The sequence below is a fragment of the Fulmarus glacialis genome, unplaced genomic scaffold (assembly GCF_000690835.1).
Source record: "Fulmarus glacialis isolate BGI_N327 unplaced genomic scaffold, ASM69083v1 scaffold13584, whole genome shotgun sequence".
NCBI lineage: Eukaryota > Metazoa > Chordata > Aves > Procellariiformes > Procellariidae > Fulmarus > Fulmarus glacialis.
The window spans coordinates 10,791-81,152 of NW_009210000.1; the positions used below are offsets into that span (position 1 = coordinate 10,791).

At 39.3% G+C, this 70,362-nt stretch overlaps 1 protein-coding gene across 1 annotated transcript; it reads left to right on the forward strand.

The window, feature by feature from the left end:
* The first annotated feature begins 2,274 nt into the window (after positions 1-2,274).
* LOC104076232 (sex comb on midleg-like protein 2) lies at positions 2,275-59,319 on the forward strand. The gene is given in 14 exon segments (XM_009577030.1): positions 2,275-2,383; positions 15,149-15,219; positions 19,431-19,665; positions 23,767-23,855; positions 25,306-25,549; positions 38,251-38,501; positions 43,291-43,426; positions 45,336-45,393; positions 45,395-45,519; positions 49,927-50,109; positions 51,199-51,312; positions 56,370-56,651; positions 57,358-57,521; positions 59,037-59,319. Coding segments are annotated over 14 exon segments (2,100 nt in total). The 5' UTR covers positions 2,275-2,361; the 3' UTR covers positions 59,163-59,319.
* Positions 59,320-70,362: the final 11,043 nt, after the last annotated feature.

A 70,362-nucleotide genomic window follows, 5' to 3' on the forward strand; every position in this document is an offset into this window, starting at 1 on the left:
CGGGTGTGCTGTGGGTTGAGCCAGGCTGGTGATGGTGAGTGCAACGTAAGAGGACACCGTCTTGGTTAGCAAAGGACATAACTGCCTTGCTTACGGTTTGCCGCTGAATTACCTGAGGCAATGGAAAGCTGTTCCTAGGTCTGCTCCTGCAAAAGAAAAACTGAAGTTGTTTCAGACTGACCCTGCTCTGTTTTGGGGGTAACTGGCTTTAATTTTGCTATCATTCAGCAGCATGTAGCGGTTGTAGATAGAGGCTCAGAAATACCGTTCTTGAATGTTTTCTGTGACAAACAGCACTATCTACAAGCTAATTTAATAGCGGCTCTTAAATTGAATACTGTAGGTGTGACTGTGTTTTAAGTAGCACCTCTTCGAAATAGTAGTATATTGTATTCCTGCAATTGTGTTTGCCCCATTTCAAACAGCACTTTCAGAACTTTCAGTTGTCTTATATTTTTAACAGGCTGGTGGGCATGCTGTAAAATAGCCTATCTGGTACAACACAAGTAATGAAAAGCTGGAATCCTTTTTATGTTCTGACAGATGCTCCAGTTGTGCTAAACTTGATGACTATCACTGCGGGGTTGGAATCTTTATTACTGCACCAAGTGCAATCTGGTACTTGGAACAAAAAGATAAAAACCATGCACTGTTTTAAAGTAATCTGTAAAAACAGTTACTTTGCCTCTGCATCACCTTTCATGATTTATCACTTGCAGTGGAAAAGCTTTGAATTTTTGGGGGAGTCTATGAAAGTATCAAGTATTTCAAATTCATTTGATGGCTTAAAAGGATTTCTGTTCTTAATCCTGATGATCACTTATGCTATGAATGCTATTGTGTAGCAAAACCTGCTTATTTTATGTTAGTATTCGGCTTTATTTATAACTGCTTTCAAGTCTCAATCTTCAGAGGTTTTTTGTAATAACTGTCCAGCATGTTCACACACAGCGCGCGCACACACACACACACACACACACTGAATTCTTAAGTCATTGGCATTTTTAAAACCATATTTAATTAGTTTTAGCCATTGGACTTGCACTGTGTAAAGTTTTCATCATGCAATCCATCACCATAGTGTGCAAGTTCCTCAAAATTTCACTGAAATGTCACAGTTTCTGGAAAATACTTGGCTGTATGACACCTCTCTTGTTATATGCAATATGTATGTGTAATTATTTTGTTTTAGCATGTGAGTGTAAGATTCAAGAAACTCCAAGCAGATACCTTGCTTTTCAACTATTACTCCTTTTATGTAACACTGGAAAGGTGTAGCTTCTGAAAATGTTACCTTTGACAAAATTAATCTTGGAAACAGTGTGCACATATTTAAATTTAAAAAAAAAACTTGAACTTTTGATGATGTCAACTTCAACCTCATGGGAATTCCTTGAAAGGAAATGCTCAAAGAAGATAATTCAGAAATTTGCATATATTTTTACCCATTATTACTTGAACAGTAAATGGAAAAGGAAAATAAACTTGCTGGCTTTGTTGCTTCCAGGCTAAAGAGCTTCAAATGAGTTTGACTTGAATTGAACACAATCGAAGTTCCGAAAACTAGATACTGGAGTAGAAAATCACAGTAACACACACTCAAAATAAAGTTTGTTTTTGCTATGTTACAATGGTTTAACTAATTTGGCCCTTCTAGTTTCTAAACCCTACAAGAATATGGTTCGCTGCTTTTATCTGCAGTTAGCGTTCCTCTAACAGGTTCTCTCTGCTCTGTTACAAGCGGTAGTGGGCAGGGGTATCAGTGAGCACTTGTGTCTTTGTGTAGATGTCTTACATCAGTGTTTTGTTCCCCCTTCTACTGTAGTTGTGAAAGATAGTGTGTTTTACCCAAAGGTGTTTAAATTGCAGATTTCTAAACTCTGTGCAAGTAAGGCACGACAAGTGGGTTATAAAAGTGTTTCTTCCATTTTTCAGTAATATTTGTTGGGGGAAAAAGGAATAAAGCATTTTTTATATCTTTCTCTGTATTAGAAATCCACAGAAAATGCAAATCATTATACAACGAACTGTCTAAAACAATGGAATAAAAGGTTGGGTTCTTCTGTACCCTTGCTACTTTGATACAGCCATTGTTTTCATGCTGTTCTTCTACAAATAGCTTGTTAAACGTTTGCAACTTTAAACCAGCAAGATAATTATACACTAACACACACAAAAAAATCCTCCTTCCCCCCCCCCCCCCCAAAAAAAAAAAAAGATGACCCAAACCCCAACAACAACCTCCCCCCTAACTTGTTGTATTACTACTCCACAGGAAACTGTTGTGTTGAAAGGAAGAATTAACTGGTCTTTCAACTTCAGCCTTTTTATTGTGAGAGGGAAGATCACAGAAGTGTTACCATGGGGAGAACAGCAGCTAAAGGTAAGGCCTGGTAGCTTTTATCTGAGAGGAAAGAAAATAGGGAACCTGTTTCTTTCTCTTTTCGAAGGTGGTGGGTTATTACTTGACAATTACTATACTGTTAGATTAAAGAGGAGAGGTTACAGTGTGTATTGAACACAGGTAAGTTCAAACTTCATGTTGTTTTAGAGTAAGTACGCTAAATTCAGCTTATCCTGGAGTTCTATACAAGTTCAACCAAAGCAGTTTTGTCCTGTGACAGCCCTGAAGCCATTATACTGCTCTAAAATTGAAGAGTATGTCTAGGTGTGATATTAAATAAAATGTAGTGCTTTATTCTGTAACTGCACATAATTTAGCAGGAGGATAACTAAGTAGTACAAGGAGTCAGATTTTACCACAATGAATGGCATTAGCAGCTGTCTTCACAAGCTCTTGAAGATAAAATGAACATTTTTTTAAGAGATTAATCCACAAATGCACAATGCACTATGAAGGTTTGATTTCTGCTGTGTCACATCTGCAGAAGTTAATTGTCAGTTAAGTGCTAAAATGAAGAGCGAGATTTAAAAAGTAACAAGGGTGTTTGGGTTGGTGAAACAAAGAACGTAAAGAGAGAAAGACCCACTGTCTGAGACCAAGTTGCTGCTGCTTTTCAAAGCTTTCAGATGGGTAGTCTTCCCCCATAAAATACTGCTAACACTTTTGTACTTCTCTTGAGCTTTCCACCTTCAGCCCAAGCTGCTTTATGTGCTTGCGTGCTCCCTGGGTAAATAATTGTCTTTTGCTATAGTAAATTTTCTGTAATGGCAGGAGTCATCCATTTAGTTGTTGCACCAAGAGTTTATGGAGGAAGTCCATCCCCTTCTCTTGTAGGTTTTCTGCATGGTTGTTGTCTAAATATACTAAGAGATACCCTGTTCCGGGCAGATAAGATAAGAATCCCACTAGGGAAGCACAGAAAGAGGGGAAAGCAGACATTTCGTACTCACTCTGTCTTGATAATCCTTACCTGTGTGCACTGAGGCTTGCTGAAGGGTAGCTAAAAGGTGCTCACAACCCTGTCTGGTAGGGAGTGGAGAAGGCCTCTTCCTGAGCAATGATAAGTCTTGGGCTTGTCTGAGTAAACGTCATCTGAAGGCGAGTAACTGCATAGCATGGGAAGAGCAAATGTTTTTCTCACCCAAAGGTGTTTCACGTCCATCATGAAGAGACAAGGGATTTCTTTGACAAAAGTGTTCTCTTGCCATGTTTTGAACACCCGACAGAGTTTGAAGACTTTAAGGTGACTAAGAACTAGCTGCAGAAATTTAAAAAGCATGACTGCAAATTGCTTTTTCCCCCACATTGGACAGCAAGCAAATAGCAAGTCTTGGAAGATGATCATTGTGCCTCCTCATGTAGCACACCAATCTGTGATTAAAAACTAATGCTGTTGACAGAGGTGATGCTTGCCCAGCATGCAGACAAAGCAATCGTCTTGTTTGTTGAAAGGTTAACTCTTGCTAGAAAGAAGTGTTGTGGATTTTTAAAGCATTTTGGACACGAAGCTGGAGTTCAGCTTGGGAGTTTATAAGAGAACTATACACTGGTCACCAGGATTATCTTTACCAGACCTTATGTTCTAAAGGTGCCTTTTCTGATTGTAAATTTTTTTTTTTTTTGTCTCATTCACAACCCAGTCAAGATAGCTTTGTCTGGTTTCTTCCTTGTCTCTAATTTCTTGCATGATAGATGTGGTTGCTCTTGCCTGTTTTCTGTTGAGTAATCTTATCAGCAGAAGAATTCTGTAGTTACAGATAGGGTGGGAATAACATAAACACATGGAGTTTTGAATCAGTAAGCAGAAAGCACTATGTTAAATAATCTAATCTTGTTTTGTATCTACTGCTTTAGTTTATGAAGTGTGCTGTAGAAAAACTGTTAGTTGGTAAACAATAGAATATGCTGCTTTTGTAATTTTAGTATATGCTGTATTCTAATCTTGCTACCTAGAAGAAAAGAGTCTTTCACGGGGTTTTGAAAACAAGTATTTAACCTATATGTATTATTATAGGCTAAATGTGTGTATATATATTTACATAATGAATATACAAGCTCTCTATATACTTACATGTATTACTAAATTTTTACACTTTCTTTGAAAAGGATATCCTGTTCTTTGCTTTTTTCCAAAAGAGCTGAGTAGCATGTGATTAAGTCCACAGTAGCAGCATTTCATTTTCATTTGTGTTTTGACAAAATGATCTAAAACATAGTGTTTTACAATGGAAAGTGAACTCAAACTTGTCTCTTTAAAAATGGACTTTATAAAGAGAGGAATGAACATAGATAATTTTGTCACCGTGAGCTTCATTACTCTAGAACTAAGAAGTCTCTTCTGTCTCCAACATTACAATAAAGTTCCCATTTTCAAGTCCACTTTTCAGCTTTGAGGGAATTAGTCACTGAACTTGGCTAGGTAAAGGAGATGAAAAGAAAATACTCTTTGTACCTGCATAAGTATTTCTCCCTTTTTATAACCTCATTTTTGAGGTTTGTCCTCAAAGTTTGACCACACTGAGGGTCTCGCGCTGAGGGAGTTATCTTCCTCAGCTCAGTGATTTGACTTAATAGTCTTCCATGTCTTAATTTTGTTTTCAGTGATCGTTGGAAACTAAAATTACTAGAATTTAGGATATCAAAATCTCAAACGTAGATTAGTGCACATTAAAAAAAAAATCACACATGTATTTCATGTTTATAAAATTGGATTTTAATCTTGTTTTCTTTAATGTTGCTTTTAAAAATAAACCATAAATTCTTATCCACCCTGACTACTGACATTGGAAGAGGCACACCAGACCAAGGCATCGTAGCAACTGTGAAGTATAGACTGGGGGAAACTATTCTGAGGTGGTAGTAGATACAGGGTATCTCATGTGAAAACAGGATAGTAATTTTTACTGCTAGTAGCTTTTCATCTGCTTAGACAAAACACTCCAGCTTTGTAGCGGTCTTCTAAACATTGAGGGCTGGAATGCATAAAAGCAAGGGAAGCCTTTGAAAACAGTCTTTGCTTTATTCAGACTTATTTTTTGGATGCTTCTGCATGTGCTGGGTGAGTTTTACCTGGGCGTTTTAAAGATTAGATTTCTTGCCATCAAAAACAAGTAATAGTGATGGTGCTTTGGGTTTATTATGAATACATAAATGCCTCTACCTCAAATGAAATAGGTATTTAAACTGTTATTGAGGAATCTGTTTCTTCTCATGAATGTCTTCACCTCTTCTTGCTCTCACAGTTGTCTAACAGCTGATGATAAGAAAAATGTGTCGCCGAGTGCTCCATTTCAGCATTCATATTTGCTGTGATATTTGTGAGATAGGCAGTAAACCTAACTGGTACAGGAAGTAAATAATTCGGGTGGTGGTTGTCAGCGAGAACTCATCTGGTGTCCAGGCTGTGGTTTTTCACATACTTTCACCTGTTCTTGATGTCTCTTATCATGAAAAGCTGTCATCTTGTTTGAAATCTGGCACTGTTGGGTAGATACTCTTTCATGACTTTGTCCTTTCAAGCTTTGGGTGTTCACAGGAAGCAGTTATTAGTTCTCTTCTTCAGTAAGTCTCTTATGTGGGACTCCGTTGGATTTCCTTTTCGGACACAAGCAGATTGGGAAGTTTATCTACTCGGTAAGCTGTCAGCCTGATGTCTGCAACAGTCCCATGACTGTTTTTGGGAAAGCCTGACTAACTGAGCTTGTAGAACATAACAAAAAGCTCTGCTAGTGATTGCCACTGCCCAGTAGAAAACTAGCTGGATTCAGTTCAATGCCAGAGAGGCTGGATGGAATATACTTTCATCTGTAGGTGGGAGAAGGTGAATGTTATCCTTGTGTCTCATCATTCTTACTGGACTAGTTTTACTGCTGTCCCTTCTCAGGTTCCCACTGGTAGTTGTTGTCAGGTCATAGGGTGTCCACTTGTGTGGGTTAAAGCCCTACTCCTGAGAAAGTACCAGGGTTAGAGCTCTTTGGGCACCATCCAGAAGCATTTCAGCATTTCTCTGAAGTTGACCTCCATAAGGATTTTTCTTTGGGAACCTGTCAAGTGCTTTCAGGGATGTAGAAAATGTTTCAAAGCAAACTTTTTCCAAAAGAATGAGTGTGTAAGTCAAGAAAGAAGACTAAGTAAAGGAGTAAACAGAGCATTTTCTTTCTTTTTCAAAGGATTTTGGGTACTCCCCATATCTGCTTTAGGAGAAGCAGGTGATACTTTTGCAGCATATTTTGAGCAGGTATGTAGCTGTAAGCATGTGTTCTGGGACTGTGGAGGACTGTGGAGTCCGAGTTATTCTTGGAAGGTGTCTCGACCCTGAGTGCACTGATAGGCTTTAATGTCCATGCCCAACCTCACCAAGGCTCTCCCTGCTGTGCCCATGGCGCAGGACCCCATGTCAGCCCCCCGGGACCGTCACCCCTGCCCCAGCGAGGCTGCAGCAGGACCGGTCTCCAGCTCCCCACAGCCCTGCGCTGCCTGGCCATGGGCCCTGTTGGGCCGGGCCCACCCGTGGGCCCATGTCCCAGCCCGACCTTAACCCCAGCCCCAGGGGGGTGTCCGGGGCTGGGGCTGCTCCCAGTGCCCCCCTGGTTGCTTCTGGCTGGGACGGTGGGTTGGCCGTGGCTGGTGAGGCCCTGCTTGGCTGCCCCTGCGGGGTCCCTGGCCTGTGCTATGCCCTGGCCGAAGGAGCACCACATCCTACCCTGCACAGAGCCAGGTGGATGGCTTATCCCCTCCTCACTGACGGATGGGGGATTTTGGGATTGTTGACAGAAGATTGTCATGATTCAGCTGTTGCTGTACATGGCAGTTCCTCAATGAATGGTGAAAGAAGTGCGGCGGAAATGATCAACATCACACATGGCTCGTTGGTACTCTCTGTTTCAAGAAAAGCCTTACTTACAGAAAACATAGAAGAGAAACACAATTAGGGCTTAATCTTTGCTGCAGAACAACTCAGTGTATCTCAAGTGTTTCTGATCACCAAATCCCTCTTATTCTAGGTTAGGAGTGTTTTTATTTCAAATGCAAGCCAATCAATAGCTAAAGACTTAAGTGCAAGCAGATACAGTAACCGGCTACCAATACAATCTTTTGGTACAAGTGAACCATCCCTTCACCTGTTCAGGCTAACTAGGATGGCCAAAGGCATGAGCTGAGGCACCTTCCTGGAGGAGCGGCCCCATTCCTGGTGCTGAGGCATTTGCAAACCAAGAGAGTTATTCAGCCATGCAGAGCTTGATAACCTTATTAAATCTGAAAATGTACTTGCATTTCATTTGCCAGCTCAGTGTCATATTTCAATTGTGCTTGAATTTCAGTCCACTAGTGTCAAAAGCAAGTCACCAAACCAACATATTTTAAACACTAAAAAGAGCAGGTGGAATTGGCTCCCTCTGTCTTCTCCGTTCTAGCCTCCCAGTCCCCCTCTGTGTGTCTCATATGCACTGAAATCTGGCAAAAATGAAATATGACAAACTCCCTTCTGTATCTGTGTGGAGATGAATGGTAGATAGTTCTGAATTTATGTTTTTTTTAAATAACTGAAATGTGCACTGAGATAGCTGCTTGCATTTGAGTATTCAATAATTTGAGTATGGAATGGAATCTTTAACTCAGAAATATGCTTTCATATTCATACTTCAGGGTGGTGTTTTTTTTTTCTTGTTCATAGTGGTCTAGACGAGATTTAAAAAGCTATCTGGTGATCTTGAGGATCTCAAATCGCGTGTAGGTTGAGTAAAGCTGTTTAAAAATTAGGGCAGAATTGCTCTTCATGGAGCTAATACTACATTTTCTGCAAGTAGATTAATTCTGATAATATAAAGTAGTCAAAAGCGCTGCTTTTTCATGCTGTACTTCTCTATGTTTTGAAAAAAAAATAGTGCAGTGATTAAATTTATAGTACAAGTACCTTTTTGATTATGCACTGGAATGAATAAAAGAAAGGCAATCTTTGGAACAAGACGTTCTGTATTGTTTGAAAGCATTCTGTGTTATGTTGGACATCGTTATGATGTGAATATTACATTTATTATGTAATGGAATCTTGTCTTTTAGATTCAAAGAATATTAAAAAAGAGAAAGATGGAAAGAATCAACAGGCAAACAACCCGTCTTTAAAAAGTGGTAGGTATTGCAGCTGTCAGGTTATTAGTTAAGGTACCCTAAAAGAAAAAGTGTGTATTTGGATTGTACTATCTCCTGAGGCTTTTTTGCATTCTCTTTGGCTATTACTGGTGGGTAGTTAAAAATATACCATTGCTTTTGTCTAACTCTGTTGGGAAAGTATGTTTTGGTATAGAAAATGATGGTTGAAACTGCTTGACTTGAGCCTGATAGTTTCACTAGCTAAGACAAGTACTCTGTGTATATAATCAAAGACGCTGTGTAAACATTAATTTTTTTTTTTAGATCATTTACTTATTTGTCTGTTCTTCTAATCCTGTATTTCCCAGTTTCATACCTTTTCTGCCCCAGTTATCTTCTCTTTCCTTAATGTGTTTGCTGGTGCTAAAGAAGGGCTTTTCAGTTTAATAGTCTGAGTTTTTAGTATTGCTAATGGGATTAAATTGCCTGGGATTCTAATTTTACTTTAAACTTAATCTGTTTTCAAATCACTTTTTTGTTTATAATAAACTGAGGAAACTACACAGTTACCAGAAATGATCCAGCTTCTTACCAAACCTCTGCTCTCTAGTGGACAGCCTCTACTATCCTCAACAGGTGCCATAGGGCAGCATGTACATGGGTTTGCTGGCAATTTAGCCTTTGTGAGATGCAGTGAGAGGGCAGTAGCATCCTTATATATGCTTCATATGTTCATGTTGGTTGCTTGAATCTGGGGCAGTAAGAAATGTCATGAGTGCTGTTGACTAAAGTTGAAAATCTCTTCAGGAGTCCTTAGTTAATCCTCAATAAAATATCACTGGGTTACTTAAACTCTCACTCTGCTTACATTTCCGTGCCCTTTGACTCCTAATAGATGGTCTGGTTAGAGCTTTTCTTGGGTACCAGCAAAGGAGTTCCTTAGAAGTAGTGTAGTCACTGAGTGAATGTGCTGAGATACTAACATGGTAGCTGGGTAGTTGAGGTGATGACTTTGCGTACAAGATACAATACCCTGTTATCACCAGCCATAGTACAGCTTTCTGCTGTTTATTCGCCAGGCTTAATTCTTCCATTTCCTGGGATCCTAGCAGTCATTTTTGGTATTCTTCCCTGTTACTTTGAGACAGGAGAGAAAGGGTATTTGTGTCTTGTTTTCCCTCTTCTGCAATGTAAGAGGAGCTCCAGTCAAACTGGACTGAGATAGCATGTCTGTGTTTTAAAATAATATTGTCTGACATGACAGACGGAGCCCCATAAGACACCCCCCACCAGCAGAGTGCTTCTCATATGTGGATAAGATAACCATATTTCATGAGTCACTGGAAAACGTCCCTGTCTCCTTCTGCAGTAGAGAGCAAGGTGTTGAAAAAGCTTTGTGGAGAAGCAGTGCTAAGCAGGCAAGCCTTATTCTGTCATCTGTGTTCTTCCACTTACGACTACGCTGTTAATCTAGTGTCTGAGCCCTGAATTTACTCATGAAATCTAGACTCAGCTATATCAAACACCTAGAGAGGAGTGCCTTGCTCAAGATTATGCAAGATCTCTGATTTTCTATAGATGAGATGATAATTTTTATCCCGTGTTGTTGCTTGTTGGTAGCAACGAAGAAGAGCGAGCCTCTTGGTGCTGGATGAAGAAAGATGCCTTACAATGCTTTGGGCTAACATCCAGGAAATCTCCCGAGTTTTCAGGGGGATGTGTGATAGGAAAAGTTGAAGAGCAGGGGACATCTAGAGGTGTGAGAGGAACAGGTGAAAAAATAGACTAAAGTAGGTAGGGAAGGACAGGAGGAGGAGAAAAATTCTAATTGAATGATCACAACGTATAGAAAGAGGTACAAGGTATGAAGCAGAGCATGAAATACCTTACACTTAAACTACTATGTTTGCAAGAGTATGTAAACCAAAATTAAAAAGAAACCTCATCTTTGACAAAGAGTGGTGGTGGGTTGAAGACTAGAAAAGATACATCTCTGTGTCAGAAGTCTCAGATGCATGCCAAAGGATGAGATGAGAAGACACGAGTTGCTCCGTCTGCTTAAACAGTGTTTAGACTATAGTGATACTGCATTAAACTAGCCTAAATAAACCAGAACCTTAAACTCTACCTATATACAAGTGACACTTAAATCATAGTTTTAATCTTCAGTTTAAATGTTGTAAAATTTTTACAAACTGAGCTGGAGCATGTACAGTAGAAGAAGATAGGGAGCACTTCAGCAGACTGGGTATTCACATATTCATGGAGGCAGATGGGATGCCTCCAAAGGTGCTGAGGTAGTTGACTGATGTCACTGTGAGGCTTCTCTCTCATTTTGGAGAGGTCATAGTGATTGGGGAAGTTTTATGGTGACTGGAAGAGGGCGAACAGTATGCCCAGTGTCAAGAAGGACAAGAAGGGAGCACCTGGGGAATTACAGGCTGGCCTGCCTGACCTTGGTCTTCAGGAAGACTATGGAGAAAATCCTCCTGGAAGCCATTTCCAAGCAAATAAAGGACAAAGATGTGGTTAGGAACAGCTGAAATGGATTTGCCAAGTGTGAACAGTGCGTGACTGATTCCCCTTGTTTACAGAATCAGTTATCACAAAAGGCAGAGTAGTGGATGTTGTTCATCTTGGCTTTAGCAAGGCTCTCTGTACGGTTTCTACAGTGTCCTTTCTGCCAAACTGGTGAGATCTGGTTTGGATAGCTGGATGGAAAGTTGACTGGGCTGCCAGACACAAAGGTTTTTGATCAGCAGTACAAAATCCACCTGGCAGCTGGTAGCATAGTGGCATTTCTCAGAGGTCAATGCTAGGGCTGATGCTATTTTATGCCTCACTGACAGATGGGGACAACTGGACAGAACACACTGTCAGCTAGTTTGTGGGCAACATCTGACTGGGAGGAGTAGCCAGTAGGCTGGAAGGCAGGGCTGCTCTTCAGATGGACCTCCCCGTGCTAGAGAAGCGGGCTGACAGGAACCCTGTAAGATTCAAAGGCAAATGGAGAGTCCCTCCCGGGCGTGGGGAGACTGGAGCCCTGCGGCAGCCCAGGCGGGAAGCGGGCTGCCTGGAAAGCGGTTGTGCAGGAAAGGCCCTGGGGCCCGGGCAGGCAGCAAGCTGAGCGTGGGCCAGCAGTGTGCTCTTGTGGTGAAAGACATCAACTGCATACCGAGTCCTATCAGCAAAACTGTAGGCAGCAGGCCAAGAGAAGGGAGTTGCTTCTTTTTGGTATTTGTGAGACTGCATCTGGAGTACTGTGTTCAGTTTTGAGCTCCCCAGTACAAGGAAGACACTGCTATACTGGAGCAAGCTGGCTGGCTGTCCATCAAAAAAATGAAGGAGCCGAATGCAAGATGTAAGCAGAAAACTGGTACTGAAACCAGAAAAATGGTTTCTTCAGCCGAAAGAAGAGAAAGATTATGGGAGATCGTCTTGCTGTCTTCAATTAACTGACAGGCGGCTGTAGAGGGGACAGAGCCAGGCTCCTCTCATAGGTGCAGTGAAAGAATGAGAAGCAACAAATACTGGCTGGAGCACGAGAAATTCCTGCCTGATGGAAGGAAAAAAATCTTTGCATTAAGGGTGATGGAACCCTGGAGGAGCAGGAGGCTGAACTAGAGAGCTCCTGGGGTCCCTTTTAGCTTGAGTTACTTTGTATTGGCAGGTTTGACGAGAAATGATGGGGTATTAATACAGCATTGCAGAGAACATCAAGGATCATTGACTCATGGGTCATTGCCGGTAATGCAAGCAACTATGGCATAAACTTATTTTCTCCGTTTTTAAATTAGTCAGGCTGATTGTCTTGGATCACTGTTTTAGAGTCTCACTTCTGTGTTGCTTACGAACTGTTTAATTTTTTGTTACAAAACGTCCTAGTTACCTTCTGGTGTGGGTTTTTTTTTTCCCCTGTTTCCAGTATATGATGGTTTGTTCTTCAGCGTAAAAAGTCCTTTCTCTCTCTAGTTTTCACTTTGCTGGTGGGTTTTAAAGTTGTGCTTGTTGCATAATGGGTTTTTCTTAAGCTGTTTAATTCAGCCTGCAGGTTTGAGTGGGAAGAGAAATGCGTGTTACATCATTTAGTGCGAGCTAATTTTCTTAAGGTTTTCTATTTCTCAGAAGTTGCATGTTTTCAGGGGTGTTAGAATTAGAAATATATATAAAACAACTGCTTCTTTACCTGTGCACACTGAGAATACAGAGCTTTTTGTGTAGAAATTTTTTGCAATGCGATTATTTTCCTATGCGTGCATCTTACATGTTGCAAACATACATTCATCTACTATTTCTATGTCTGCAGTAATTAAATGACGATTAGCACCATCTCTGAGAGCTTGGCTTTAATTTAACACAGTGTATCTTCACAGTTGGAGAGGTTCTAATTGAAACTTCAGGTCATTTCTTCTTGATGAAAGAGGTTTTGATAGCCAGGATTTAAAACAAAGAGCCAGGCTTTATCTGCAGCTGGCTGCTTGTGTTACCTTATGTGTCTTTCTAGTAAATGTTCCCTGGAAAAACAAAACTGTTTGTTTTCCTCTGTGCTTTTGGGTCATCCCACCAAATTTACAGTCCTGTTATCTCAATTGTTATAATTTGGGAAATGCTGCTATATAGAGATAATTTTTTCGTAGGAGGTGAACGGGGGTTTCTGCTGGTGAAAGGTGCTGTCTCTCAAGTATCTATATTTGTATGGTCCTTAACACAGCGAGGCTCTGATTCATGATTATAGCTTTTACATCATGTTAGGTCTGAGACAGCTGGGTCATAGCTAACATTTTCTTTTTGCTAGATTTAATTTTATTGAATTGGGTACTTTAAAGTCTACTAAGGTAAACCCTGATTAAAAAACAACTTTTTTTTTTTTTTAAATCAGATGTCAACCTGAAGTGGCAACTTTATTATTAGACTCGAAGAATTTTTGTAAGATGAAACTTTGCTAGCAGTTCATCATATTTAATTTTTGCAGCCTCCTTGGCCTGTCAATGAAAAGAGCAACATATCTGGAGGCTACTTTCTGGAGAAAGCTCTGAAGAGCCGTTTCCTGAGCATGCCTTCCTGAAATACAAGTATCTAACATATACTTAAGTTAATGTACCCTGCATTTTGTGAGTAATACAAAATCGATGTAACTGTATAAATGTGTGAATAAAATTTTCATTCCGAAATAGGCAGACTTCCAAGATTTTGTATGGAAACATCTTTGTTACCAGCCTACATACAGTCCACAGCTTTTGAGCTACCACATTAACAGCTTTTGAGATTTTACTGACTTATTACATAGCTAACAACCACATGGCTTCTGCAGTGCCAAGGACAAATCACTTGTACACTTTTGAATCTGTTATGCCAAAAAAAGAGGATCTCAGCAGGCCAAGGGAGTAGTTCTCTTCTGCTTGAGGCACTATATATTTTCAACTAAATGCTGCGCTAATGCAGGCAGACTCTGGGTTCGAGCCACCACGCATCCTTCAGAGAAGCAGTGTGTGAGTGCTGGAAAATGCTGCCATTTTCTGATTGTTTCTTTGCTTCTCCTCTCTCCTGAAAATTGCAGAGGTGTGTTTAACTGTGCCCAGTGGCATTTTTGGAAGGATTACTGGTAAACCTGGTGCGGTCTCTCCATCATCACTAAGGATTTTGCTGTCGGCCATGTGAATGGCCGTTGCTGAGCCGCTGGGTGGCATCACTGCATCATTTTGGGGTTCATGGGTGATTTACTCTTCAGGAACATCAGAAAGATGCCAGCTGCCCAAACAAGAAAAATAAGCAAAAGAGCTCACTTGATAATTTAGGAACAAAAACATTAGCTGTGTCCATTGTAGTTTTTCTCTTGTGCTTTATATTAATTTAAGTAATGCTCGCTTGTATCTTTGATGTTAGTACTTTGTACTGTTCCATTCATGCAAAACTGATAACACTGATTAAATCAAATACAGAATATGCTCACCCATGCACATAAACAATGCCAGTATTGACACTGGAAAAAATAGCATGATTCCGTTGCTGAACATTGCCATAATATTTACCCTACAAAGAGAAACCTTTATCAGACTTCAGATGAAAAGAGACAAAGATGCAGTTGGAAGGCTGTACTAATCCTTTTGCTTTCTAGTGGACTGGGGATAGTATTCTCAACATATATTTCAACAGAATCCATCTGTCTGTGTTTTTCAACATATATCATCTCAGTACTCCTATGAGGTTATCATATCAGTCCTGCTGTTAGGAGAACTAAGATACAGAAGGGCTAATGTGATTTGCACAAGGATGCTTGGGAGGTCTTTATGCAGAGAATTGAGTCTAGATATCCTGACTTGTATCTTTATGTGGACCACAAAAAAAAAAAAAAAAAAAAAAAAAAAAAAAAAAAAGAAGAATTTGGGGTTTATATTGATTTTGCTTATTGTGTGATCACCCCTATGAATTAACAGTACTCCTGAAGCTCCTTCAAGGGTCACATGTTTTTTCAAAGGTGGAGTTTCGGTTTGAGAGTAATCCTGTTCTTGGGGGGGTGGTGGGTGGGGGTGGGTGCGGGAAGTATTTTACAAGATAGTTGGGTTTTTCTGTCCCTTTCTTTCCCCAACCTTGCTTTTAATTTAAGTTCCCTTTAAAAACTGTCTGTGTGGTCTTTTTTTATCTTATGTTTTCCAGAACAGTTTAATTGGGATGATTATCTGAAAGAGACTGAATCAGTAGCTGCCCCTCTACATTGTTTCAGACAGGTATGCCAGATGCTATTTTGCAAGTATGTGTATGTATGCATGTTACAGGGTGATCCTAGGGTAACTTTTATGTTTGACGGCTTGCAAACTTCCCATTTGACTTCTTTTGATCTCTAGTTATCAGTAGCTTACAGTTTTGGCAGATGCTAGCTACTGAAGTTTTTCGTTCTTGGTTTCTGCCTCAAGCCAAACTTTGAGGGTTTCATTAAAATTGTAGCTTTGGACTCTGTTTTCCTTTAAAAAAGAAGAGTAGTTAATGAAAACAGAGTGTCTTATCAGAGACACTAATTTTTTCAGGAATCTTGGAGATACCATGGTTTTAGTGAGAACTAAAATTTGGCTGTTCCTCAGAGCAGCCTTTCTCCTGCCACATTTCTGAAAAAGTCCTTTCAATTCCGGCTAGCTACAAGATGTGTGTGTGTGTGTAGTAGAGTTTATTTGCCAATTCTTTTCTGGATCTCTTAAATATGTTTAATTTTGTTTCTGAGTAGAGTGCTTTTTACTAACAAGTAACAGATATTGAAGTTTAAAAAAAAATCAAGGGGAATATATGGCAATACAAAGGAAATACTGGATTTGTAGTGAAGGGTGTTTAATGTACTATTTCATATTTTACATTGTGCCCTACAAGTTTGATTCCCCCCTACCTGCTGGTTTGGTATGTATTTGCAGATGCAGTTTAAATCTACCATCTTGTGTAAGCTAATGACCTCCAGTTATTCAGCCTTCTGGAGACTGAGTCGACCTCTGCAGGCATCTTCCTCTCTGTAGAGGGAGCTGGGGCTGGTATTTTCCCAAGTTGAGTAGTATTTTAGCTGTATAAAGTTAAATAGGATGAGTTTTGGTCTGTATGCCTTCACTGTGTTAGGAAGATAGCTACTGAAGGAATTGGAGAGTTCAGGTTGATAGAACTGTAATAGGTGTGACAAGTGGTGCATGTCTAGTTTAGTGGATTGGGCATGTTCAGAAAGGTCTCTTCTAGGGTTTGTTGGTAGTCTGATGGTACTGACCTCCAGTGGGGACTAAACAAAAAGCAACACAAGTGGAATAGACTGGGGAGGAGAGGAACCATCACTCAGTGAATCTGAAGTAGTTGCAGGAATGGAGAATAGGGAGAGAGAAATACAGGTGGTACCATTTCTTTGTACTAGATCTTCAATCTCAGCTTGCTCTCCGCAGATGAGGATAAAGAACGAAGAGCCCCTCACATGCTGCTTTCAATGAGAGATGGCTAAGAATAGCAGTATCCATAGCTCTGTTTGAGTGGAGCTTCAGAAATTAATTCTACAGTATGTGTTTTTCATAGTGGATACCAGCTCAAGGCAGAGACCTCAAACTCTGCTTGGGTAGAGGCAGAGGGCAGTAGTATATCCCTGGATCATTCGGAGGTTAATGCCATACTCACAGACCATAAACCACCATGACCAGAGTGTATGCTCCCGAGAGATGTAGCTACTGCAGAAAGCTGCTCAGAAGCCTTTCCTTGTGCTTTTCTTGCATCTTTCACTTCCCTACTAATGCTCAAGAGGTCCAAACTGAACAACTGAGTAACACCTTGATGCTTAAGTGACATGCATTGACTGAGATAGATAAATCGGAGTGACCTGGATTGCTTAAGGAGCGTGTGGGTTGGAAGGAAGAGCTTTAATTTCTGTGCATAGCAAATTTCAAAAGAATTTATATATGCCGACTTTCAGTTTTTCTAAGAGCTGACCTTTAAGTAGAAAGTGATATGCAATGTTAATCAGTGCAGAGCTAGCTCCTCTCGCTACATAATGTTTGCAGATTTTAGAAACTAAAGTGCTTGAGCTTTGTGTAGGACTAATTTGACTTTTATTGGGTTACACATGAATTGTACGTGTCATTATCACTCTGTTTAATGCAAAGAAATACACTGCTGTGGCCAGCCAGAAAACAAATAGCAAAGAGGAACTTAATTTGACAGTTTATATCCAGAATTTGTGACCTGAGGGAATTCTACAAAGTTTAAATTTTGTAGTAATTAAAAATTACCTGGGGAGCAATAAATTAAAGCCTCTACTGTAAATTAAGATACAGGTACGGACAGCTAATGGAAATTGATTAAAGTATTTATCTTAATTTAGAAGGTATTTTATCTGTTGCTCTAAGTTGTTTTTAGTTGCTACTTAAAATGTCTATGTATTCCACATCCCTTTCTCTCACCCTGAAACTTTTTTCCAAGCAGTTGAAAAATTTTAAATAAAAAAGCTCAGTCCCTTGTGGTTTGAACAGAGCTTAAAACAAGTCTGTTACCGAGCGGGTTTTGTTATTTTGCTGTAAGGACGGACTGTCATGGAGGAGTTAACTTTTTAGTAGAATGCCTTGAATTGTTGGAATTTAAACAAGCTCACCTTTTCTACAAACAAACAAACTCCCGAATTTCTCAATTTCAGTTGCCTTTCATGGCTGTAGAAAATAACAGCTTGACAAGCAATATCCTGAAATTGAATTGCCCTTTAAATTTAATTTGCTCAGGCTCCCCTTTTAGACAGCCTGCTGTCTAAACGCAGCATTGGCAGATGCTACACTCAGCGTTCACTGAATATTGTTCGCCTCTTTGTTTTTTGGGCTCAGGATCCTCCAGGGCTCCTGCTCTTGATCTAGGGTGTGTTGTAAATAGTGCACCTGCACAGCATAGCAAGTAGAGCAAGATGTATTTTAAAAAATTAAATGCGGTGGAGACAAAATATCGCTAACACTTGTTGCAGTAGCAGATTTCTTCAGCCTTTTCCTGTGTACCCAAACAGGTAAGTGCACCCTTATCTGCTTACTATGGGATCCCCACCTGACCTGGTCAGGAGGGCAGGAGAAGGGACATATGAATCTTGTGAGCGTGAATGCCCATGGTTTTGGTTTTTCTACCTGCCTCCTGTGTTGGGATTCAGATTGTGTTAGTCTGTATGGGATAGCTACTGGGTTTAAATGTCATGGGGAAGGCTGCCTACAGTCCTTGGTGTCTGTGTTCAAGAGCAGCATTGTACTGGAAGAGTTGCAGAAAAGTGCTTTCAGGATGATAGGAGAATAGTCACCCTCTCCTAAGAGAAACTTCAGTGCTTGGCTTATTTAACTTGTTGGAAGAGTACTGAGAAAGGGTCGGGTTGCCCTCTGTAGATTTTGTTGTTATTTGCAAAGGTGCAAAAAGAATTTAAGTTAAATGATAGTGTTGGCAAAATTTTCTATTAATAAATCTAGGCTGGAAATGAGGAGACATCTGAAAAGAATAGTGAGAGGTATTCAGTCCCAGTTAGTGTTAATACAAACTTTTGAACATCATTAGATGATGTTACTGCCTGCAGTACTACAGTAGGCAAGTAATCAGACTGCGATCCAGTCAATCTCTGCCAGTAGTGTGTTGATACATGAGTAAAAAATACTTTCCTTCTCTTTTGTTCATCTTCAGCTTGTGACAAGAAGTTCTGCTCAAAGACCAAGTTGCATTTGTTGCGTTTCTTTTCCCTGTGCTAATTAAATTGGCATTTCATTGTATGTATATGAATATATTCAGTTTTCTACGAAAAAGCACAAACTGCAATTTTTGTCTTAACACAGAAGTTTTATGTGACTTTAGGACTGTCTGTTTTCTTTCTGTAAAACACAGTCAACACTAACTCCTTTTTCTCTCTTCTTTCTTTGTATTGTAAGCTTTTTTTTTGAGGCAGAAACTCTTTCTTGTGTTGAGCTTTTGTAGTGCTTAGTGCAGTAGGCTTCAAATTCTGTTTAAATGTCCAAGATATTACTCTAATGAGAATAACTATTTCTTTTGAATTGAAAGCTAATAAATCTTGTGGGTGGGGTATTTTTTGTGGGTTGTTTGGGTTTTTTTTTTTTTAGTTGAACGTCATGTTTCCTGATGTCCTTGTTTTCCATTCACTTCAAGTATTAATCATTGCTCCCCCATCTTTATGTTCCTATCTTTGTCAGGGACTCCCTTGTTACCCTTCTTAGAGTGCCTATCTTTTTAGAAATCCGTCATGTTTATGCAGTAGGAACATCAAGTATCTGAAATGGTAGCTGTTGGTAGGTTATCCAGCTGCCTTTTCCGATTTGCTGCTAAACACTCAAAGTTCAAAGGCTTCTTTTGAAGCCATTTATAGGAGATGTTTGGATGAATGAAAGCTGTATATTTAACTGGCTGGTAAATGTAGCAATACTAACAACAATAAGAAAAAGTCTTTTACCTTTTATTGTAGTCTAGAGTTCCACCTACGAACGATTTCAAAGTTGGTATGAAACTGGAAGCCCATGATCCTCGCAACGTTACCTCAGTTTGTATAGCTACAGTAATTGGAATCACTGGTGCCAGGCTAAGGTTGCGGCTGGATGGAAGTGACAACAAAAATGATTTTTGGAGGCTTGTGGATTCCACGGACATACAGCCCATTGGGACCTGCGAAAAGAAAGGAGGCATGCTCCAGCCTCCGCTTGGTAAGAAACAAAGCTTCTGAACTAACATGTGTGGAGTATTGCTTTCATGAAGTCAATTTTACCTTTTTGTCTTTGCAAATTCAATGGTACTAACACTTCACCAAACCATTATTTAATTGAAAAAGAGGTAAGCAAACTAATTCAGGCTAAGTGAATTGTGGCTTTTCTTCTTTTTGGATTCTTTTGACATAAGAATGAGCAGAATAGAGTTCTGGTTTTTTTGTGTGGGTTTTTTTTTTTTAAATAGTCCCTTAATGGGAGTGTCTGACAGCTTTCTTAATGATGAGATACACTGTCATGTCCCCATTCTATAAATGTTGCCTCATACACACCCTGTCTTACGAGTGTGTATGGGTGCAATGTTTTCTTGCTTGATGCTATGCGTGCTCCTTTTACTAGACCTTGGTAAGAACTGGGGAAAGCTGACTTGCCTTTTTCCTCTTCAGTACATCAGAGCAGCCCACCAGAAGGCGCTCGCTGTTAACCGACCTGTGAAGCGCTCAGCAGGGCTGCAGGAGGTGCATCAGTTCAGGACAGTCTGAATGTTTTCTCGGGCACTGAGCAAATTGGTTGTGGTCTGGGAAAGGCAGCATAGGGTGGGTTAATAGTGGTATTGCAGCATTCTGCTCTGAGGTAGGAAAAACAGCACTCCAGAGCTTTAGCAAACTACAAGCTTATATTGCATGTGATTCTCATCTCCTCGAATCGACACGTCGGGGGACATCTGATCAGTTTGTCAAGACTGGTTTGTGAGCACGATGAACAGTCATGAACAAGGTGTAGCTTTCCTATGCTTAGAAATAGTATGCAGAATTTCTTTTGTCTTTCATGAGCAATACGGGTGACAATATTATGTATCTCCCCAAACTGAAAAATAGTGCTTGGGCTTAGTCTTATTGAGGAAGTTTATTAAATTGGGGACTGTACAAAGGAATTCCTTGCTATGTGATGTCAGAGGTAACTTTGACTCACTACTAGGGGTAATAAAGTGTGATATCACCTTTCTTTGCTGTGATAACCTGTATATTTAGGTCTGCATTCTGGTACCATATTTGTTATAGCTTAAACTTCTAGGTGTGGAAATCTTTAAAGAAATGCATTTTTTGCATTGTTCTGAAAACAGTTCTGCTTTTAAAAAGGAGGAAAAATAATGACCAAAACTTATCTTAATGCCCTCCCAAGCCCCCCACAACAGCAACATCCCCTCCCCTATTATCCTGTTATCTTCTGTAATTTTTAGAAGATGCAAGAAGTAACATTCTTAATATAAGAAATGAACTGTAAGCAGAAATTGGTTACTGTTTGTTTCCCATCTTACAGTTATGAACCTACTTCTAGTTTAGTGTCATCAGTAACTCTTACCGATTTTGCATCAGAGGTTTAGTGAAGATAGGTATGATTTCTCTCAGTAGCCTCTCAAAAAAACTTGTCATCCCAATTTGTTAACAACTTTCAGTTCTTCTGTTTGAAAGATGAAGTGAAAAGTATCACTTCACTACAGTATGAAACTTGATTTGCTTGTAGAGAGGCAAACAGACACAGGAGCAGTTGATAAAACCATTAAGACACTTCATATAGATTATAGGGGTAGATTTTTGTGCTGTTGTGCTGCTTGGGAGCACAAGAAAAGCAATGCAACCAGTGTGCTAGTCTAGAAAAATATTATTTGGGCCCAGGAGGGCTTTCTTCCTTCTTTCCTGTGGGTATATAGAGGTTTTGAATGAAAGCACTGAAAATTCTTGACACCTGGGGGAAAAGACACTTTTTTTTTTTTTTTTTTTTTTTTTTTTTTGAGAGAGAGAGAAGTTACCCAGTTGACCCTCTCTGAAGTTCTTGGTATAACCTTGTAGAATGAATGCAGTGATACCAGTATGAAAGAGGGTTGCAACAGAGAAGAGTATACCTATTCCTTCAGCTACACATCTGTACAGTGTTAAATATATGGCTTCAGTTCAGGAGCATAATGCTTTTTAAAATGTGTTTCTAAACCAGTCCGATGAATAAAACAATTCTGGTTATGTATAATAGGGGCAGTTGATCGTTAAGAAGAGAAACTTTCCACAATCGTCAGTAGAAAGGTTGATGACTTCTCTTCGGATACTGGTTTTTACCCCTGTTCGGTCAGGCTGCTTGTAGTGCAGCACCTAACAAGCAGCTGTTTCCCTGCACCCAGGCGTGTAAGTTTACCTGCCCTCCAAACAATTGCTGGTTATTCAGAAAAGAATGCAAGTGCCATTATTTTGTCCCTCCTGCCCTAGATTTTTCTAGAGATAAGCTAAATTCCAGCAATCAAACATTCTGGCATACCTAGATAAATTTTTGAAAAAGCCTTTTTGGCAGTTTTACAGCATCCTGTTCCTGGGCAAAGCTGGGAGCTAATTGGGTGTATAATTACCTCCTGTTAGACATTTAAGCAACTGATTTTTTTTTTTTGTCCTGAGTAGTAGGGAACCTTCTAGGTACTAATGTTCTGCTTCTATCGTAATAACTAGCTAAAATAGACCCTCCTACCTGATTTTTACATAAGTTTAATTGTGCATGTTACATAAGGGTTTTGAGAAAGTGATTAATGTAGCAAAGGGTTCCCGTTCCTCTGTTTTTCTTAGGTGAGCTTTTTTATTGTTGAGAGCTTAAAGTTCTCAACAAATTATGTTGAGGATAACATTTTTTCTGATTTTACCAGCACGACTTAAAGGCCAAATGAAGTTAAATGAAACTGTTGTCTAGTTGTCATTCCTCTGTCTTGCGTATATATCTTTTCTGGGCTAGCTGGTTAGGAATATTGTGTTTCAGTAACCACGTGTTTAGGTTGTATAAAGACTCCGGTATCACACCAGGACTGATAATCAGCTCAGCAGTCCTCAAATTATGACACCATTTATCAAATGTGAGCTTTGTATTCACTTAAGTGTGGCACAGGTAATTCAGACTTGAAAACTGTTTATTCAACTGAAAATAGCTTAAAGCTACTAGTTAAAGAGCTATTATAGCATATAATCCAATTTTAGATGACTTAATGATTTAACTGATCAAGAATTGCAGATATGTTCCACCTGTCTAGTTGTATTTTTTTAAGAGAATTGTCGAGGCTGAGTTATGAGGGAACTCATCAGTTCCTGGCAGATTCTGGTACTTTTTGCTTTGTGGAAAAATTTCCAATTTGCTCTATTATGTCTGTTTTTCTGTAGAACTGTGCCAGACATATAACTGCTAAAGACGCAGAAAAAATGTCCACTATGTCTGTTATCTTACTCATTACTTTGAAACATCCATTTGGAAAGCACAGAAAGCAAAAGGATTTTTTTTTTGTTTTGTTTTATTTTTTTAACTGGAAAGTAGTTGATTCTGAGGGAAGATTATCTGGAATGAGAATGTTTTCAGCCAAACCTTTGTTCTGCTTGAATAAAGTAGTTCATCTAAACAAATTTTATTATTGTTTGTGCTTTTTATTCACTTGTTAATGAAGAATATTAAAGTAGAAACATCTTCCAGTTTGTTTTCCAATATGATACATGCTTTTGTTAAAATAATTGTATTTTTGTTCTTCCCTGTCACGTGTTCTTTGGTTTTTAAGGCTATTTATTTATTTATTTATTTTAACGGAGGAGAGAGAAGAAACTGATTGTTCTTTTTTTGTTTGTGGTCTTGTGAAAGAATTACAAGAGTCTCAAAAATAAAAAGGTATCTCCTCAATAAATGAGAGAAGCTGGAGCGGAGGATGTTGTCTTAGAATGAGAGCAAAAAGCAGACCGGAAAAGTAAGCTGGGCTCTTGTGCTGGGGAAGTTCCATTGGACTAGGGACTCTGTGGGACAACCTTATGATCTCCTGTACTAGAACTTCGATGTCGTTAAGTCCTACATGTTTATTTGTAGTATCACAAATTGCAATGAGTGATTCTTCAGGCAAGTCACTCGGAGTGGAAATGCATTGCATGGCTTTCTGCACTGACAGCGACCGTGTTTGTTCCTTCTTGGCTACTTTTATTTTGGCCAGGTCCAAAATAGAGGGAATGAGGCATTAGTAAAACAGACTTTATATCCTCCTCCTCCTATTTTATTTTATAAACGGAAAGTAGGGCTATTTGTTTGTTTGTTACTCAGGGTTCCAGATGAATGCATCGTCTTGGCCAATGTTTCTCTTAAGAACTCTCAATGGAGCTGAAATGGCACCCGCAGCATTCTTTAAAAAGGTAAGAAGAAAGGGACTGCTAGTAAACAACTTTCTATCAATTGGTCCATGGTTACGCTTTTTAATGAAGATGCCAAGATATTACTCTGTTGTCTGTAGCACAGGAAGGCAAGACTATTATTTACAATGACTTTGAACTGGATTGGCAAGCTACAAAGCTAGACAGGAAGCCATCTGCTTCTAGTCTGTTGAGGTGGGCATCTCTTTTCCTGAGTTGAGACTTTAAAGTGTAGTGTGTTATTTAGAAAAATTGTGTTAGCTCATTTTTTGTGTCTCGTGGATTTACGATACAATGCATATCACATTTCTTAACAGCACCATATTCATTTGATTGTGCACAGGAGTAAAGAAAAATTTTAATGTGGAATAAGAGTCATTGGAATACAGTAGTGCTTGGGAAGGTTTTGTTAAACATTTTGATTGGGCACATACTCATCATTTAAAATGTAGTGAGAAAGTAGTTGAAAATAGCAGAAAAAGCTGTTCAGTTTTTAAAATATGACTCTTGAGTAAGTTACTGTGAAACATGAAAAATCATATAAAAACAACAGTAATATTAAAATGACTTGGTTCAATTTTTTGTCAAGGTAGTAAAACCCTGCTGTCATATTGAGTGACTTAATTTTTGATATTGAGAGTGACATTGACAAGAATGTCAGCAAATCAAACAGTTGGGTTCAGACCTGCAATCACATTGCTTGTGTGTTAACTTTATAGAATTATGTAATTTTTTTAATATAAGATAATATAAATTTTCTGAGGTGTGATAAGCCACGCTTCCCTGTGCTAGCCTACCAGCACATCTGAGATGGCTTTTGGATAATGAGGTTCCTGAGGCTGAGGTGGTAATTCATGTTCCATCGGGTCACAACTCCTGCTGGGGGGGGTACACTTGTGCTGGTCACATTGACTTGATTTTTGTTTTTCTTTTGTCCACTTGGAATTGGTCTAAGGCCAACTGAGTTAACAGAGGCCTATAAATAATGTCCAATGCTAATGAATTTTTCATGGATTAATTGGGAGGTGAAGCTTTTACCAGACAGTTATCAGTCCCCAGAAATATCCATTCCCTGCAAACCTCCTCTTCTTTACTAGCATGTAATAATTTCATTTTAGTGTCTTTGCTGTCTTGCTGCCCAGACATAATGTATTGGGTGTAACCTATTGCTTATGTAAATACTTTTAGCAGGGTCTTTCTGTCATGGAGAATTTTGCTAATTATCCCAGATGTGTTTGTGGGAATAGAATCTAGATTTTTATAATACAGAAGAGCAAAAGCAAATTTGAAATATGAGTAAGTTTCCTTGAATGTCTACTATAACTTTTTGAGAGTAGTGAGTATAAGAAGTAAGGATGTTGAAGAAAAAAAGAGTTGGTTTTTTTTTGTGGTTTTTTTTTTTTTTTTAAGAGGCCATAGAAATACAAATGTTCTACCACTCTTACTTTTGTAGGAACCACCAAAACCTGTGCCAAACTGCTTTAAAGTTGGAATGAAACTTGAAGCTATAGATAGGAAGAACCCGTACTTAATTTGCCCAGCAACCATTGGAGATGTTAAAGGAGACGAAGTTTTTGTTACATTTGATGGCTGGAGAGGAGCATTTGACTATTGGTGCAGATGTGATTCTCGAGATATTTTCCCAGTCGGGTGGTGTAGCTTGACAGGAGATGCATTACAACCACCAGGGAACAATGGTAAGATGACTAATAATATTGCTTAATTATTTTTCCCCTCAGTTACAGCAGAATTTTAAAAACCAGCTGGCTGTATGCAGATAAGACTGAAGATTTGATTTGTGAGTAGCTGAGGAGGATGAAATGTTGTTAAATTTTCTTTATGTGGTTTAAAGCTAGTAGGATAGTTTCTGGGAAACAATTTTTGTTTGTTCATAGTAACTCTGGAAACATGTTTTATTTAATACTGTTAGGAGGGCTTTTGATAATCTTTAATTTTTGTGTGCTTGTGAAGAATCTTGGACTTAAACTAGATTTGTATTATATTTAGTTAAATGCTCCTGTTTAATGATACTAATATATTGGCTGCAGCAGCACTTTATATTAAGCTAACTGCTAAGAAAGTAAAGTAGTCTTTGTTTCTGTGATGATTGAAGGTTTAAACTATATATTTAGTGTTTCTTCCTTCATATTCACAAAATTCTGTCTTGAAGCTGCCTATTCTGAATGCTTTACCATCCTCATGCCTTTAAGGATGTTTGTACGTAGGGTTATAGAGTCCCTTTAACTAATGACCACTGTGCTTTATAATGTACAGCTATCTACCTTACCTAGAAAAGAAGGGCAATGAAGTAAAGAGGGATATCCCTGAATGTAATCTCTCTGCTACTCTGGGAACCTCTTGTCAGGATTCTGTAGCGTAAGGCTTTTCTGTCGAACTGTTTGGGCTCTTCTATCCTCAATCCCTTCAAATTTGACAGGAAGAGAGGTTTTTGAAGAGGGGAACCATATTTTAATTAATTACTTTAATATTGTTGACCAGAATAATTTGTTCTCATAGTGAACATTTCCACCGCTGGCATTAAGTAAGGAACAAGTAGACCGGTATCGCAGAACTCTCACTGGAAGTACCAAAGGATCAGAAGCAAGAAGGCAAGAAATCAGTCATGTTTCCTGCCCTCTCCATCCCCATTGTTTTTCTCAATCTTTTGCCAGCAGGCCAAGAATTGTATGGAGAATGTGAAATTAGTTAAAGGTACCTCTGCATCCTTGTCCTCACCTACCTGTCTGTAGTTACTGTCTGCAGTTACTGCCAATGGCCATAGGACCTGTAATCTAGTTTAGTCCATTTTGGCAGATTTCAGCAAGGGAGCAACTGTGTTTGTAGCTGTACTGGCAGATCCGGGATCATCTGCCAGTACAAACCTGCAGCGAGAAGGCAGGGGGGAGTCAGGTGAGGACAATCTACATTTGATCAGAAGTCATCCAATAGGTACCAAGCTGACCTCAGTCTTAATGTTTCTGTGCTCCCAATCTGTAAAGTGTCCTTCTCAACCTTTTCAGAAGGTTGACCTTGTCTTGAGAAATCATGAATGAGATGTGTTATTATGGTAAATGCATTACGTTAATTGTGGTGAAATAAAATGGCTTTATACAAAAGGGGCTGTGTAAATAAGCGGCGTAAAATTTTTAGAAGATATTTTTGTGACAGTTTAGATTGCTGAGTCCAATTCCATCTCCTAGAAAGAAGTATTACTAAATTGTTTAGCCTACTCCAGTTTCACTGCTGGAAAACCAGCAATATTTTGAGATAATATGTACAGAATTTTTCTTGCCTGATTAGAGCTTGATAGAGATCAAAGAGTTGTTTAACAATTAGTTAGTAAAGTTGATTACGTATTCCAGTTGTTCAAGTAATTAAACCACGACAAAAAAAGCTAAACCGTGATAAAACCAAACAAAATTCTTGAGTATGTTCAAATTTGCTGAAGACTTGAAATACCTACCCAGGTATTTTTATGGATTCTATTGCTTTGTTATGAAAAACGGTAACACTTTAGGCATTAATAAAATCTGAAGCAAGGTTCTTACAGACTTGTAGTCTAAACTGAGAATTTTGGACATGTGATAAAAACTGAAGGCGGAGACGTGCAGGCTGGGGATTTCATTATTTTTAATTCTAAAAGTGAGCCCAAAGTTAACTGCAGTTTTATTAAAATTGTGTGGGCTCCTTTTTTTCCTGTTCTGAGCATAGAGAGTTTAGTTTTTAATTTTGCTTCATGTGCTTATTTTTTATGTGCTGTTTGTGCATGTTATATGTACTTGTCAAATTTACATAGCTAGATGAAATATTTTTTGCTCTCAGGTTATGTTTTTCACTGTTATTTGATCGCTTTTAAGCCATTAAAGAACTGTAATGATAGTCCTTTATTAAGATGTAAATAATAGCTTCAAGGAGAGTGTAATCAAGTCATTTCAATTCAGAAATATGATAATGTTGTCAGGATTCTTCATTAAGTCACATTAATGTTGACTACTCCTGTTAAGGAAGAAGGTATGACAGATAGTATATTGTAGGGATTCACTTGAAATATTATAGTAGTATTCTGGCCTGGACTTTTTTTTGCAGGTTAGTTTAGTATTTCTGCCTTGAATTACCACAATAGAAAGTGAAAATAATTGACTGAGTGTGGCTTAGATCCCAGAGTGAATATAATGAGAAGTATTCTTGATTTTTTGAACTACCTTTCCTGAAAGCATTTAAATGTGTTAATTCAGTAGTTAAAGGACTGAAAAAAAACCCTCAGATTTTAGTGAACAAGCAAAATCAATATCCTACAATCTAAGTATGAAAGCGATAAAGGATGCTTTAAATTGAATCCATACCTAGGACAACAATTTCCTGCCCTGAGACTTATATTTTAGGGTCTAATTTAGCCTTTTGAAAGAGAGATGAAATGCAGTAAGGGAGACAATATGAAAATTAGGGAAGATTTTATTTCACCTGTTTACTGATTTAGCCATTTAGGATGCCCAGAGAGAATGTAGGACCTCTGTCATGGGAGGTTTTTAAGAACAGGCTTCATAGATATGGGTGAATTTATTCAGACCAGATTATGTGGTATATTTAGTCTTTATAGCTGTACCTTCTGTAACTTGCATTGGTTTTAGACAGATAAGCTCAGGAACTAAGACACAATTAATAGAAGATAAAATGGAGAAGGTAGGTGAAAAGTTGTTTTGGACCAACTGTTTTTAGCATTCAGGCCTTAATCTTCGTGTTGATGTTTTGTCTTTGGTCCTTATCAGAAAATGTGAACTTAAGTGGACGTGGCTGGGTGTCAGGGTATGCTTACAGCGCTATGAAATGTAACGTTCAATATTTATACTAGCAGAAGCTGTGCTTAGCTGATACTGTAGTTTGTTTCCTTAGAAATATCTCTGATAGTAGTAATTTATGTTATGTGTGGTTTGACAACAGTGCTTGATGTTGGCTTGGCCTGCTGGCCCAAGGTTAGTATTTTAAGGATGCAGTAGATTGTTTTCTCTGTGTCTCTTGGTCACTTAAGTGCTTTTAGAGATGACTTGTCACTCAGTAACATCGTTGTGAACTATAGCTGGTGAAAGAAGTTCTCATGGTAATGTCTATGCTGGATCAATCTGAAGGACCATCTGCTCTAGCAGGCTTTCTCCAGCAGTGGCTGAAAGCAGATGTTTGAAGAAAAGCATGAGCACATGGGAGAGAGGTTTGCAGAAGTATTCCTAGTATCTGGCCATCTACAACCCAGCACCTCCCAAGCCCAGAATAATGCTTTTATGCTGAGTATCTCCTGGAGCTTGATCTATTTTGTTCAATTATATTTTGGAGCCATCTGAACTTTTAGCACCTACAACATCCTGTAGTAAGGAGTTCTGTACTTGAGTATATGTTCTGTGGAAAAGGAGTTACCCTTTTTATTGCTGGTAGTTTCATTTGTTGTCCTCATATTCTTGTACTGAAATAGCTTCTTGTACTTCCAGTACTTGTACAGGAAGAGACAGTAAATAGTCATTCCCCACTTGCCTTCTTCATATCCATCATGATTTTGTAGCTTCTAGCTTCCCTCAGCTATCTGTATTCCAAACTTGTAATATCCTGTTCTGTTTCATTTTTCATTGTTATGGGGTCAGTTTAATTCCTCTGATCACCCTTGTTCTTCCGTATTGTTTCCATTTCAGCTATGGCATTTTTGAGCCACTGGAACCAGAAGCGTACAAGGTATTTAAGACTTAGTGGCATAGTGGTGGTTTCTGTTTTGTTTTCTGTTCCTTCTATAATTATTCATTAATAGGTATTTGGGATTTTTGGGCTACTACCAAGCAATGAACTAATACTGTCATAGAAATATTTATTTTAATTCTAAGATGGTTTTTTTGTGTACATCAGCTAATAGCCCATCTTTGATCACAGAAGCTGGATTATTTTGAATTGCTTGACATTGAATTTCATCTGTTACTTCCTCTGAGCAATCAATCTCCTCTGAGCAACTGCTCAGCTTTACAAGATCTTTATTGACTCAAATAGTTGTTCAGCAGTTGTTGCCATCTCATGCTTTACCCTTGTCTTAGATCATATATGAATCGAATGGCACAAGCCCAAGCAGAGATCTCATCAGGATTTATCTAGAGTCCTCTCTCGACTGTGGAAACATGTCTGTTTATTCCTCGCCACTGTTTGGTATTTTCCAAGAAATACTTTAGAATGATCATGAGGATCTTCCCTCATATCCATTGCCAGCTAAGGATTTTTTTGAGAGACTGTGGTGTGAGATCTTGTGAAGTGCAAATCCACAGACTACATCAGTTGACTTTCCGTTGTCTGCTTGCTTATTGACTCCTTAAATTAATTATAGATTTGTGAGATGTGACTTTTCTCTACAAAAACTATGGTTGGTTCTCCCCCAACACATCGTATTTATCTTTGGATTCACTACCTCTGTTCTGTACAAGAGTTTTTAGCAACTTGGCCAGTACAAACATCAGGTGTCTTGTCCATACCTTGCTGGCTAGAGTGTTGGCATCACATTAACTACCTTTTTAAGTCTCTGAACTTGAGGCAGTTTTAAAGACAAACTTGCACAGCACCGTCAGTAGGTTGGACGTTTCATCTTTTCATTTCCTTAAAACTCCTAAGTGTTGTGTGTCCTGCCAACTCTCTACTGCTTGTTTTGTCTCCGTTTCCTGACCTCTACTACTGGTACTTCATGTCAGGCAACTTGTTTCAAATCCCTGTGAAGAGGGGTTCTGATATGGGAACTGAAGAGGGGTTCTGATATGGGAATTATTCCTTGGAGTGAGTATGAATGCAAAAAAACATTCAATCTTGTTGCTTTAGTATTATCTTCCGTGTTCGCTCATTTTGAAATTTGATCATCTGTTGGGTCCATATAACTTCTACTTTTGATACGGTTTAAAAAGGCTTTTTAAGTTTGATATCTTTTGGATGTTTTTCTATTAACTCTTTCTAGGCCAAACATATTATGCTTTTCTATTTAACCACCATAGATTGTAATTTTTATTTTACTCAGTTGGATAATAGAAAGCTGTTACTATGCCTAAGAATACTCTTGTATTGCACTGTAGCTAGTTGTATCTGAGGCTTATGTTTGAAGTAGACAGCAGATGACTGGAGATTGTCAGAGCAGTTTCTGTTTGCTATTTCTATATAAATTCATTTTACTCTTTAGTTATTACATGTAAATGGCAGTTACTTAGGCAACCCACCTTTTTATTTATAATAGAAGTAAAACCTTTTCCATAAAAGAGAGAAAACAGAAGAATAACTGGGGACAAGCCATGTGGGAAATGATAAGTAGTTTCACCTGCAAATACTGATTTCAGTACAAAGTAGTATCTATCATTTAGATGTGAACAGCATCTGGAGAGGGATCGGTTTCTGTATATCCCTGATCCCCACAGTCTTACGAAGCTGGGTCTTTGACGGATAAAGGTGATGCAAGAACTCATGAAGGAGGAACTGCTCTCTGCACTTTCAGGAGAGAATTTGGGTGATGAAAGGAAGATGATGTAGTAATCTAAAAAACAGTGATACACTGTAGCTTTTATCTTTAGTCCTCTACCCTCCTTCCTTCCTTCTCCTCTGTCTCCCCGCCTTCCACATCGTGTGTCCCCTCATTGCTTTTCTCCCAATTCAGTGCATTTATTGTCAGTGAGAGCAATCTTCTCTCATTACGCTAATCAGCCTGTGATGTTAAAGGTCTCCTTCAAAAGCTGTCTGCAGCGATAAGAGTAGTACAGGCTCAAGCAGAGATTAAAAAGCATCTTATTTGTCTGTTTTATGATTTCTTAGTTTAGTTTTATTTAATTTTCAGGTGTGTTCTCAATGCTTACTTTGTGCAGATTTTTCCAAGCTAGCTACTGGAGATGCACTTCTGTTATTGATAATGAAATTATGTTAAAATAGCTGTGCTATATTTTCATCTGAGTTGTACACAAATGTGCAACATCAATATAAACTTTAGTACCACTCTATATGTTTGCAGATGAAACAAAAGAAGTGTTGAAACTTTAGACAGAGCTACAGTTAGATCTGTGAAAAGACTCTGCGTTGTTTAAAGTAGCCAAAAACAATCAGATAAGCATGGTAATTCTTAAGTTTCATTAAAGAAAAAAACAAATGCTAAAATGGTACAATTTCATACTGCTAGAGGTTTCATTTTTCTCACAGTGCAGCCAGCTTCTTTTCATGAGCAGGTCACAGTAGTTAAATCAGGCACACACAGTAAGCAGATTTATGCTGTCTTCAGAATTGTACAAGAGAAACTCCTCAGTGCTTCAGGCTAAAATCTGATTTGCCACATTCTCTCACATGTTAAGCTTTTTTTATTTGGTATTAATGTTTCTTGGCATCTTGCAGCAAGGCCTGGATGGTGCTGCTACAGGCAATAATCACTTAAGAAAAAATAAAGGTTTTGCCTTTCCCAAAGCTGTGACCTTACTGTAAGGCTGGTTTCCTCACCATCTTACCGTGTTTGTTTATAAGGTAGTTGTAATTTTCTTTTAAATTGGAAGTACTCCAACACGTGTATTTTTGACTGTTACATGGAAAATTTTTTTTTTTAATTGCTCTTGTTCAGGTCTTGTGGATACTAATGTCAACAGTGGTTGTGTTGCCTAGCTAGTGTATGGGATTGAGTGGATGTTTTCCAAATCTCCGTTAGTACATATAAGCTATGTTAAGAATATCAGTGCTGTCATTCAGATACTGAGACAAAACGAATTGTGGCATTGCATTAACCCCGCTCTGCGTTTGTTTTTTCTTCCTCTGAAGCTTGTTGCATTTTATTGTTACATTTTGGGCCCACCTTTCATCCTGTTGATGCTATTTGGGGAAAAATAATGGTAAAACCTGGGTGGAATCCGTGATGATGGGGCAAAGAATCAGGATGTTAAAACTCTTACCCGATGTGTAGAGCTAGGCTTTGCCATGCTTATTGACAGATTCATCATCAGCACACCTAAACTGTCTTCAGGTAACTCAAGTTTGTGCTGCTTTGATAGTTTATTGGGTATGTACTTGCTCTTTTCCTTCTCAGCTTATCAACAAAATATAGGGGGGTTTGTTTTTGGTTTTGTTTTTTTTGCTAGTGTGGTTGCAATGGCAATGTTTTGTTGAAGGGTGAGACTGGAAGCTGGCATTTCACCATTCTTGGTTTCTGGAGATTAACTGGAGAGATCTTTCCAGGAGTCTTTCTTTAGTTTTGCTTGTACCTCCCCACTCCTGCATGCCCCCTGCCCCAGCTGGGCTATTAAAAGTTGTTTTTTTGGAAGTGATGTGTGTTAGTTTGGTTAGCAGTGGGTTTTGATGGAGCTTAATTAGTATTTTCACAGGTCTGTTCCGTAGGTGCTGGCTTGCCTAGCTCTTGAAAATGTTGGGGGATGGGGGTGAGGGAACGAAGGTCCTACAATGCTGCCTGGGGAAGAAATACTTTCCTTTCTTCCAGTTTTGTCTTATGTCGTTTGGAGCCCTCTCTTTCACCTTTCAGGGCTATGAAAGGAAGGCTAGGATTATTCACAGAAGATAGCAAGAGATGACTTCTTTTCTTTTCTTTTCTTATACTGGTAGCAGAAACTAAAATCTAGAAAGAAGAAAATTGCAAGCCATAATGTCCATGTCTTGCCAAGGTGGATGTTGAAGTTTCCAAGTGCAGTGTTGCTTTTTAGATAGCAAAATGATGACTTATAACTGATTTTGTATCATAGCAACATATCAATTAGTATCTTGCAGCTACCTCTTAACTAGAAGTAATCCAAACACAGATAGGAAGAGGTGGCATGTATTACAGATTCTTATGCTTTTGTATGGCTGTCTTGTTCAATTGAGACATAAGGACATAAATTTTTATAATCCTTGGCAATAAGCAGTTTTGAAAAATTGCTAATCTTTTCCACCTCCTTTGCCAGTTGTCAAAACTATCATGATAATAACTTACTGTATTAAAGAAGGTTAATTTCATAGTTAAAATCCTGGGCTAGAACTCAGGAGGTATGTTTCCATTACTTCTGCTGTGGAATGCTCACATGGATTTAGCATAAATTGCTAAATCTCTTCGCCTCATTTTTTTTTATCTGTACATGAGAGAAGGGCCAAGTTGTTATATTCTCAGAAGAACATTTGGCTTGCATCTCAGTGGGGGCACAGGAACAATACTGCACTGCAAATAGAATTGTTTCTGTCTTGAAAAAAATACTTGTTTAAACACTGAATTACTGTTTTTAACTGTCCTAATTGGCACCTTCACCTAAGGTAGCAATGCTGTGTTCACAGAATGTACAGCAAAACGGGCCCCTAGGCCCCTACCTTGCTTTGTGTAATTTCACTTCAGCTTTTTAAAGTCTTGTCTTGTAATTGCTTCTCTGTGACACTGCGTGGTTGATTTCTGATGTTTAAATGTTACAAATTTGAACCTTTTTTTCCTCTCGCTTTCCATAAAAACATGGAGTGAAACTGTCACTGTGGATTATTTGAGGGAATTTTACTAAGTAGAATTGCATGAGAATTCAGGCTTCTGAGCTGTCATCTGTCCCATCCCCTTCCCAAGCGCTGGAGGTTTCAGTAGCTTCAGATTTCACAGTTGTCTTAAATATCTGACTTATTCTGGCAAGAGATCTTGGGGATAACATTCTGGCGTCAAATTTTGCAGCCCTGAATGTGTCTGGGCAGTTTTTCTGCTTCTACAAGCAGAATTTTGCCCTCATCTAAAGTCTAATCTTTCATGTCCTTCTCATGCAAATGAGCTCGGTTGACTCTGGTGGATCTGCTTGTGTGAATGAGGACTGAGTTGTGGCAATGCAACTTTAGGCCGTGAGTTCCAAGATGCTGGGTTTGGGGTTTCTCTTTCATATGTTGGATAAAAAGTTCGTAGGTTTTGGGATTCTCACAGAACCTACTTGGGGAGAAAATGAAAATGTTTTGCTTGAGCAGTAATTGAAAGTATGAAAGCTGTGTTTGTATGTTGCATGAAGGTAGTCACCTATAGCCCTCACTAACATGACAGTATAAGTAGAGCTCTGTGAATGTTGAAAATGCCATTTAGTTGCTAACATTACTATGGTGAAGTATATTTGTGTAGCGTGATCTCTGCTCTTCAGTTATTGAGGACACCGGTATGGTTTTTGGGTGTAAATAAGACTTGAGAAAGAACGCCATGCAATGCATCCCACTCCTGAAACTGAAGCAGTGGATATTTGTGTAGAAGAGCAACACAAATGCTTGATTTTGTTTGTGCAAATGAGAAGGCCTTTGTGATGCAAAGCAGCATCCTGAAAAGGCAAATGTGCTTTTTTGGTTGTAAATATCCCAGCTAAATACTGCAGTAATTGCAAGCAGAGCTTGGCAGTTTTCCTCTCTATTCTCTTCGTCGTTATATTTTAACAAGTCCTCATGAGACTATTAAAACGTCTTAGTTTTTGGAACATGTGGCCTAGTGGGGATAACTCTGTCTACAGATGCAGTGGGTTGGCAGCTCGATTTTGCATGTCTTTTCATTTCCCTCCAGATCCTGTGACCCAGCGTAACCTTTGGTCTCCCTCTGAAGGCCGGGGTGAAGGAAGTATGAGCAGGTGACTGATGATCACTGTCAATACAGCCTGCAGACAATATGGGAATTACTTTAGCGGTCTCCCACTCCCTTGCACTCCCCCCATCCTCTCTTAAATCAACAAATGCAAATAGCAGCCTCCTCATTTGCTGCTATCTCCGGGAGGCTGCCCAGGCAGCATGGGCTTTGTTGCAATCCTGCCCATTGAAAAAAGCGGCTTCAGCCCTAGGCAGAAGGAAAAATACCAAATGGGACCTGACCCCCCCCTTAATGGTTAATGCTGCTAATATTTGGTTCTCTGGCGTATACAGGTAGGAAGATGCTGAGATGAGGGTACTTGATGTGTGTGGTTCAAGAGGGCAGCCTGAAGTGGTTGGAGCTGTTTGCATTGTTACTCTTTGTCTGGTAAATGTCCTTCTGGAAGGGAGTAGGGATTGCCCAGTGTCCCGAAACTCATACCTGTGCTCCTAGAACCTGTTGACATTGCAATTAGCTGTGTATTTAACCTTAGCTGTGTCTTTACTGTGTGAGAATAGAAATGCCTTTGCTAGATTTCAGCACAGGCAGAGGCACAAAGAATTTGTGAAACATTTCTTTACAAGGTCATGATTGCTCTGTTAAATGCATAGTTGTGCAGCACAAATAAATAAAAATAGCTGCATTTTACGTTGGTGTAAGCATAATACAGGATGCAATATGTAGTACTGTATCGTACAGCATATAGTTGATATTGTTTCGCTTTCCAGACATACAGCTTAATGCGAGTTGTCATTCAGCAACTCAGAGACATAAGAGCAATATTATGCCAGCATTTGGTTAAAATTCTGTTCATCTTATTTTAAGCTGTCGTTGCATATGAAAATAAGTTTTGGCATACATAAATAAAAGGAAAGTGATCACTTTGTACATAGAAGCTGGTCCTTCTCAGATAACTAAGGATATCATGTCTGTATTTGATGTATTAGGATTGCGATCAGACATAATGAAGAGATTTCTTCTGAACTGCCATTTAGGAATATTAGATTAGTAACCGAATCAGACAGATAGCAATGTATGTAAATGCTCCTACAGCTTTAAAAGTGTGTGTCGGTATACTTGTGTTGTATAAGAAGTCTGTCTGCAGTGTGTATTTCATCTTACTGTGACATTTTCTATTGCAAATACTTAATACCAGTTAACTCCTGAAGAAAAATTCAGAGTTAAAGTAACCATTGTAAAGCTAGGTGCTGGTCTGTTAAGGTGAGTATCACTCATAGAGCTAGACATTAAAACTGTTACTGAATCTTTAAGTAAGTTGTTTTCTCAAGATCTCATTTCAAATGTATCTTTGAGTTTTATTTTGTGTTTTATTTGCTTACTAGAAAGCCTCAACATACTAATATTTTAGGAGAAGAAATATTCCAAATTCACAAAAATCCAGGAAATTAACTGTTAGCAGCCCCCTGTATTCCACTTTCAGTTTGCAGTAGTGCTTTGGATCAGGCACTGGTGGCTGGCGCAATCAAAGCCCGCTTGAACCCTAACTTGCAATACTTATAAGGTGTGTCACGTTAAGTTCACAATATTTAAGGTTAGGGCGAATCACGGGAGTTTTGCCATCAGCGAGATGCGAAAAGCTGTGGTAGGGGCAGTGTGATACTAGAAAGACATCTAATTTTAGTGTAAAGGTTTCAAATGATTTCAAATATGTTGTGTGTTCCTTTCCCACACCTCTCGCAACAAGGCTGGTTTGATGTCACAAAATCTCCCATTTTCATCTTTTACTTACCTCTTCTGCAACTTATGCATCTGTCTGCCTGCCAGCAATCAGGCCAACAAAATAGAATATTTGTTGGACTCTTGGACTTAGTAATTGCTTTGTTGGCCACAGGTGCTGCTGTAGCATGATGTGGTACATCTTTTCATTGAGGATATGTCCTTATCCGTAGGTTCTGTTTGGCATCCTTCTGGTGTTTTAATCTGTCCATTGCAAAGGGAATTGTTAAAATAAAATCATCATTATTCAGAGAAGAGTGAGTTGGGTGGAAAAGATTGCTAAGAAGTTCTGTTCAGTGAAATCTGATTGCATCTTGCAGTGTCACACCAGATTATAACAGTCACATCATACACATATTGGGCCAATTTCGTATTGGGATGGGAGATTCAATAGAGAACCACTTCAGTGTTAAGAATGAATAAAAATTATACTTTGTGTTTGATTTTTTTTTTTTTTTTTTAGAAGTCCTTCTTCCAAATAAAATTTTAAGTCTAGATGGCTCCAGGTAGAAAAATCTGGATATAGTTACGTGAACTTAACTTTCTAAACTGGCATCTCAGAAAATGCTCATTAATGATACTTTGCCTATCATTAGTTTTTCCTCTTCAGTGGGGTGATTTTCTTTGCTGCTCAAAATTGGTTTGTAGCTCCCTAGAAGTAGTTGGTATGTCTTGTAATCGTGGAAACTGCTCTTAGAGGAGAATGGATGTATTATGGGCTGTATAATTTGTGAAGTATTTTGAAGGCCTTCTTGATGAATGGCACTTTATAAACATCTTATCGTAATTATATTATGGGAAGCATTTATAAGGTGAGTGGCTTAATTTTTTTTAATTTTTATTTGAATGTTTTTCTCTTAGCAAAGTCCCTCTAAAAGAATGAGTTTAAAGAGTTCTCTCTTTGGCTTTAATGAAGTATATAGTTTCATGCCAACCACTTAAGTTCAAAATATCCAAGTATATTTATTTTACGATGTAAATTGTGCACTACATTTTTATTTTTTTAAGCCTTTGTTAGAAAAGTTGCTTTCCATCGTTCATTTTGAGGTTTTCCCCCCCTTCCCTTTTGTTTTTGTTTTTCCTCAGTTTCCATTACAAAGAGCAGTGCAAAAATCCAATCTTCCCCTTCCAAAGTGACCCGGCGTTCAATGCAGTCTCCACAGAAATCTGCTCCAGTACCAGCGCAACGGGGCAGGAAACCAGGTCGGGGCAAACCCCCTGGACAGTCTGCAGTTCCCAAGAAGGGCAGGTCTCCTAAAAATATTCCCCTGACAAAAAGCACCTCTCATACTGAAAATCTTAAAACAAGGAAAAAAAGTTTAAAACCTGGAAAAAAGGTTAGTCCTTATCTACTACTTTATTCTATATTGCAAAATTTTGTAGTGAGATTTTTTTTATTATTATTTAATTTTCTGTCTTCTCTTCAGCCTTCAGGGCTTTACTGTTTTCAGCAACTGATTACAAGAAAAAGTCTAGAATAGCTATTCTGGAATATTTCAGTATAAGCTTCTGTGGATTATTTTATTCCAGAACAAGATTACCAATTTATTTATGGGTGAGTTGTTGGTGTTGAAAAATACTATTCTGGAATAGCCATTTCCAGTAAAATTAAAAGAGCCAGGGAAGCCTTTAGGCTTTTTAGTCTGGGTTATTTTGTTACTGAACCATATATATGGTTTGCGTAATTTAAAAAATTTTTTTGTTTCGTGTTTAGAAACAAAGGATTAGGAACAGTGAAGGCTTTGCAGAATTTAGGCATCTTAAGCATACAGCTGGATTTGCGAAATAAATCTCTTAAATACCCCCTAATCCTGGTGATACTAGCATGAAGCAGGAAGCTTCTTTTCAGGCAATACATTTCTCCAGGTGTGGGCCTTATTTTGCCCTGGTCTGAAAGACGTGATGCCTTTCTGCCTTTCTCCCTGCCAAGCTTAGTCAGACCTGGTGTGTTGGCAGCTGCCTCCAGCTTCAGCTCCTCTGGAGCTGTTTGATCAGGTACAAATTGGCACTGCTGTAACCCCCCCCTTCCCACTCCCATGTGACACCAACACTAGTGGGTAAACAAACCCAGAGTGAGCTAGTTCCAGGGACTAAACTGGTAGACAACTAACTCAGCATCCATCCCTCTTACTTCCTTCTTTGTCTGCTCCACCCCAAAAAAGCACAAATGCTACGGCTGCTGCAAGGAAGGATAGGATCACAGCAGGGCAGATTTAGGCCAATTTGAATTGCCATGGAAGTACAATTTATTTTCTGAGGCTTGCTCACCCACTGCAGGCTGTCAAAGAGGAGTAGCAATCCCGCAGTGTCTTTCCCCAGACAATTTGTGTCTGTCCCTGTGCTCCTCCCTCCTTTGCATTAGCACCAATGGGGGAATGGGGGGCATTGTTTTTTCTGTTTGGTTTTTTTTTTTAGCTTCCCCACCTCCCCCCACCCCCAAGTTTCAAAAAGTTGAAGTTTTGGGGGTTTTCTCCTCTAGTCCGGATCACTGTGGGCTATGGGATCTATTGCTAGTGATGTGTGGGAAGGGGTGGAGTAATGGCACAGGTGGGATTTCTCCCTTCAGTAGTAGTGCTGATCAGTGTAAAGGGCTAGTGAAGTAACATTATTAGAGCATACCCAGAAGGCTCTGGCACAAAACTGGAAGCCGGCACTTTGTTGAAATTATGACCACAAGGTAAGAAATGATTCTGGGGACCAGAAATAGAAAGCCGAGCGCTTTCTCCTCTGATGCCTGCCCCTTCCAGTTGGGCATCCAAACTGGTAGGCTACTGATGCAAGTGATCTCCAGCTTTATCTCTTGCTTGGTGTATAAAAGTGTACAGAGACACAAATTAAAGAGGAGAAGGGTGCTCCCATACAGACTCAGCTAGTGGTTGGGGTGTTCCCCATAAGTCTGGGGGGCTTTAAAGGAGAGCATTGAATACAGGACTTTCATATCTTAAGGACGTACTCAGGTATGGCAGGATGCGCCCTAGTCTTTCATGTAAGAGTTTTGTCCTCTGTGTCTCATGAAAAAGAAATTGAGAGGCTTTGTGTATCCTTTGAAAGAATAGTTGGAGGCATCTCACCCTTAGAGGAGGCTTCTGGGCTCTAAACACTGAGTGTCTGAAAGTGTCTGCTTGGAGCACTGCATTTGGCACCTGGTCTGTGTGAGGTACCTGTGGGGATTTGCTTGGGGAATGAGGGTTACTGCTGACACCCCCCATCTTGAGGCAGTGAATCTGAGGTACCTCTACACACTCCTGACTTCCTCCGTGGGACCAGGCAACTAAGAGTTAGGTTTTGCAGAATCTAAGTTTGATATATGTAACTTGGGAATTTTACTACTTTAACTTTTGCATTAAAAACTTCTAAAATTACCTCCTCTTGAGAATCCATGGAAAGTTGTTATTGCTTTGGTACATGGTTACATTGCCAAGATGTTATACATATGTGACACCTGTTAGCATAAGGGTGAAGAGAGGAAATGGCTTTGTGGGAGTTCTGCACAGACAGGGTGTATCTGACACGGAGTGCTATGCAGCCTGTATACCTCACAATACATATGCAAATATAATGCAAGTGGTATGTGCATGGGGATTTGAAAGTGCTTCCCCCCTACCTCCCCTGACCGATCCAAAAAACCCCCTCCAGATTTCGGGCTAAGTAACTGTGCTTCAAGTGTGAGCTGGCTATGTGGTAGTTCAAAACCTGTGTATTTAGGGAGGTTGGTCTATGCCTGATACTCTGTAGAGTTGTTTGACTTTCTTTGCCTTTTTAAGTTTGTTATGCTGCAATGTTTATCATTGTGCAGGTATTAACTTTTATTATACAGCTAAGGATGTTGAGCTGTTGTGTCATTTGTCTTCTTTATTTAGAAGTTTTCTAAGCTTCTCTCTAAATATGAGATGCATGTTGGGCTTTGTTTTCTGTTTGTCTCCCGCAGTTTGCCCTGTGTGGTTTTACTCTGTCATAATGAAGAAGAAATCTCTTTTACATCTCTTTCATTATTTTTAAAAGTACGCTTTGCATAACAACGCAAAGAATTCCTTCCAGAATTTCTTGAGGAAGTGTCTTGGTCTGAGTGTGGATCACAGCCCTAAATTCGACCCCACAAGAAGAGAGTTTTTAAGCGTCAGTGTAAAGCCTGTGAAGCTGGCCATGTGGTGCCAGACTGAGCAGTGCTCTCTGCAGGCAAACGGGGCTGGCGTGCCCTCCCAGCTGGCAGGGGCCAGCCGGTGACACCCTGACCAAGCAAATGTGCTGAGCCCTGCTGGGAACGTGGCCTGCCTCGTGAAACAACATGGCTTTGGGATTGCTGTTTGCTGCTCATCGGTTTGGGGTTGCAAAATGAGAACCTCGGCTGAGCAAGTATAACGTGCTGTATTTCCAAAACGCATGCTCTTTCCTCCTTCTGAAGGAGAAGGTAGGAAATGGCGGGCTAGCCTCACTATGCTTATGTGTTAGTGTGGAGAGAGGATAGTTCCTCTGTCTTACAGTTTAGTATCTGTATTTTGTTTTCATGCCTACATTTCTCCCATTTCCTCCTCTTTCCCCTCAACTCGACCACTCGTATTTTGCAGCGTGGTGACAGACAACTGCCCCCCCAAAGAGTCCCTGCTCCAGGGGGACCTTCAGGAATGTCAGACTTCAGATCAAAAGCTCAAACTTTCCAAGTGTATTTTTGTTCTCTGTATTAAGGATGGAGAGAGACCTTTCTGTCACCTAATGTTAAGGTACATAGGCAATTCCTGACAAGTAATACATCACTGCTTGGTTCAGTGTCTGACCTGAGCCACCTTGTCTCATTCACAGTGCAATGCCAAGCCTTGGCAGTCTATTCCCGATGTTCATGGTGATTCCACCCAGTGCTGTATTGTCAAGCAATTTCTCCAGCCAAACCTATCTTCTCTGAACTGTAAGGGGCACAGAAATTTTCTTTAAAGTGCCCTGGATTTCAGAAGAAAGTTAATTTATTCTTTATAGGTGTTGTGAAGAAGTTAAGCACTGCTGCTCCTAGGAAGGTGTATATTTTGTTTCCTTTCTACATGATTTTTCATATATTATTTGGAAAATATGCTGCTTCTAAAAGTGTAAAGGATGACTACTGCTAAATGGAAGAGGGCTTAGCCTCCCTTAATGACTGAATATTCACTTCACTATAGATCAAATTTATCAGTAAATCCTTACCACATGAGTAGCCAAGTCTCTGCTGCCTTCAGCAGTGTCAAGACCTTGGGTAATCTCTTATATTCCTAATTTTTTTGGTAGGTAAGAGAATGAGAACATAATCTGTTTTCATGCAAGAATAAATGGTGAAGGGAGGGGTGATGAACTTCTCTCTAATTCATTGTTTCTTTTATTTCCATGTATTTTCATGGCGTGTCAAAGCACATTAGAAGTGCCTTCCTTGTGCATTTTCTAAACCCCACTCCAAACTAAATTACAACAAAATTCTCATTTCCTCAGGTGGAAGGTAATGCACACTGGCCAATTTCTAAATCTTTGTGCTGCAAACTCTGGTTGTCTGTCATATATGATAAGCTGCAAATGAGTTCGGTTTGGGAAAGGAAAAGGTTTTGGCAACCCATGTGACTGGATTGTGACTACTGGTTTATTTCATATCTTGTGTAAAGCACCAATTCCTGAAAGTGATTACTTGAGAATTTCAGCTGCTTTGAAACAAGCTGAGGGGAAATCTAGGTGCACTGTAAAGTTGACACCTAAATGTGACTCAAGTTTTATATGGGAATATATACACAACCCAACTAACTGATTTGAGTTGTGATAAACCCAGATGATTGGAAGGGTATGGACAGGAAAAGAATCCAAAACACCTCTTCTGTGCTTCCTAAGATTTAGAAGGGTCATGAATTAGTATATAAAGCTCATTCTTTCCCACTTTTCAGATAGAGGTGGGTTCCTTTTTAAGTCATTTGTCTTCCACTGTCTTACTTAAGTAGCTGTAAATGCAAACTGACAGTTTCTGGTCTTCCTTTCCCGGACTTTATCTTCTCTGCTGTGTGTAGTACTTTTGTAATACGGAACCACACACATTCAGTAAGATGGTAACTGATAGCAGAAAGGTTTTGCAGACTCCTTAAAAAACTAAACATTTTGACTTCGGGGTTTTTCTCTAAACAGAAAAAAATCTTGCCGGAACAACTGACTCCTGCATCTCCTTCTCCTCATTCTTCTCCTGAGGGGAACAGTGGCGCTACGCAGATACTTAAAGATGGAATTAGTTTGTCTGGTGCAACTGCAGCAGTTATATCCACAGGTAAAAGACAAGGAAAAAAATTAACGACATTTTTAGTGTGAAATGGCTTCCATTTCAAGCAAATTAGTAGTGTCATTTTATGGAAAATGTGCTGCAAACTTACTACTCTAAATCATTATCCAGCTGCCTTATTTTTTAAAGATATTTGTAGATGCCAGTGTTACTTTGCAGAACTAGTATTTTGATGCCTGCATTATAGCAAGAAGTGCTGGAGCACAGGGGCTTTTGATAGATCTGCTAGACCTAGCAGTTTGTTCCTGTCTGAAGAAGGAAACTGTACAGTTCTTTCATGTTTGTCCCACTCCTTAATGTATGAAATGGGAATAGATGTAGCTGAAAACCCATGTGATATTCTGATATCGTGCAGGCTGTTCTGTAATGTAACAAAATGGAGATTTTATCTCTGTATACCCTTACATTAAAAGAAACAACTCAGACTGTTTAAACCAAGTAAAGGCAATCAGAGGAAATACATTCCTCCTTCCTTTTATGTTTGCTTGTTTTTGAAATATAATGAAATGTATCTTGAAAAGGATTGGCAAAAGAGAAATAAGCTAGTTAATGAACTAACTCATTGAGGAATTTGTAACCCTGTAGTGAAACAATTTGTATGTTGTCAACTGAAATCTCAGAACTTTCTAAAAACTCCACGAATTACGATAATTTTGTTTGGAGTGCTTTTTTACATTTAAAAACTGTTTTTACAATAGAAGTTGTCAGGCTCTTCTCACTCCCAGCTTCAGCCATGGATGAGGGGAAAATATGTATGTGCTTCCTAGGAAAATAAACCTTTCAGGAGGCAGTTGTTGTTAAGCCCAGACAGAAGATGCCATGAAAACTATTTTTGCTGATTTGGGTCTTTGATTATTTGTACAAATAGCTTTCTTCCAATTTGGAGAGATCAGAGAATGAGCAGATATGCATGAAGACATAAGATCATTAAAACTTACAGAAATATTTCATTTTTAAAAATCCATTTTTTTAACTAAGCCCAAATAATACTACAGTTCAGAAAATATGGCAGTCTTTTGTATAACAGAATGCTTAGGCTTAATTACCATAGAGGCTCATTTTTTCATTAAGCTGCAATAAGGTCTTGGGTGCATTCCTGGTCATGTGACAGCCCTAAGGCCAAAAAGAAAAAAAAAAATCTTCAGTTACGGCTTTTTCCCATGTTTTTCTGCCTTGCCATTCCTTTTGAAAGACAGTTTTGCATAGTCTCTATAAAAAGTAATTTTAAAAGTCCTATTTGATTGCTTTGTGCTAAGCTTTAAACCACCTCACAGTATTTCTGGAGAACTATGTTTATTTTATTTAGCAGAGAAGGCCAAGTTGCAGTGTGGAAATCATACATGAGTGGTTCGCGGCTTCTGAAGGGACAGACCTTCAGTAGCCATTATATATGCACACAGGATCATTATAGATGCACTCGTTAATGCTATATGCTTCAGAATGAGCATCAGTGGTAGGTATATACCATAGGGTTATCTTTATTGTAGATTCTCAAACAGGAGAAAAATTAGGGCAGTAACTTGGTAAGGCCAGCTTTTTAGAATTGCGTCTTGGTAGTTTAGAGTACCTGCCAGTAATTCTTGCTTTATTGGAACTAGTGTATGAATAGCGATTAGTCAAAAGATAAGCACAGATTATGACAGCTTTGTTACGTTAGTGGGGTAGAAAAGGGCTTTAGAGACCAGGAAGAAGTGGGTTTAGGACTCAGGCAGGAGAACCTTGACAGAAGACAGAGAGAGCACTTTTTGCGTGCTCTGAAGGTATGTATGCATGTTCAGCTTCTTGAGTTGACCAGTACATCTTTTCCTCAAGATTAAAACTAAAAAGACGGTGTGCAGTTCTAACTTGGAAACATGTCTTAGTTCCTCAGCAGTGAATATGGCTTATTCTTTTTCAGTATGTGTTTATGTCAACAAGCATGGAAATTCTGGGCCTCACCTGGATAAGAAGAAGGTTAGGACCAGGTCCTGTCAATGTGGTACTTCAGCAGGCTGTACAGGCTTGCGTGGATTGTGCCTATCAATCCAAAACAGTCTTTGGATTTCTGAAATCTGGCCATCACGGAGGGGAAATGATAACTGGTATGTGAAGATGCTTTGCTGCTTCTGTTTCTTCACTTGGTTGCGAACTTGAGGTAGGGAAGAAGAACCGAAGTAGCTGCAATAAGTTTATATCACTTTAACTATTTAAGCACAGTCAAGAACATATACTTGTGAACTCCTTTACTAAGAGAGTGTTGGTGGTGTGTGATTTATCTCACTCTGTGTCCAGGATGATTTGAACAATTCTTTAAAATAGAATTTAGCAATAGCAGTGTTGAATTACATATACGCAGTACAGTTAGATTCTTATACTAAATAGAGCTTGTGCACCTCATTTAGCAGCTGTAGCCAAACATTTGTCAAGTAAACCCAGTACAAGTGAAATATCAGCTTTATTAATTCAAGTCATTCGCATAATCTTATCCATACATAGTATTTGCGTTCTTAATGCCTTAACCAAGTGGGTGAAAAGTTTCAAACTAATCTGTTTAGCTTCCAGGCAAGTGATTCCACATGTTAAAGTTGCTGCTTCTTCCCTTCCCCCATTCCCCAGAATTGTAGCAGTATCTTAGGTCAGCGTTCATCCACCTATGTCCCCTATTATGGAATAGGTTTATTTCTGCTACATATTAATGGCAGGTCTATAGATAAATTATCTCTATATCTCAAACTGAATAGCTGTTGCTTGACATTTTTTTCCTTCTAGGCTAGGAAATATTCTGTATAGCAGTTAACACATCAATTCATAATTCCATCACTGGCGATAAAAAGACTTTGTGTTACTTTATTCTCCTTACATTAACACCAGATGTGAAAGATGATTAGTGGAATACAGGTTCAATTAAATTCTCATAAAGATGTTGCTGTCTAACAATATTTAAAAAGCAGCACCCCGACCTGCGTATAGCAGAACTACAGTAAGCCTTGCTTGTGCATCCCCATGAGTTTGTTCACAAAATGGATGCTGCTTCTCTGCTGCGTAGTAAAGGTTTAATGGCATTTTATATGTGTGGTTTTGAAACCCATATTGCTTTATTTTTGCAAGATATATGAAAGTTTATTACATTATTAATACCTTGCTGTACCTAATTCAGACAAGTCGATTTTCTTGAACAAAATGCACTGAGATGTGCATTGCCAGTATTCTGTTTGTGATTGTTTATCAGGAAGGACTAAATTTAGGCCAGTGGCATATCTGGGCTGTGACCGAGTAGTTGAAAAGAATTATTTCAGAGGAGAAAGAAATTTCAGAATCTTTATGTGGTTGTGGTTTGTTTAAATTCAAAAATTCTGTACAAAAAGGAATTACTGTTCTGCACCTGGCTTCACCCCAAGGCCTGGATTCAGAGAAACCAGCCCTGGATTTGAGGAACTTGGTGATGTGGACTGCTCCTGAAGCAGAGTCCTGGTCCAGGTGATAGGGAGCCACAAGACTCCAGTGGGTTTCTGGTGTTCTTGAGCTTTTGCCTTGTCATCGGCTTGTCAAACAGGTTGCTGAGAAGCAGGTGAGCAAATGCTCCCTGTCATTTTATCAAAAATTTGTGTGATGTATTTTGAGAAGCACAAAATGTGACTTAGGTTAACGTAGCACATTACAACCAGCTGTGCATGTGAACAGTAAGGCAGAAGAGGAAAGCTACAGTAGAATAAAATGAGGAATTACAGAATGAAATTGTGAGTATGTTTTCTTGTAGAGTTTTTGTTTGAAAGTGGTTTTGGAGTGGGGTTTGTTGTTCAGTTTTGTTTTTTTTTTTAGACTGGCAAGAAAAAAAAATATGTTGCAGCAGAGAATAAGCAAAGAAATCTAAATCTTTTGTGGACTGATACTTTCATGACGAGTATTATACCTGCCGTAGGAGGAAACTGTATGCTGATGAGGACGTGGATAAAATAATCTTGTTAGAATACATGTGAATAATTAGCGGGTTCTTTTGGTTCAGCTGCCAAAGAAAATAATTGTTTTGAATAGAACTGAATTTAGGATTTTTCCATCTTTTCGTACTCAAACAAAAGCACAAATGGTTTTATTTTTGCTTGATCCATAAGGTTTCAATTCAGGCAAATATAACTGAAAGGAAATTAAAGGCTTGATTAGCAAGCCCACTAATGGTGGGGTGGTGTCAGCCCCTTTTTTCTCCTTGTAGTGCAGAGACGATGTCGTTTGGTGGTATGAAATAGACTGAGGCTCAGATAAATTTTCTCAAGCAGAGAATTAAAATCGGACTCTTGGGTGAGTTTCTTCACTATCGGACAAACACAATTCTCTGATAGTTTAGCTCTCAGCCTTTCTCCTGGCTTGAACGTGGTGTTTAAAACATACTTACATAATGGAAGGTGAAGAAATGAGAATGACTCTTCATCCTGGGGGCTGGGATTGCACACGCAAGCTCCAGTCCCTGTTTATTTGTCATTAAAGGTTGAGGTTATTGCACCTCAGAAGTACTCCTTTTTATTTTTTCCCCTAGCATTTATCTGGGAAGTAAGAGGCTTATGTTGTCCCCAAGCAGAGCAGACAGTTGAGCCTATGGATCTGGATCCCACACCCTTGGTTGGAGTTCGTATGGTTGCCCTCAGGTGTTCAGAGTACAAGGGAGCTGTGTTTGCACTGAATCTTTATTTGTGGATTTTTCCCATGGTATGTCCTGCTGGGGCAGTCACACTGCCTCAGCTGTTTCTTGCTTTACCCTCCTGACAACTCTAAGATAATATTGTTCTTTTCAATGCTTCTTTTCAAAATGAGAAATTAAGGCGTAGAGAGTAAGTGATTTCCCTAAGGTCATATAAGAAGATCCGTAAGGCTATTATAAAGCATTTTAAATTTTTGCTGTAGCTGACTACTACCTTGCAGTAAATTTGTCAGGAGATCAGGCTGTGCTAGGTCTCACAGCCCATTTGCTCTCCAGAACTGGTTGAGTTCCAAGCAAAAATTTGCCTTCGGAGACCCCTTGCCTAAACAGGAGGTAGAGGACCTTGTGTCTGAGCCACATGTGGGACTGTGAATCATGAGCATTTCATTTGAATGTTGGAGCCTGGAAAAACCAAATGGGCCATGGAAACATGTTGGTCCGGGATTTGTCCCTGTAGTACTGACTCTTAAACTTAAGCACTTGCGTTGGGTCAGTCTGTCATGAAAGCAGATGGGAAAGGTAGCATGTTGTTGTTGATGCTAGCCGGTTAACTTGCATTAACTCTAGTCAGAAGCTTCCTTACATCAACAGTGTAAGTAATTGTCACTTCTGATTTCCTAAGGAAGCCTAAAATCTGCTAAACTTGGGCGTTTTCTTTGGTTTTGTGTACATTATCTGTCTCTTTTGTAGCACAATATGGAAATGTTCCTTAATTCAGATCTGTAAATAAAGGCTTTCTTGTCATTTTTGGTTTTGGTTTTTTTAAATGCATCTGCTACCAACAAAATGTGATCCTTTAAAGCTCTATGTATTGTTTGGAAACTTATGTTAACAGAAAGCTGCATGACAGGCTGAAAACCAAGAAGACAAATTGATGCATAAACCTGGTGTTCATGCCGCTTCTTTCTAGCCCTAAGCTTAAGATAAAAGTTTGTTCCTGCTTTGTCGTAATGTCTTTCTAATCAGAAGTAACTAAAAGTTTCAGCTAATGTAATGGTAATTATTTCTCCGTATATTGGTAGTATTGAGTCTTTTAAAAATCTTACTAACTTTCACAAAAAAGGAAGGTATCATCAGCTGCAACACTCTGTTTGGGGGGGCAAGGAAGGAGGTCAACAAGTAAAAGACATAGGCACATGTCCAGGCTCTTTGTAATCACTCAGTTTAAAAGACACCACATCCATTTGTGGCTGTTGTGGTATCTCTGCCACCTAGCTCCTGTTGAAATAAATGGGAGCTTGACCACTGTAGTGTTGACAGCAGGATGGATTTCTCTAGTGATAAAATAGCAAATGACAAAACAGTTTCTGTAGTCAGAATTTCAATGGTAATGGATGCCAGCACATTACCACAAGTATGCTCACTTCGGTTAGAAACTGAAAAAAAAAAAAAAATCTTAAAGTTGTTTGCTTTTTTTTTTAAATTTTGGTTTTTTAGTAAGTACTGTAAAGGGTCTTTTCTGTGTTATCTCCTGCAAATAGGTGGTGGAGAGCTTGCTGTTTTATAAGCAAACAACAGAAATTACACGAAAGGTTTTGGTGATGAGGGAATAGTTGCAAGTTTTGTTATGCTTGTGTGAATTCAATATTTTATTAAAATAAGTTCCCACAGAGTAAATTTAAGCTGGCATGGATCCAACAGAAGGTAAAATCAGTCCTTTGGATGTAAATTTGTTAAACTACCAGAATGATTGTTTACTCCTCTCATGTTTTGTGTGGTTTAAATCAAATCTGGATGTCTTCTCCTTTAAGTTAATGATGGTGTTTTACTATACCTCATGATGCTTGGGGGGTGTTTGACATCATCTTCTTATTCACAGCTTCCTTTGATGGGGAAAAGCACGCCATCAATCTTCCTTCTGTAAACAGCGCATCATTTGTCCTACGCTTCTTGGAGAAACTCTGCCACAGCCTGCAGTGTGATAATCTCTTTAGTAGCCAGCCTTTCAGCCCTTACATGGGATGTGCACACAGTCCTACAGAGTATGACAGGAACAAACCAGGTACTGTTAAACAACTGTTATTTTCAAGTGCTGATATTTTTGAGAAGTGTGGCGGCTTTGTGAAATGTAACTTTTTAATCTGTCTTTCTATGACATTAATTGATTGAAATGAATACGCTTCAGTTCTTAGTGAATTGGTTCCAGTGCGGTAGTGCTTTGACAGGATGGGATAGCTCATACCACATGTGCAGAAATCATTTTGCTCAGCAAACTCCTCCTTGTAGCCAAGCCAGGAAACATATGTATTGTACCACTGTGATACTGCTAAAAGGACAAGCTCAAAACTTCACATTTCATTTGTTAAATTTATGTTCGGAGCATAAAATAAGCTTACAAAAGATACTTACTGCCTTATGAGAAGGGGCTTGCCCTAAAAGGGAATTCAGTCTAGCCCTTCCCACACCAGTGAAAGGTCCTTTCTTCCCTCTTTATTCATCCCATTCAGTGATGGCTCCAAAAATTTTACATTCTACTATGCACAATTCAGTCTTCTAGTAGAAAAAGTGGGTTTTGCAGGTGATATTTTGTATGAGGCCAATATATTTGTCTGCTGCACCGGGAGCGTAGAGTGAAGGGGAAATGAAATGACTTGTGCAAGATTTCCCATCAGGTTGTTTGCAGGACCTGATATTACAAGTCCCAGCCCAAGGGCTACCAGGAGCCATAGCTGAGAAAACCTTGACATCAGGGCAATTTCAGAAGATTCATACTGGGTGTGAAGCTTCCTCACAGCTGCCTGATAGCTGAGTCTGTCTTCCAGGTGCTGCTTTAGGAAATAATTTTTTTTTTCTTTTTTTTTTCCCCTTTCCAATGGAGAAATTATGTTTATAATTCTGTCTGTCATATGTAAGTCATTAGTTTTAACTCTTTTCAGAGAAGTAGCCAGGGTCAAGGTAATTTGGGTGATGACAGTATAAACTAAGCTGTACTTCAGCTTTGGAAGTTTGTATCAAAATGACTGAGTCTGTGTGACACAAGAAACTGAACTGTAACCTGGTGAGTGGCTGATATGTCTTTGGTTTTGCCCCTGGACTTTCCCCACGAGCAACTTTCTGCTAGAATAAGAGGTGGTGACTTTCTTCTTCACAGCAAAAGAAGAAATACCTGAAAACAGGAGTGCTAAACGATACTCTCAGGACTCTCCACCATATACTGCTCCTCTTTCCCCTAAGCTTCCCAGAAATGATGCTCATCCATCTGAAGGTAATTACATTATGTCAGGATTATATATGAGAATTATTTATGGTTTCAGTATTTCCAGTCAAAAAAGGACCGAGTTCAACGTATGTGTCTGGTTTGTCTTTAGCCTTTGACAGGTCAGGGTGAAAGTATGTTAATTATTGATCACTGGCACAGATTTTGCACTTAGGGAAGATCTACTGCAAGTTCCAGCAGTCCTCCTCCTAAACCTGCTAGCCTTTTTTTGTGAAGGGGCTCAGGCAAATAGGTGATGGATGAAGCCTCCTGCTTTATATATGGCTATTTAGCAGAAAACCAGTTGCCTTGAAATGGATTAGGAGATAAATTGGAAGCAATTCTTAATAACTCCAGGCTGGGGCCATTAAGTGAGTAAGGATGTAGCTTGATCATACAATTCAGCTGAGTTTATGGCTAGCTGCTACTGAAAGCTGTGCTGCTTTTGCACAATTCCTTGTCCCTGCAGAGGATCCCAGGCCCCCTGGCTGGGTGGTGAGCCGAGCCAGTGAGCAAAAGCACAGAAAACATTTTGGTGAAACGAAGAGTAGTTTGCAGTTTACTTCTCTGGACTGACTCACCGTGGACTCAGATGAGCACAAGGAAATGTGGAATAAAATGCAGCCGTGGCCAGGGGAGCAGCGAAGCCTTGCTGTGGCAGCTGGCTGTTAGATTGATTTAGCTCACTCATGAATAGCACCTTTTCCTGTGCTGCAGCTCAGCTGCAGTAACTGAGCATGTGTCTAGTCTTAGTCTGCCTCAGATGTGAAGTAAAGCATCTAGGTTTAAACCTCAGTGAGAGAGACTTACGAAAATGTGGGTTTTTTGCTCTGCATTTGCTACTTAACTGGTTAAGCCATGGTAACTTGTTGATTTTGACTCGTCCCATCTGATACATACTTTCTTTTGCTGCAAGGTATTTGCACAGCATTTCCAAAAGCTTTTTTGAAATATGATGGGGATTAGTTATTTCTTCCTTCATATTTTTTTTTTTTCTTCTTTTTGGAGATCCTGGGGTCATTTTGTGTCTGTTAGCATCAGTGGGGATAGAATGATCTCTTTTTCTGTGCAGGTTAAAAAGTCATAGGACTACAGTTAAAGCAGAAAAGGATATAAAATTAAAATGTTCATAATGATAGCTTATTTAAAATGGTACATCGTATTATTTTATATATATGTAGCATATTCACTTCTTTGTATATAATAATAGCAGCAGGAAATACAGTTCTGCATTGATTATTGATTTCTGTGTCTTTTCAAAAGAAGTACTGGCTTAATTCCACAGATATATTGTACACCTAAGTCAGATATTTCTGGTAGGTAACTTAATAAGTGTAGAACACTTAATTATACCAAATGAAGTTGTTTCAGTTGGAGCAAAACAAATGTTTGAGTAGATCTGCATTATCTTGGAAGAAAACTTCCTCAAAGTAAACATGCATGCACATACTGCTTTTTAATCCTTGTTTGCTAATGGGTCCCTTTTAGAGATGAAGTCAGTGTACTCCTTAAAACACATTTTAAGATCAATAGTTCATTATAAAGTGCAGTTACTTGGATGAAAAATAATTAAAATAAGTGTTTTGCCATGGTTTCAGAGGTTTGAATTTGTACTCTGTGCATTTCAAGAGGCAAAGTGTTCTCTAGTGTTGTGTGTTTCCCATTAGGGCAATGTCCTCTGCTGAAAATCTGGAGGTAATTTTATAGCGGTCAGTCATGGGTTGGTTAGCAAGAAAGATCTGCCCCAAAAAAGTCCTGGTTCCATTGAGACATAGTTGTCTTGAAATAGTTGTTTTGAAATATCATTTGAAGGCAAAATGGAATAATTGTTGGAAAGGGTCTTTCAAATAGCTCATTTTCCTTCTGATCTGCTCAGGGATACGCTTTGCAGATTTTGCTGTCTTTCTTGCTCACTAACAGTTTCTTCTTAAAGTTATGAAAGATAAAGGCGGGGGGGGAAACTCAGTCTCCCTCCCCCTGAAAACAGAGTGTTCTTACTACTGCGGCCAATTACATCATTCCCGTTATGTATGAGGCAGAACAACTGGCTTCTAATTCCCAGAGGAGCTTCAAGAAAACAAAACGTCCGATTCCTGCTAAGGCCTTCAGTGTTTAAACAGTCTGTCATCCTTACATTTGAAACATAAGGCCTTTTATTCGTCTTTTATTAATCTACCCAGAGATCAGGCATTCTGCAGTGGAACCTCCTGTCTTTTTCCGTATCGCTGTTATTCACAACTGCTCAAAATGTCGAGGTAGGAGAAGTGTGTTGTTCGTTGCTCCATGGATTGCAAAGCTCCATTTGCTAGATGCCAATTTTGAATCAGCTGTCATACCAGTTGACCACTTTTTTGACAAGATTGCAGCTGCGTTTCATTTGTAGAGAAGCTAGATGGATGGACAGGGAAGTGGATTGGACACTGTAGTTGCTGAACAGAAATGCCTTCTCTAAAAGGTGATGGCCTCGGGAAATATGCCGGCTTTTCCACCTTGTGTATGTGAATTGAGAATTTACAGTAAGATAAATTCAAATGCTGGTATCTTGGGGAAAAAAAGCAGAGTTGATCTTTCCCAGCCCTATTTACTACTGTTTACTTTAGGAGATATATAACATCAGAGAGAAATCTGGGATATAATTGGAATAAATAGAATTAAATTCCTTTGTAATATAGTCACCTTTTAAAATCTTCAGAAATCTTCTGTCTTCAGAAATCATGACAAGGATTATGTAAAACAATTATTTAAAAAAAAAAAAACAACATATTTGGGACCTCTGCTTGTTTAGTATAACTACGAAAATGTTTTTTCTTAAAACATCACATGGAGTTGGCTGATACATGCTTAAATACTCTGGTTGAAACTTTCTGCTGGGGAGTGTTGTCTCCATTGTTTCATTCTACCTTTCAAGACTTCTGAAATCCGAATCTACAGGTTCAGTCAGTTAAACCTTAGGCTCCTTCATATAGCTTTGCTGTAACTATTTAAAATATCACCTCTGCCTTTGGGTCTTGGACTGAGATTTCTGTTAGTGGTTTCATTCTCTAAAGTTCTAATTTTCCCGTGGTTGGCTACCCTTTAATTTTATAGTGCATGTCATTGACTACATCTCTTAAAGTATCTCTGAAATTCTATAGAATGATGGCTTTTGTTTTTCATTTTGGTAAGTTGCTGAAACTACTTCAAGCTGACAAATGTGAAGAAGTTATTTTTCTTGTTTGTGTGTTTTCTTTTAAAACCTCAGTAGCCACTTCTTTACTTTTGTGATTCAAATCTAACAAACTAGAAAGTTTTGCAGTGGTTGTTCTGAGGGTTGTATATGTGAAAGAGAAGGGCTTGTGTCTGTAAAACGCGCTTTATTCCACGACTATCACAAGTTATTAAAAGATGTTACGTCTTGCAGATCTTGCCTTACTGAATTCACTAAGTAGGGAGCTGGCTCTCCGAGTGCCTTTGTTCCCTTTCAGGATTATGCTGTCTGAAGACCAAAGTACACTTAACAGTTCTTCACCGCACTCCACTTTTAAACAGGTTTCAGCAGAGTACCTAAGATCTCATGAAGCAAGTTGAAAACATGCTTGAGAAGCTCACTGTTTTTTTTAGGAAAATACTCTTCCTTTAGTTTTAATTGGGTATTTGCCCAAGAAATTCTTGAAAGTTGTCATATAAGAAGGGTAATAAAAAGCTTATTTCAGGAACTTGTTTCACAGAACATACCAGTTCTTATGCCAAAGAATATGCTGCTTCACTAGCATATGTTTTATAACTTCACTAGAGTAATTTTCAAGATGGTAGTGTGGGGTTTACACTTCTGTGAACCTGTTAGCTATATTTTCCAGCTTTTAAGTCTCCTGCCAAAGCAGCGTTTGTTTCATACAGATCTGTACATCATGCTTCCAACTTCTTTCTTGGGCTAGATATTGGCCTGATGATAAACAGATTGGCAAACAGATAAAAATACATATGATTGCTAGAGAATGGAGCGGTGGTCTCATTGATTTGGGTTTTTTTTTCCCCCATCACATAGCATGTTTCTCCCAATCAGACCTGAATTCAGTTGACTGAGAGTGGAATTTTCAGTAATCAACCAAACCTGGCTCCTGTCTCACGGCACAGGGAAAGGGACCTGCTGACTCGTGTGGCTTAGAAACAGTATTGACAGGCTCTAAAAATTCACAAGTCTTCTAAGCAGGCATTGTTAGTGTTTTGCAGAGTAGAAATTGGCTGATAAGTGATAAGAACTAAAATGTTGTTATATTCCCTCCTGAGACCTGTGTTTTTTGGGGTTTTTTTTGTTAACTTGCTCAGTGGGTTCAGTAATTTACATATATCTTTAGCTTTCCAGAGCCTGTGTTCATAGACCCTGCCCTGTGCAAAGAACTAACTGTATCTAGATACAGCGTTGTGGTCAAAACATGTTACGTTAGTGTTCCGTACCTGGCACTTGCAGCCTTCTGTGGCTTTGCCTGTAACCTGTTCAATTTTTAATGACGGCCTCTGTGTCTGAACATATTGGGATCTAGAGATGATAATTGTCCACTTGTTTTTTTTATGAAGTTAGTGACTCCCTCTGCTGTTTAGAACAAATTAAACAATTGTTAGTTAACATGAGAGTTTTTATTTATAGTAAAAATTTCTAGCAAGATAAACGTAACACACTCTTAATGGTTAGCTTTTTGAGAATATGTTTAAAAAAAGATAATGAAAATGCTTGACTAAGATTGCTTGATGTGTCGGTATTAACATCAGACAATTTTACCCCCCAAAATTTCTTCTTTCGCTTCCCTGTTCATGGTATTTAACAAATACAACTGAAATGATTTATGGAAAGCTGTCTCAAACTTGGCGTATTAAATCTTTTGCTACAAAAAATGTTTTAAAAATACAGTAAGAGCCCAATGATTACTTGAGGAAAAGGGGCAAACATTCAGCAGCAGCGATTGCCTCACAGGAGATTTGTTAACAGATTTACAATCTGTCAGTATCTTCAAGAGAACATAGTAAGGAGTTAAATAACAAAGGTATAATGTCCATCACTTTGAACATATTGATACTTGCTTTTTGTGTAGCAGAAACATTACCTATAGAAGAAAACAGCACTTCCAGAGAACACCGATTTTCTGAGGACTCTATGGATTCTGCACTTAGTTCTGTAAATCCTTCAAGCCCGACCCGTCGAAATTCCACAGAATATCGTACTTCAGGGAGTGCAGCATATTACAGAAATTCCCTTCAGCCAGTGACTGCTACCTCAAATTCAGCCCTAATCCTGCGCAGGCTGTCCTTGAGCTCTGCTGGGAGCAGCAGTTACTATGAAGTTAGTAGGAATCGAATACAGAGGCGGATTGAAGGTATGCTATATGACTAAACTTTCCAAAGTATGTAACTGCTTTTATTAACATACAAAGTCTGAGAGTTATGAATAAAGAAGTTCTTTGCCGTAGAAAAGCTTGCATATGGAGTGAAATGTTGCGCTGTTGCCAAGCGTGTCAGGCTTGCTAACGTAACTGCAAATGCAGAACTTAAGCCTGTTAGAACTAATACTGTGGTGCAAGCTGGGGGGGTCTTGCCTGCTGCACATTCTTTTCACTGCTGTTATGGGCCCTGCAGCAGGCCAGACCGAGGAGGGCTAATAACACGCAGCTCACTTCCTGAGCATCTTATCAACTATTACCGTGTTGCTGAAATATGGGGATAGGGTTTGCTCCTGTCCTTCCCTCTGTCTGCACAGCTTAACTTGCCTTTGCCACATTCACAATTAATGGCATCTTGGGACCCAGGAGCCAAGTACAAGTTGAACTAATCCCTCTAGGTATGTCATAGTGCTAATGTTTATGCTGCTGTAAATATTTGCAGTTATATAAGGCATTTAAAGACAAATGGAACAGTTCAATATTATTTGGAGGAAAATAAAATGTCTTTCATTTTAATGTATTGCAAAGAATGCATAATAAAAGCCGCATGTTAATATTAAGAACGTCTTATGTAAAATGAAATGTGTTATCCTTGTATAGACTAGTGATACTTCTTCCTTTCACAATACTCTTATACTAAAAGCTGCAAGTTCCACAACTGGACCGGATCTGAATTCACTAAAAAGGGAACCTTCAAGAATATTGAATAAGGATCCTTCCACCTGGTCAATAGAGGAAGTAATGCGTTTTGTGAAAGAAGCTGATCCACAGGCACTAGCTCCACATGCAGAACTCTTTAGGAGACATGTATGATGCATATCATTCTGTTCTAGTAGATTGTGTATCGTGTTAGTCTCTTAAAATCCAGCTTTCATGTCTATTGCTCTATTTGCAATTGAAGCTAGAGTAGACGCTACTCATATGTTAGAGGGAGGCTGAAAATTATTTTTCCACCTGAAACTCCTCCTGCAGTATCTTTTCTCTGTGTTCCAGTCTTGTTAGACTGAAGTAAATACCCACTGCTTTCCAGCTTATATGGCATAATGCCAATACTGGAAATATCCAAGTTCCAATGGCCAACATCCATGGTACCCCCGTCATCCCTGGTACCTCTAGAGAAGATGACATTCTTATTTACAGTATGGGGCATTTGGCCTACATAGACGATACGTCTCTGAGACAGTCTGTTTTGGAGACCGATTATCCCAAAGCAGAGATGCTGTTACGCCTCATTAGCTTTATATTTGGTCATTAATACTAAAATTCAAAGAATCAATTGAAATGTTGAATTCATCTGTTTTGAAAAACAATGTGTACGGTTTCGTAAGATCTAACTAGATGTTGTATTTTGAGTGATAAACTCTGACAGTTTTTTTTTTTGGTGTTCCCTCTTCCTTCTTGCTGTGCTTTTCTATGGCAGGTTGCTCAGCAAAGAGCTGCTTTCTTATTTCATTGTATATATGGCCCTCCAAAAAGAGATTGGCTTGCTCTTTAGTAGTATTTCACCCTTGTTCTGCACCAGCTCCTACTAACAGATAAATCTGAGAAAGCTGGATTGAAGGAAAACTCAAAATAACTTTTAACTGAGCTTCCTGTCTTATGTTTTATTCTTAGTTGTATAACAAGACTAATGTAACTTGTTTTGTCAGGTTTATGTTTAAAAAAAAATAAGACAGAGTGGTTTTCTTTATGGCATTTTAAGGAACTAATTGCCTGTCTACATGTGTAGTGCTACTAAGAGCTTAGGACTGTCACATTTCAGCAGCTTCTCAACCAGGCAGTTGAAATCTGACTAAGTTGTCTTTGGTCTTGATCCTAACAATCTGTCTGGTTTAACCTGGACATGGATCTGTCTTATTTCACAGATTTAGATGGTCTGTAACCTCTTCCTCCATGTGACTGTTTGCATGCGCATGCCAGAATCCTCCCACAGCTGTGTTCAAGGTTCAGTGCAAGGCCTCAGTGCTTGGATCATTTAATCTCAAACTGCACAGACCTTCCTTTGCAACTTTTTTTTTTCCCCTTGACCCATTCACTTTTTTTCACAGCTGGTACCTAATTTTGAGGGCTGTTTGGTCAGTTTCTTTTACTTACTGTAATTTTCTTTAGCATCTTAAATACCTTCATCATACATTAAAAAATACTAAAATAAATTAAATTTCAATGGCCATCTGTAAATATCAAATTATACTAAGCTACTGTTTTATATATAGTAGATAAATTTTTACTGCAGTATAAACAAATATAATGTACTTTCCAGTTTTACCATGCAACTTGTTAAAGTAGTTGTATGTTGTTGTGTTTATTCTCTTCCTTCTGCAGGAAATTGATGGGAAGGCACTACTCTTACTGAGGAGTGATATGATAATGAAATATATGGGACTGAAGCTGGGGCCTGCCCTAAAGTTGTGCTACCACATTGAAAGACTTAAACAAGGAAAGTACTAGCCAGTGGGGATACCACAAATACGTGTGTTCGTATCACACTAAGCTCTCAGGTTCACAGCCATCGCCTTTATTTTAAACTATTTTGCTGATATAAATCATCTTTATTTTTTGAAAATGCCCTCAAAATGTAAAAAAGACATTCAGGATGAAGAGGGAGGCAGAAAAATCTGTATTACATTCTAGTGTTTTGTGCGCTACTTCAGAAAGTTTGCAGGAAAGGACAGTTGATCATACTGGGGACGGGCAGGTCGGGTAACAGTGCTCTCCGGATCCTGAAAAGTGCATTCTCTGTTACAGACTTCAGCCAACGTGTTCATATTCAGAACCAAAACAGCTGAATCCCAAAGGAAAATAATAAAACAAACCAGCATCAGGTGTTAATAATTTTTACAGGGGTGGCTGTAAACTTTTATATTGCAAGAAAAATTTAAAATAGAAGATCTCATCTCTGTAGTGAATACTGTGTCTGGTTCTCCAGCAGAGTGATACTCTACTATATTATTCTACTTATTACTCTTCCTAGATTTCCATAAAGGGAATAGCCATATGAATTGGTCATGGGGGGATGGAGGTGTGGGGAGGGAAGGGTTATGGAGGAGAGGGCTTAATACAAATATAAGCTTTTATAAAGTGTGATGATCGGTCTTTTGGTAAGTTATGAGGAATATGTACGGTATATTGTCAATTTATGCAGGCAATAAATATTTCTGTTTCATGGAAGGGCATATTGGCTGTATAAACAGCCATTTCTGGGACAGTCTGATTTAACTGGAACAACGCATCCACATTTTAAACATTCCATCTTTTTGCTAAGTTTAGCATGGATATGTGTGTTCATGCTTTTTATATATACACATGTATGTGTCGGGGAAATACATACTATATATATATATAAAACTATACATACACACTGTACATATGTATTCAGTTTTTTAATGTGTACTTTGCACTGTGCCAGAGAGACCTGTACAATTTCTTGGGTTTTTTTTTACCAGTAAATTTAGTTGTGTACTACTTTCATATTCATTAACACCTGTTTAATTTGTTGCCCATTCTTGAAGTCAGGAGGTGACAAACAATCAAAGAGTGGGTTTATTCATACAGGTGAGATCCCTGTACTATGCAATACTCTTGGTTATTCATCCCTTAATTCTGAGCCATATATTCTGGTATATTTCTGGAAAGACACATTTGGTTCTGATGTTTTGGGCTTATATTTCCTATAAGGAAATGCTACTATGTAACTGATAAGCCTTTTTTGGGTAAAATTGGTGCTGTTTGTATAAGCTGCAAGAATGAGTAGTGATAATAAAGCAGTTTGTTGTCACTGCCAATTGTAATATACATCAGGGACAAGAAAATATACTTTCTGTGTAGGAAGCTGAATGTACTGTATGTAATAGTGCAAGTGATAAAAACTATTTGCTAGGGAAGGTGTAGTCCTAAAATGGTAGGTTTTATTACTTTTCTTACTGCCTTTTTATATGAAAGCATATAGTATAAATGTATTTTTTACAAATTCCTTTTCTGAAAATGCCTTGCTTTACCAATGGTCTGATACTCCTCAGGTTTCAGCAGAGATACTGCTGCAAAATAATAAATTTTGTGGCTCACAAGTGTCCAAGTATTTTGTTAGTTTAAGTGACTGCAATTTTAATTTAGCAAGTCATTTGGCCTTTAGAATTGTTTTTGTTATTACATCATTAGACATTCGACACTAAAGGTTATCTATATTGATTTGTTTTGCATATCTTTTGTGGTTCATGTATGCTTAGATGTATAATACAGGCATGGTCTTTATAGTAAGAAAAGGTGAGAGCGTTGATGGGAGAAACAGAATATTTTCTCTTTGTGTTAGGAAGATACTGACTTGATTGTTGGTGTAACCGTATGAAAGTTAGTTATATATTGAGGAAAATATCATGCCCCACATGTTCAGTGTATTGTTTATACCTTACTTCTTCCACCCTTTATTATTCTGAATTTCAGAGTTCTTTAGCGTAAAAAGATCTCATACAATTTACGTGGAAGTAATTGACTGAAAACAGTTTTCATTTTTTACGTTGCCATTGACATAAGAAAAACAAAGATGTTTAAATTTTCTGTTTGGCCTTTATGAGATGACATTTTTATACATGGCTCTATTATGGGTATAAATATTTGTTCAAGGCTTTCTGTGCACCCATGTGCACAGGGATTACTGTGATGTTGCCGCACCAGAATTTCACCATGTGCTATAGCGTGAGATTCAAGCGTTCAAAGTGTTGTAGCAGGATATATTTTTTATTCTTTATTTTCAATGGGATGTTCTTATCTATCAACAAAAATAAAATAGTTTGTTCATTGTTGTAACTGTCCGTTTTGTTTGACGTCGTGTATATGTGTGAGCGCTGTTTGTGTAGGCAAGGGTAGCTAGCTTACGTGGCATTTGGCAGTTATTGACAGTTCATGTAAACATCCAACGTAAGGAAGTTTTAATCAAAAGGGTAAAATCATTCCAACGTTATTTATCTGAAGCAATTAATGTTTGAACTTGGGTTGGTCAATGCTTTCAAAATAACAGCTTAGGAAAATATATTCAACTATTCAGTTTTGCCTATAGCATTTTGTCACTTATAGCTTACAGAATTCTCATATAATCACTGAGAGGAAGAGACTGCTAAAAACTGTTTGTCCTGTGTTCGGATGAAGACCTGAAGTATTTTAAATCAAAGCAGTTAATGGCAATAGGTTTGAACTTCATATACCTCATGCTTTCTTATTTCTATGATACAGAAGTCTGTTATTCTGGTGGCTGTTGGCAGTGATCAGCCTGCGCTTGGGAAGTAACTTAAATAGGATTAATGGTAACCGCAAATCCTTTGCAGGCAAATTATGGAACTTGAAAGTTGGTAGTAACAATAGTCCAGAGGCATTTTGCATCTGATCTCTCTCAAAAGATACTGAATATCTTTTTGGTGCATATTTGATGTAGAAGACAACATGATGTGTTCTCTTTGTTTCTCTGAGTTGCTTTTCTATCAATAGGAAGTCATCTCCTTATCTGCTTCTGTATCTTTCAGTCATCTTGAAAGACAGTGCCATAACTCCTCAGTACATCGTAAGATCTCTTCTATTTGAAATTAAAATGCTACTGCCTGGGAGCACTAGCAGCTCTCACAATTCTTGTCGCAGAAGACCTATGCAATATTGAAATTTAAGAGTGCTGTATGGCAGGGTGATTGTGTGTTGCAGTTGACATGACGGCACTTCTAACAAGTTTGTTGTAGGAATTCTTTAGGAATGACAATGAAAGACAGCAACATCATGTTATAAAATGTTGGCTCAGAGGATGGCGCATCTTCCCCTTTTTTGTTGCTTTTAATAAGGCACACCATTTTTTACTTCAGGTGGTAGACACAGGGGCAAAGGTGTTTACCTGAATACTCATGGCCTTTGTAGAAACTCTTCTTCCTTTCCAGTCATTGGGGGATTGTCCTGGTTTCGGCTGGCATAGAGTTAAATTTCTTCCTAGTGCTGTGTTTTGGATTTAGTATGAGAAGAATGTTGATAACACACTGATGTTTTCAGTTGTTGCTAAGTACCCTGCTAGTCAAGGACAGCTCCCATGCTCTGCCAAGTGCACAAGATGGGAGGGAACATAGCTGGGACAGCTGGCCCAGCTGGCCAACGGGGTATTTTGTGATGTCATGCTCAGTATATGAATGGTAGGCGTGTTCCATGTGATGTCATGCTCAGTATATGAATGGTAGGCGTGTTCCAGGAAGTAGCGATCGCTACTTGGTTATTGGTCAGCGTGGGTGGTGAGCAATTGCATTGTGCATCACTCATTTTGTATATTCTACCATTATTATTATTTTCCCTTTTCTGTTCTATTAAAATGTCTTTATGTCAACCCACAAGTTTTTCTCACTCTTACCCTTCCGATTCTCTCCCTGTCCCACTGGGGTGGGGAGAGTGAGCGAGCGGCTGCGTGGTATTTGGCTGCCTGCCAGGTTAAACCACGACAGGGATATAATTTACTCAAAAGCAATGTTAACCTTCTCTGTAACTCTGTAACACAGTTTTGTGTGAGTCTGTGGATGTGATTGTGTATGCCCTGGATGTGATGCAAAAATTCTACATTTGAGTATCTCAAGTATTCCTGTAGGGGAAAAATGAAGCCTTGAGTAAGGATGACTAAAATCTTGACATATGAACCTGCTCAGATGAAACACCATGGTTCTTTGTGCTTGTCTTTCACTTAATTGGAGGTGAAATTCAGAGAATTGAAACATGGGTACACTGTTAAATTCATAGTTTATCTTCCTGCTTAACTCAGAAGGTTCCATTGACCTTTTCCTATTCATGTACTATTCCAGCGGGCCAACTTAGGATCGTGTTTTCATTTAAATATGAGTAAATAATGAAAGTCTATTCATAGGTATGTGTATGTGAATCTATAATGTAAATAATGTTTAATTTTAATGGCCTGACATCCAGAACCAAGGAGTCAGAGAAGCCGGTGTCCAGTCAACTTGAAGCAGAGGCTGGTAGTCACTGGTTTAAGATAATTTGTGTTATACTATTTATCTATTCTGTTTCTGGTTTGAGCTGACTGGGGTTTTTTTTTCTGTTCTGCATTATCAAAGATTATCTTAAGTCTGCTTGGTGTTTTTGTCTAGAATACTTATGCATGGTTCTCTATACCTATTACTCTGAAACTATATAATTTTTAAAAGCTTTTTCTATAATAGACTTAAAATAGTAACTGGAAGTAACGAGTGTATAGAAGGCTGTATAGAAAGTAATGCTACAGGGAAAACCAAAAATACTGCTCGGCATAGACGAGAGGGTTTTCAAATTAAATATAGCAGGTTTTGTATCTACAGCTTTTTCTGTTTCTAGGTTTGTCTTGTATCTGCCCCGTTCTAAGTAAGAGTTGAGGAGTGTATCACAGAATCAAGGACTACTTGAGGTTGAAAAGGACCTCTGGAAGTCATCTGGTCCACCCCCCCTGCTCAAGCAGGGCCACCTACAACCAGTTGCCCAAGACCATGTCCATGCAGCTTTTGAATATCTCCAAGGAGGGAGACTCCACAACCTCCCTGGGCAACCTGTGCCAGGGCTCAGTCACCCTCACAGTGAAGTGTTTCCTGGTGTTCGGAGGGAACCTCCTGCGTTTCAGTTTGTGCCCATTGCCTCTGGTCCTGTCTCTGGGCACCACTGGAAAGAGCCTGGCTCCGTTCTCTTTGCACCCTCCTCTCAGATATTTCTATACATTGATGAGATCCCCCTTGAGCCTTCTCTTCTCCAGACTAAACAGTCCCAGCTTCCTCAGCCTTTCCTCATAGGAGAGATGCTCCTGTCTCTTCATCATCTTTGTGGCCCTTTGCAGGACTCTCTCCAGTATGTCTGTGCCTCTGTTGTACCGAGGAGTCCAGAGCTGGACCCAGCACTCCAGGTGTGGCCTCAGCAGTGCGCAGGGGAGGAGAAGGATCACCTCCCTCAACCTCCTGGCAACACTCCTCCTCATGCAGCCCAAGGTACTATTAGCCTTCTTTGTGGCAATGGCTCATTGCTGGCTCATGTTCAACTTAGTGTCCACCAGAAGATCCCAGCTCCTTTTCTGCCAAGCTGCTTTCCAGCTGGCTGGCCCCCAGCACATACTGGTGACTGGAGTTGTATGGAGATGCAGGGCTTTGCACTTCTTTTTGTTGAACTTTATGAGGTTCCTCTCCACCCATTTCTCCTACCTGTTGACGTCCATCTGGATGGCAGCACAACCCTCTGGTGTATCAGCCACTCCTGCCGGTCTGGTGTCATAAGGAAACTTGCTGAGGGTATGCTCTGCCCCATGATCCAGATCATTAATGAAGATGTTAAACAGGATTGGACCCATTATTGACCCCTGGGTACACCACCAGTCACTAGCCTCTAACTAGACTTTGTGCCACAGATCATCATCCTCTGAGCCTGGCCGTTCAGCTAGTTTCCAATCCACCTCACTGTCTGCTCATCCAGCCTGTACTTCAGCAGCTTGTCTGTGAGGATCTTGTAGGAGACAGTGTCAAAGGCCTTCCTGAAGCCCAGGTAGCCAATATCTACTGCTCTCCTCTCCTCTACCAGGCCAGTCACTTCATCATGGAAGTTTATCAAGTTGGTCAAGCATGACTTCCTCTTGGTGAAGCCATGCTGACTACTCCTGATGATTGTCATTTTGTTCATGTGCCTGAAAATGGTTTCTAGCATTAGCTGCTCCATCACCTTCCCAGGCATGGAGGTGAGGCTGACTGGCCTGTAGTTCCCTGGGTCCCCCTCCTTGCCCTTCTTCAAGATAGGAGTGACATCTGCTTTCCTCCGATCTTCGGGCACTTCTCCCATTCACCACGATCGATCAAAGGTTGTCAAGAGTGGCCTTGCAGTGTCATCTGCCAGCTCCCTCAGCACTTGTGGGTGCATCCCATCGGGCCCCTTAGACTTACGTATGTCCAGTTTGCTTAAGTATTCCCTGACCTGATCCTTCTCCACCAAGAGTCCATCGTTCTTGCTCCAGCCTTTGCCCCTGGTCTCTGGGACCTGGGATTCCTGAAGGCCAGTCTTGCTAGTAAAGGCTGAGGCAAAGGTGGCATTCAGTACTTCAGCCTTTTCCACATCCTATGTAATGAGGTCCCCCATCTCATTCAGCAGTGGGCCCACTTTTTTCCCAGTCTTCCTTTTGTCACCTATAGAGTGTAGTCTATTTTAATGCAGTATCATGTGACAAAACACATTTTAAAAGTGGATAGCAGTATTTTTTCTTTGATTGGTTAGCTAGTTATGTAATAGAGTAAAATAAGCATTTAATTCCAACATTAGATATGTGAAACTGTTCTAAAAGTTATGAGCATCTTCATCTTTCTGCCGAGTTGAAGCTACGTAGAGTTAAGCTGGCTTGGTTTAAAGAGAGGGGGAAAAAAAAAAAGAAAAAAAAAAAAAACCCTCGAGATCAATTTCAAAGGTCATATATTCCTCCTCTCTTTTTTTATTACATGTAAAACTGTTGGAGTGGGTAAAAAGTGCTCATTTGGAACTGCTTAAGAGTGGTGCAGGGAGGCAGAAGCTGATTTCACATCCATTTCTGTGGTAAAATGGTTGCTGCTTTTTTCTCCAGCCTTGATTATAATCTTTTGCTCTGTAAAGCTTACTAACTAACCCATAATCCTGGGATCGTGTTCCCCAACTGTCAGTGCTGCTGTTGGTTCAAAGGTCACACAGAGCCATTTTGAGACTTTATCTTCTTAAAATCTGAACAGTCTGTTGTAAACTCACTATGTTTTGAGTCAGCAACTGAGACATTTTGTATCTTTTAAAATTCTTTTTTTCAGTGAGAACCTCAGAGATTGTTTTTTTTAAAAATAGCAAAATACATATATTTTAAAACTTTCTCCTCTGATGGTTTGTCCTAAATAAATTCTTGTTACTGTGGTTGTGTAGATGATAGGAGTCCTATATGTATTTAAAAAATACTATTACGGTGGCCCAATAGGCTTTTATATCCCTCACTTATATGAATCATCCATCCCTGTCCTAGCAGCTCATTTTGATTAGCTGTAATTCGTCCCATTTGAATCAGAATTAGTCTCCACCAGCTCCAGAATCTCCCAGCCCTGCTGTACAAGCAGAGGAGTCCTGCATGAGCTGCTTCTCCTCCTAGCTTTATGGACCACTGCTAGTTTTATTTCAGCTTTTGTTATCTGCAGGGGAACTGTTCAGTGCTGATAGTGAAGGCTGCACACCTTTACTTCTTTTCTTTTTAAAATACATGAAGAAATTTTTGTCCACCGAGATTCACTTCTCAGCCTCTGAAATCAAAGCCCTTCCAGGACAAACAGTACGAGCAAACAGATGCCAGCCTAAGAGGAAAGGGAGACTGCATCCCATGTTGTGTGAGCAGACAAATGCGAACAGATGTACAGCTTGAAGCTGGCAGAAACCCTCTCTGCCAATGGTTCCCTTCTAGTTATGACAGCTGGAAGGAAATGAATACACCACAAAACCACCATGATAATTGCCATTACCCTGCGTTGGCAGTCTCAGCGCTGAGGTCAAGAACTGGAAAGGCAAAGACTCATCTACGCTCCCAGGTGGAAGCAGAGGCAGATTAGCAAGGCACTGGGAAAATCTTAATGAATGGTGGTGCACCTTAGAAAGTCTGGTGTTCAAATGTAAGAGGCTGTAATTTTACTAGATTTCTCCCTTTCTCATAGTGAGGTTTTTTCGGTAGTTATGGAGGCACTCTGTTCCCCCAAGCAATTGTGCTAATGCTGTCCAGATCTCCAAGAGTGGGGTTTCCAAACTGGTCTGAACTCTTCTTCCCTCAACTTCCATCTCTCCAAACCAGTGCTGCCAAACAGGTCTTCCTCTTATTAGAGACCCTTTTGAGGGAAGGATCTTTGCATGTGCTTCTTACTCCTGCGTGTTTGGAAAAATAAGAAAAGGACTCTGCCGGTTGCTTGCTTTCTCTCTGATGTATGTACCAACTATCGCTACTGATTTCAGTCCTTGCCTGGGAATGTTGGTGGTACTCCGTTATGAACAGATGCCTCTCACCTGGGCGATGTTACTCAAGGTGTGGTCTACAAAGTACTTTTCTGTCTGTCAGTCTGTCTCTCTCTTTTTTTAAGGCCCTATGCTGACATGAACAAAATAGCGGGGAAGGAGAAATTAATAAAGAAATATTCAGTTTTAGTCTACCCTTGGTTTATGCTTGTGCATTAGGGGTGAGATACTAGATAGGTCATTGTAATGTACTTGGGACGTTTTGCTTATTAGGCTCAACGGGCAATGGTGGGGGTTGCCTTTTTTTTTTTTTTGGTGTGTTGGTTTTAGTTTTGGGGGGTTTTGTTGGTTTGTTGTGGGTTTTTTTTTTTTTTTTAACTGAATTCTGTTGCTGTTTATTTTCAAGGGACCAGCTCAGCCAAAGGGACCATATTACTTTCATACATCTTTGCATTCACCATAGTGTATTAATTGTAAACTGTCTTTGCCTGGGTGGTGTTTGGCTACAGGAAATGTACAGGTTGAGGAGATTTTAAATGTTTTGAAAGAAAACAGAAATGGAAGCCTGGGATGAGTGATAGGGTTTGCGTGCAATAAACATGGGAAGGAAAATATATGAAGAATGAAGTAATGGAAAATCGGAAAGGAGAAAACCAGGTGGATATACTAACTTAAACTGTTTCAGATTTGGATGCACTGACTGTTGAGTCATGGCTAGTGTTCTTTGACTGTGTTGAGCTGGGATTTTAAAGAGGAAAGTTAGAAATTAACATTTTGAACCGTCAGAGGTATTTTTTCTTGACGTGATTTCATCTGAAAACATGGGCTGAACCCTTGTAATTCGCTAGCCAATTCTTGGGGCATCCTCTTTCTGTCCTTAAATTGTTTCTTCCTAATTGAATGAGCTGCTGCTACCAACTCCCTCTTGATGTGATTTCTTTTAAAGCCAGACCAGTTGAGGAGCCAAAACCTAGGAATACAGGATTGGGTTTAATTTCATATAACTTCATGTCTTTATATCATAGTTGTCTAGACTCTCTGTCATTGTAGTCCATGGGGGTCTAGCCGACTGAGTTGAGGTTATGAGTGATCTGACCAGATACCAACATCTGCTTTACAAAGAGATGAATAGCTCTTTTGTCTCCATTGGTTTTATTGGCTAGATTTCCAGTATCTATCATGGGAGCCTCGATACCCATCTCACTTAACTTCAGCACGTGAGCTAATTCCCCACCTAACGTGCCGTTTGTGGCAAGTAAGATGGAACAATCCCCTTACTTGAGTCCTTCATTGAAAGATCTAGTTGGCATTCAGAAGGAAATGTTTGGGTGCATATTGTACTAAACAAGAAATGCTGGCCGAATCCCATGGTCTACCACACAAAGGGTCTTGCTCGAAAGTCCAGAATATCTAGCTCAAGGTCTTCTCCATAGAGAATATTTCTGCTTACTTAGATCTTTGTTGTTGCACGGTTAGGGCGCTGTTGCATATCTCTTGTTTAAAGTGGCAAAAGGCAGACAACAAGCATTTAAATATTCCATTGGTCTTTTTTAACCCCACTCTGACCCCCCTGTACATGGATACGGGTGGTGCTAGGTGAGTGTGGCATACATAGTATCAGGCTTTAAGACAGAGTGTGGTGGCTTTGTGCCATCGTGGTTGAGCTGTGGAGGATCTCTGAAGGGCAGGCACGCGCTTTCTTATGCTGGACCGTGCTCTGCGGACCAAGCTTTCAAGGTACTTATTTTGAAACATTTGTTTAAAGAATGAAAAATCCCCTCGATACCTTTATAACTGTGAATGCAGGTAGGGTTTGGGGTTTTTTTTGGTCAATAAACAAGAAATGACTTGTGTATCAGAAGCTTCAAAAATTAATAGCTTTCCCATGCTTACTGATGGGACTTCTAGGGGTTTTCTTGCAGTACGTAAGCTCCAGAAAGAAGGACCTCCTTGTTTTGTGTCTCAGTGATGCACCCTTGGTCTGCGAGATGCCAGATTAGGACAAAACGTTGCTTATCTTCGGTTCTTAAGCAAAGAAAGATGGGAACTCCATTGACGAGGATGTGGTGGGAAGGATGATATTGAAACAATGCAGAAAATGTGACCGTTTTGAGACAGCTGTGGCCTAAGGAACATTAGTAATCCCAGGAGCAAGGGGGGGCTAGGCACAGGCTGACGCGGGGATGTGTCTGTTACCAGCGCTTCACTGGAAATGTGCACTTCTTAACAGTGAAAAAACGATGTTTTACCTGGAAAATAGTGCTTCCTTCCAGAAACTTGATTAGATTGTACCCTGCTGTGTGCTCTTTTAATTTTCCCCTCTTAGTCTGAAAGTATCCTGATAATTTCAGTACCAGGATATTATGCTATTATTCTAGGAGAGCTTGGGGTATATGGACACAAAGCAGTGCTAAATATTTTAGCGATTAGTAATTTTTCTCCCCAAACATGAAGAAATGTTTCAGATAGTTCAACAACAGAATGGATTTTCCTGGCAGGGCTGCGATACCAGGGTTTTAACAACTGTGGAAAATATGTTTTCCGCACTAAAATTAGGGGATTTGCTTGTGTGTGTAGGACTGCCCCAGAGTACTCTGAATTGCAAACTTCAGCATTAAGAGTATATGGTATAGTCTAAGAGAAATGCAACTTTAAATAAGAGGAGGGGGAAGCATTGGGG